Raw genomic sequence first — 72,089 nt, forward strand, 5'->3', positions numbered from 1 at the left:
AACTAGTGAACGAAGCTCAATGCCGCCAGCGCGGATATGTCAATGTGTTGTTTTTAACTCATTCAACTGATTCGTGGACACAACAAGAACAAGATTTTTACACGAATTATATTTTGTTTTTGTTTACATGAAAAGTGGTGACGCGAATGTTAGATTGTGACTGCAAATCAACAGACTGCGTCGGGCGAATGTTTTAGTACAAAACGCAAGCAATGACAGCTGATGCGAAGCAAAGCACAACGCGGCATTTCGTTTCCACCTTAACGCTTAACGCTTAACGCTCAACGATCAGCAGTCAACACGCAATCGTGCTTACGCACACAAAAACACACGTCCGCAAATACATGCTCTAACACGCTCACGCCGGCGGTGGACGGGAGTTAATTAAGGGGGTAGTACACTATGGAAACTTGAAAAATTTTAAAAAAATATTCCCGGCTTAAAAGGTTCTCGGGGATGTCTACTCTACTCTATTTTTTGTCCAAGGTTTGTCCGATACTCCGTTCCAAAGTTACAAGCCAATAAGTGGACCTAAATCTTTGCGCAATGAGCGTGGATCCAAAATTTAAAACGAGTTTTTCTCGTAACTAAGTTTTGCAAACTGGTGGGAGTTCTATCTCCGGAACGGTCCATCCGATTTTGATGAAATAGTTTTTCCCAGATTCTCCACTAAATTTCTAAAATTTTGGTGAATGTTTTTGTCTCGATTTTTGAGCAAAAACGCATAATTTTTACGAAAAATTCGAGGGGTTGTATCCGAGGCACGACCTCTTAGGACGTAGGACTACGCAATCTTGTTTCTTTTGAAATTTGTTGGTTTATCATTTTGGATACTATTTGTGAATACGTCGATATTTCATAAATAACTCTTTAGTGAAAAGTTCCGGAGATGCACTTCAAGTGAAATATTCGCTAGCGTTCACAGCTCGAGGGGGAAACATAAAACACAAAACGAGCAGAAACGTGAGAATTTTCCTCACGCTTTCCAATACTTATACGCTAGCGACAGCTTACTTACAGTGGAGGCGATCTGGCGTAGTGGTAACATCCATGCCTCTCACGCTAAAGGTCACGAGTTCAATACTCACTCCCGACATTCTTCCAAAAATGGAAGTAAAAGTGACAGACCAGCCAAATGAGTTAAAAGTCACTATAATACAGAAAAAAAAAGCTTACTTACTATGCAAGGGTGGAGTTTATTTCGCAAATATTCTCTTTTCGCTATCCCCCTTCGTTGTTTCTGTATTGTATTCTAGCGGTTGCATGAGTTGCTCGTTATTGACAGCTCTGTTCGGGAAACTACACAAATGGACAGAACAAATGTATGGGAATGCTTCCAATTTTCATCAATTTAAACCATATACAGATTATGTGATTGTAATGTATAGAATAAAAAACAAATCTTAGAAAATTTCCGATTCGATTGGTATGAGAATCGTTGAAATCCGTTCGCAGCAAAAATAGTTATTAACGTTAACTTTATTTCATAAAAAAGTTACCTGTTTTCAGATTTGGCACCCTTAATGTAAGACGTAGTCCTACGTCAAAAATGTCGCCATTTTGTCAAAAACCAATATTTGGAAAAAATCCTACGTACGATGGAAGGAAATACATCCAAGATTACGTAAGAAAATCATTGGTTGAAATCGGTCTACTAGTCCCATCAGTTTACAAGGTTTTGGCTGCAAGGGTTCAATAAACCGTTTGCGGCTATTCAGAGGACAGTCCAATTGACCTCAATATTTTTATGTTTAATTAATAACATATACCTAGAGAAACTGTGATATCAGATTGATCATAGTAATTTATTTTGTCGTTGAAAAAATCGCGAAAATCACATACTTTTTAAGCATTCTAAATTGTCTAGTGTTTTAATTTTTCGACATCTACAAGAACATTTTACCCATTTTCAGTACAAGTCAAAAATTTACCTTTTTCTGAGTATTGAAAACACAAAACGGCGTCAAAACGCTAGAATGCGAAACAGATATTCACAAAATACATAGTGAAACATCTGTTCTAGAATCTCAAAGTCATGTTTTCATATCTGTAGAAATTTCAAAAACATTCTCCGGCACATGCGGGAAGCTTTCTTCTTCTGAAAGAAACTCAACAGAAGTGATTCAGTATAATAAACACCCACATATAATCCAAATCGAATTCAACAAAACCGTGGCTGAAACCCACGTTAAATGTTGCGAATGATCCCTAATATTATCATTCCATCGGTGGTGGAAATGGGCGTTGGAAAACGTTTTCTATCGTTCAATTTGTCGAAGCTGCAGTTTGCCTCCTGGCAAAATAATGGTTTTTGGGGTTAACCTAATACATCGACTCGCCCTCATCCTCGATAAAACAATTTATCACCGTTGCTGGTTGATCCATATTTTCCCTCCATCAATTCATCCCCTTAACTACTTATTTTTATGGGATCAGCAAAAGAAAAAGAAAACAATAAAAAGTTATTCAATTCACCCGCAATAATTGTCCTCTCGGCTCGGCGAATGGCGGATGTGCTGTGCATGACAACCGTCGGAATAGGGGACGGAAATGTACTTGGTCGATTAAGTAGTAATAAATATTAATACTTCTCTCAAGTCATCCTACGCAAGAAAATTCAATAATAAAGCTGCCGAGATTCATTTTTTTTGCTGCTCGCTCTATGACTTGGCAACTTGGCAAAGTCGGAGATAACCCCTCAGCGAAATGATGAAGCTTTTCGGCGAAGCTCGTTCCGTCTCGCAGATGCACTATTATAAGAACGTGGACGTGGATTTGATTATTTTTAGTTTTGCTGGCTTCGTGACCCTCTCCCCAGTTCCTGGTGACTGCGCGGCAATTTTTATTCTTCGCTCTTTCCAATGAAAATCAATCACGACCAAGGGTAGCAGGATTTACGGGGTGATTTTTGCGGAGGTTCGTTTTGCAAACTTTCCCCAGTTCCTGGTGACTGCGCGGCAATTTTTATTCAATGAAAATCATTCACGACCAATGGTAACAAGATTTACAGGGTGATTTTTGCGGAGGTTCGTTTTGCAAACATTCATTTTTGACAGCTCAGTTTATGTAGCTATTTCATCATAGAAAGATTTACACCTGACGGACGATAACAATTCCTTGAATACAAAAGTGCCAATACATTCAGAAAAATGCACTGTTCGGTACAGTTTATGGACCGGCAGAATCATTGATCCGCATTGAAGATGGTAGCGACACGTTACTGTTAACGCGTTCGTCGCCCAACGCGACGTTTTTGAGTTTCTTGCAGGGCCCAACTTGCGAATAAATTATTAAATGAAGATCAAACTTGGTTTGTAGATAACTTTTACATGATCTAGCAATGTTTGTTTTCAATTGAAGACGAATTGACAACAATAACACATGCCAAAGTCATATAAAAGGGTTTTGCAATAAACTGCAATACAAACCATCCGTACTATAAATTAATAAAAAGTATAATATAAACAGTATAATATTATAGTTATGATTTTATTATTTTTCTTCATATCTTATAGTTACATTTAGGTGCCTATTCTATCAAATTTCTTCCAAAAATCCTATTCAATTTGAACGAGGAAAGTGTCACCCATATCTGGGTGACGGGGCGTCGAGAGTGTTAACACGTTGAGCTCAGCGTCGGTCCCTAGGGGCAGACGTTGAGCTTTTTGGTAGGGAAGTGCTGAATGGAAAGCGCAGAAGGAAAAAATCGGGGCTCAACGTGTTAATGGAGCCCACTATCGATCGATTTTTTTGCCCCAAATGCTAGATTCTATTATTTTGGACATATAAATTTACCGCATACACCATGGGATTAAATACGTCTAGACCATCTTCTGTGAGATTACGGAATGAATAAACGGCAAACACCGATTTATCGGTTAAACACGGAAGTAAATGGCAATCACCAAATTATCGGTTAGAATGAATTTTTTATACGTTCTGTACGAAATGGGAAAGAAAGGCTCCTTCACAAATCACCCTTTTATAGGTGGTATTATGAATAGTTGCTATGTCATCAGACCCGCAATCGACAGGAACTATTCGCTTCTCCCTAGGTCAGACGTAAGTGATTCACGAACCTTTGTTTATGTTTGCAATGGAGTCGATTGTGCAAATATCATAGTGGAATACAGCGACTTGGGGATTATGATTATGAGGAATAGGGTGTCGTTTTCCAGTTTCGATGAAACTCATATACAGGTCAGTATCTGAAATGAAAAATGTTCCCCATTTTCATACCAATAGTATAACTTTAGCCCAGATTTGATGGAGGTGTCAACGACAGTAGTATAAAACCTATTTCTTGAAAAGAAACGCCGAAATTGTTCAAATTGATGAATTCGCTAGTGCCGATCGAGTATCTTCGAGTATCAAAAATTGGCTTTAATTAACGGTAGATGAACTTCTGAGTGCGAACAAAAGTTTGTGTAGTTCTGTGTATGCGAATCATTTCCTTCAAAGAATTCAGCGAAAAATCACTGTATGGAAATATTGAAATAAAAAAAACCTACTGTATCGAGTGCGCGAAGCTCAAAGTTTAGCAGATTTCATTTTTATTTTCAGAAAGAATATTCCATTACAGTTTTGATGAATTTTCGTACTTCTCTTCGGATACCCTCCGTCAAAGTTTGGATTCTCTATTGGTTAATTAACGGCCATTTAATTTCACGATCTTTTCATGTCTGCAGCAGCCCGAGTCTTTTTGGCATTCTTCTTCAATTTATATATCTTGGCAATCTATATATAGGTATATGCGGTTAAAATGAATAGGTTTGGTAAAATGAACCAGTGCTCAAACTTCGATAATTTAACAAAAAACCAATTGATACTTCTTGATTATCGTATTCCTAGAGCATTTGAAGTTATTTAACACACTGTTGTGGATGAATCTGTCAAATGTAAATAAAAATAAATAAAACAGAAATTTCTCTCATAGTAACCAATGTAACTTTGTGCGCATCGTATTTATGGAATTCCACGTGAAATTTAAATAATTCGGCCTGATATCTTCGATAAATCATCATATTCAATGAGAGGTGAACAGACAGACCCTGGAAAAATATGCCACCCCAACCAAAACCAAACCTCAATATGTGAAGCGTTATGTGTTTCTTACTACGTTTTTGTACGTATGAGAAAATTCGACTTACTATTCTAGGTGAATAGGTTCAGATTATTTCATATATATACCTACTTTCTCGATTATGATTCAAACAAATTTGGACATGAAACAACGTATAAATCTAATCCATTTAGATCCATTTAGAATCCTTTTTCCCTATGAAAATCTCGTGTCGGGCTGCTTTTTAGTCGACTCCTTCGAAACCGTTATCTGATTTTAATGAAATTATACACAACAAAATGGTATGAGTGAGATTAGGTCTTGAACTATATACGATACCGAAAGGATACCGATAGCCATATATTTTATACCAATTAGGGTGGTCCGTTGCAGACATTGTTTTGTTCTTAAGTTTAAGTTAAGTTAAGTTTAAGTAATCATACACTTAACCCCAAATTTTAACCACAATTCTCTTTCTTTAATCGTGACTTCAGTATGTTTGTGTATAAAATATTTAAATGATTTAAACGTCGTTCGATTTTCAAACAAAACTAATTTATTTACGTTTATTTACGTCCGGTGCACCAAAAATTTCATCCACACATGCTTAAGTAACTTCAATTCGCAGTCTTTGAAATCTTTTTGAATTCACACAACGAATAATTGAAATTCATTAAATGACACTTGCTCGGTTCACAAAATGACAATCACACTTTTGACAACCAATCCTGATGCGCTCGATGGGTTCATCATAGGATGATTCGACATGCTGAGGACAAAGCCTGTTCGAGATGACACTAAGAAATTCGCGAAGTCACGATGTACGAGAGGAGATCAATTCGAAAAACAACCAAATTTATATCTCTTCCGATAATGGAAAAATAAGTTGAACGAGATCGAGATGAAAGACGATGCTGATGCTTCGAGATCTTTATTTCTATTACCTGTGGCTACAATTGTGTGGTGATCGGCTAATTCAAACAATAGGCATACAATATAGTGTGCTTATGGCATATTTGGCTTATGTACAATGGGGTTCGAAAAATAGTTTGCCTTAAAACTATATTTTACAAAGCCATTCTACGATGTCGTAGATGGTCGACATTTACGCGAAGGTAGAGAGCGAACGACTGCGTTTTCTACGACACAGTCTACAAAAACGGCATGAGGAAGAATATATTCACTTGCGAGACGCTATCATAAGCAAAGCCGACACAGCCTTTGCTATTGTCAGACCAAAACACAATGCATTGTCATGATAATACAGTGCGTGTGGTCAAACAAAAAATGAAATTAGGTCGGATTCGGTCCCACATATTGCTGGATGTGCGTAAATTCCAGATCTGTCTACTGATCAACCCAAATTTGCATTCTGTAATCCGTTCGACTCAAGTCCAATCGAGTTGTGCAAATGTGGTAACCTTGTCACGTAATTCCATATAGACGATATTGTGGTCCGTGTTCCATCTCTGTGAAGCATGCTTTTTCGTGTGCTGAAGGGTCAAATGAGTAAATAGCGAGCTGTTTAAAAAGCTTTAAAATGTTTGTATGTATGGGAGCAGATATCTCTTTCTTTTTTTATTTTTTTATCTTTATTGGGATTATACAAAAAAAGTCCACACGATGTCAACGGGATTCGAATAAAGGCCAGATGGAAGGCAAGGCTGCTTAACACGACCACGCTATCCACATAGCTACTGGTTGTATAAATGCGTGATAATACTACACCTCATTACGAAACGAAGTTGGAAAGTGTTTTCTAAGAGTAAAAAGAAGAGCATTCACGAGAATCAATATCTTTCTCGGACTGGGCCGGGTATTTGGCAAACTATACGAAAAGCTTTCATACGTGCTTATTTGCAAGGTGTCTCCTGTTTCTCTCGCTCATATTGACCTTTTATTGCTCTAGCATATATATATTGTAAAAATGATATGCAAGTATTGGGGAGTAGCGAATTTTCTGTTATTTTTAAACTTTGATGTAATAAATCGGAATGCCAAAACATGTGCTAAAAATTAATTTTGAGTGTATCTTATTCGCCTCAGCTGATCAAAACATTCAGCGTCCATATAAATGTTAAGTTCTGTAGATCGGTGAAGAACAATCAATACATTTGCTAGTTCGTGAAAGAAGGATGCAACATGACTCTGTTTAAAATTTAGAAAACCGATATGAATTTATTCTTCGAGTGAATTATAACACTGAAATAATGCGAATTGGCCGATACATCAAACATCCCAATGGAGTTGTCTGGTGTATCATGGGTTTTCCAATTCCGGCAGTTATAAATATAACCGTTCATCTTGACAATTATATGAAATTAAATTATTAGATATTTTATTTAGATTTATTAGACAATTTTCTGAAACAATATGATAAAAAATATATACATATATCAGAAAACACAAACGAACATATTTAAATATAAATTAAACCAATTGGATCTTAAAATTCTAAAAAAAAATTCAAAAATGAAAAAACATACATATCTAGAAAAGACGTAGAAACATATTTAAATGCGAATTCGAGTAGTACTGATCTAAATCCTTAAAAAAAATCAATATTTCAGTTTTTTTAAGTGCTTCAATTTTTGATGAAAAAATTCGTCATTTTTATTTAAAAAATGTTGTGGGTTTTCATCATTTTCTTCGACGCTTCACTAACTCGTGAAACGAAGTTCAATGACTTGCCGTTCATTTAGTTAAGACCCTAAATGTTTCGAACCTTAAAATTAATATTCTGCTAAAGGATTTGTTTTGTTAATCACACGAATTGTGTTGATAGGTAAAAGGTAAAGAGGTATTTGTCTTCAATCAATCGTTATTTTATTGTTTATATATAAACTCGGCCTATTTAATTTTTAGAACCGAAAATATAGTTTTTTCTCAAAGTGCCCCGATATTACCGAACCTATCCAAGATACAACTTGTATGAACACGTTTTCATCCACAAAGTCATAAAGTTATCATCGAGATTTAAAATCTTCTGAACCTTATAAACGTTCAGTTCAGCTCGACTTTTCGATTTCTGGACATATAGTTTTTAAACATTCAACAGACCTCTCTATGCATACACAATGGGTAGAAATAAACCTAATTTATGTTCAATAATATAAGGTTGATTCGGCCCTGAGGTATGAGGAAAGGTAGTATGTGCTATCCATTGTTATTTTCTACTAGCATAATGCGATAAAGTTGGGGTTTGGGGTTGAGGTGCGTGATCTAAACATTATCGCAATTGCTTTTTGCCCTTCAATTTTACAACAAAATATGTCAGAATTTACACGAATCAACACACGTTAAACCATGTTTTTGCCAAATTGGGGGTCGTTAATACGAAGCTATGAGTTATTGAATGATGTTGTGCAATAACTTCGTAGTCGCGTTCTCGATATCGGCAAGCGAAAGCTTCAGTATCAACACTACATGAATCACATCGATTGATTAGACAAAGATTCTCATTATGATTGTACTTAGTAGAAGAAGAAGGAAGATTCGGATATGTCTCTCGTTTTCCTCAAATTCTGCAAGAACTCGTCGAAAGGTTAGTTCAATTCCATAGGGATATCAGTTTCATTGGCAAAGCGCTTATTCACAGAAAAAATGACTATCAATGTTTATTCAATACTTCAGCGAGCCGAGCGTTTACTTAGCGTAGGTTGATACCACCATTCAACATTTTTGCCTGATTAGTAAAACCCACTCGTATAATATAAAAGTTGCTCTGGAATGATTATGCCTGGGCTGACTGCTGTTCGCATAATTTGGCGAATGGAAATGGTTTTCATTTGAATTAACTTTTATTCAACAGTTCGGAAGAAAGTTTCCATTTTTTGAGAGGAGGAGCCAAGCTACCATTCATTCATAATAATGTTCAAAGCAGCATGCAATTCATTGCTGTGTTTTCACCAATCGCTCCGGGAAATAGCCGACCTAATTAATCACTTCACAAGTGGAAGATCATTGACTTTGGCAGTTTAACTTTTCAGCGTCCCATATCACTGATCGCCGGTTCCGGGAAAGAACTGTGCTGGCGGCACATGCCATCTATTGCGATTCAACAGATGTTGTTCGAGGAAAGACAAAAAGCTTTACAGACTTTGTACCTGAAGGTGTATCCGTGCGCACATGGCCATTTGCAGCAGCGAAATTTATTTCTTCCATCTGGGGAAAATGTTAACCGCCCACGCATCAACCAGTAAGTAAATAGCTGCGTTACCGAGAAAATTCCGCGTTCAATAGGTGATGCTCTTGGGTTTACCCCCAGTCTAACAGGCCCAGCCCACTGGGACTTACACAAACACACACACCCCGATTTTCGTAAGATCAATTGGAGGATTTGCAGAGAAAATAACGAAAACTCGCCGTCGGATAGGTTGCAATTTCTTTTAGATGGCAAATTTTGCGCAATTTCTTTCTCCATATAAGCAATCGAGACACAACATGGTTTCAAATTATTGGACCTAAATAACGATACGAAGCATCGTTGCCAACCGGTTACATAAACTCAATGTGGTAGTCGTTTCGGCGGAAGCATCATAACATATACCATGTTGGAGGAGTACCTTCAACGCTGAGCATTGTCGCGACCTTTGACATTTACCGCGGAAAGGTTGCGCCGCGTTGATGCGGGGGCGAGTGGAAACATTGGAAACAAACCAAAAGAAGGCTCATCTCTACGGGAGTTTGGAAATATTTGACGAGAGCTGTGGCCAGATGCTGTGATTTGAGGAAAGATGATGTTTTCACAGTATATTTTCGCTTGTTCACAGTGATATTGGCAATGTATGAACAAACAATCAACCCGTGCCTACGGGATAGAGCAATTATGCTTCCTTCAGCGATATTTGCACATATGACCTCCAGAAGTTACTTCCAATTTGGTCAATTCCGATCACGAATGGTTCAAGAATGCAAAATTTGCTCTCTTTTTCGATCATTTTCTTTGAACTTATCCATGTGAACTAATTCTCCTATCTTGGTGTCTGTTGGACGTCGGATTTTTCGTAAGTTTCACCATTTTTAGCATATTTAGCCAGCAGTTTCTCGTAAAAGTCCTTGTACTCGTGATGGTTTAGAACGCACTTTGAATGCGCGCATTTCAACTCTTTTAAATCTTCTGAACGTAGATGTGTAAATCACCAACCTTTTTGGATACATTACAATTTGAAATATTTAAATTTGGTTTAAAATTGGTTGTAACTCCCAGTACCGTTTATCTGAATGTTGGCTTTTTTTTTCTCTCCGCTCCGAGCCTAATAGTAATATGTCAATTTGTTCCGCCCCGGGTGCGGAAGCTTCACTCGACGCCACTGCGTAGGACTACGTCTTTGATTTCTATATAGCGGGGCCACTCTACTAAAAAAGTAACAAAAAATTAAGGGATTTCAAATGCATATTACGCAAAATTATTATTGTGATATATTTTATACTCTATACCATTAGAAAATACCAAGGAAATTTATTCAGCAATTTTGATTTTGATTATAACACAAACAGTGAAGACAATTAAACAAGTAAACAATTCAGCGAATAGAACAGGCATGTTTTTTTTTAGATTTTACTCGCTGCTGGCGCTGGCGGGAAGAGAAAGAAACAACATGTCATACAATTTGGGCTTTAGTCTCCATGGTACAGTGCAAACCGTTTACAAACGGTACGAATTAAATTTCTTCCAAACTCGTTGCACTCAAATAATTTATTGTGATTATAACATTGTAATTCATGGAAAGAACTACAACTCTCTATAAATTCACATTGCAAAATTTAAAACCATCATCACTTTCACCGCAGCGCCGCCTACACCCAACCTAGCGTTGGCAGAAAACATTTCATCTTTGGCAGAAATGATGCCGTTTAGTGTGCTGGAGAGTCAAATGCGCAAATAATGAGCTGTTTTAAATGCTTAAAAATGGTTTGTATGTATGCGTGCAGACATCTCTTTCTGTTTTCTTTTCTCTTTTCATTTGGGATTGTGCCAAAAAAAAGTTCATACGACGTCAATGGGGATTGAACCAAGGCCGGCTGGAATGCAAAGCTATTTTACACGACCACGCTATCCACATGGCTAATGATGCTTCAGCAGTTGTTCAGCAAATACGTGATTATATTGCACCTGATTATGAAATGAAGTTGGGAAGTGTTTTCTAAGAGTAAAAAAGGAGCGCATGAAGGAGAACAATATCTATCTCGGTCTGGGCCGTGTATGTGGCAAAGTATGCGGAAAGCTTATTTGTCTTTTGTTTCGCTCGCTCGTATTAACCTTATTTTGCTGTACCATGTATATTATACAAATGCTTGTCAGTATTTGTGAGTCATGACATTTTCTGTTATGTTATGTCTCATTTAATGTCATAAATCGGGATGACAAAATATGAGCTAAAAAACAATTTTGAGTGTAGGTGTAGATTTGTACGTCAGATCGCCAATTGGATATAGTACACATCTGATAAGAAAAAGTTGATTTTCACTCATGATTTTCAATTTGGAAATATGAGTTTATTCAATCTAACCCTGAAAAGTAACCTGCTAGATATATTTTCGTGCGGAAAAAACCCCATCGATATAAGGTAAATGATTTTGGTTTTCCAGTCGAAAATATGATCATGGTTTGTCCACTTTTTTGAATGCTCTAATTCAGCGCATCTGTGTCAAATCAGGTTTTCGAATGTTTCAAAACATATCAATTAAATTATCTTTTTCATGATTTACAGTAGTTTGATAGTATATTTTGATGGATTCATATGCTTTAAAGGATTATAAAATTCACCTTCTATGGGTGTCAATGCGCCCCTCATTTGAATTAACTTTTAATCAATCACCAGATGATTATTTAGCACGTATTCAGACCTTTTAAGGGTTATAACACTTACAAACATTGTAAACATCATGCTTGCACACCATTTGTATCAGATTCACATACCTCACCATGTAAAATGCATTTCGATGACCTCAGTTCTGATTATGAGTGTTCTTCGCACATAGCAGAAATAAAGTTTCTCTGTGTTTGCATTATTCTGAAGAAAACTTAAATTATGACGTGCAACATCTGCTTAAAAATTCAATTGTTTTATTTAAAAATGGTGATTTCTGAAACCGGACAAACCATGATAATTTTTTGGACAAACCATCATCAGAGGTGGACCAACCATGATCATTATTTCTCTTTGAGGAAAATCGTTAAACAACATGAAATTTTGAATAATTTTAACGCCTTATGGTAGTATTAGCAACAAGAGACTTGGGGATTTTCAACAAACCTAAACTCTTTGTTGATTATATGTCATGATTATGTATGATTTTTCATGAAGAAAAACCGATTTGCATTTACTAGTTACACGGAACAGCTTGCTTACTGGTTCATCTTGATTCAAGCCAAGACTAGACAATAGGGAGTCGTTTTCGGACCAGTTTTCTGACCAACTGCTGATTGGTCAATTCTGAAGGTTGCCAATAATATTTGAAAATATACTTCTACTTAATGTTCTCATGGTATGTACTCTCACACTAGTTTCCATGATATAACATAGAATATATGATACGAAAACATATGTTAAGGACGAGAGAAAATAGTCTTCAAAAACTTTACCTCATGTGGAAACTTGACATATCGAGTGGTTCGGCATCGCTGTTGCTCGCACTTGGTCGGAGAGTAAGAGTAAGAAGCCAGTTGTCATGTCTTGTCTTACATGTTGATAAGGTAAATGATGTTGTATTGTCCGATTTTGGGTGTTTTTACCCAACTAGTAAACGCAAATCTATTTCTTCACACATGTAATCAAGACGAGTTTGGGTTTGTTGAAAAGCCCCAAGTCTCTAGTTGCTAATAATACCATAAGGCGTTCAAATTATTCATTTTGTTATGTTTTTCAACGATTTTCTTCAAAGAGAATTTATGACTAGTGTTGCCACACGTACAGATTTGTCTGGAAAGGTACAGATTTTTTCGTTATTTTTGGTTCAGATTCTGTACGATACAGTGCACAGATTTTTGTCGAAAAGTACAGATTGGTACAGATTTTTTCCGCGCGTGAAATTTCTTGCATTTGAACAATGCAACATTAAGGTATAAGACGACTTTTACGCCGCAGTGTCGCAATCTAGCAATTTAGATTCCGAGAAACTATGTATAAGCATCTCAAACACACGAATAACTTGTAAATGTAAATGTAGTGTTTGTATTGAATAAATGAGTATTTTTTTCATGCTAATAAAATAGATTTTTCTCCAAAACGAATATTTTCGATGGAACAAATTTTTGGAAGAAAAAGTACAGATGAGAAAGATTTTTAACCCCTCTGGTACAGATTAAAACGCGGCAACACTGATTATGACCATGGTTTGTCCACCTCTGATCATGTTTTATCCAAAAATTGATTATGGTTTGACCGGTTTTAGAAATCACTAATTTTTGAATGAAAAAAAAACGAATTTTCAAGTAGGTGTTTCATTTCTCAATGCTTGAGTTTCCTGTCATCATATTGATCCATTAATAATTTAGGCTTTCTTCAGAATATTTCCTTTTCTTGGGCTTTTTAAAGGTGAACGGCACTCAACCCAAAGAAACTTTATTGCTGCTTCGGGCGATGGACAACAAAACAAAACAAATAAACTGCAGCGCGGTTGCCAAAGTAATCATGTGGACAAACCAAAATCAGTGAATCGGACAAACCATGTTAATGTGTTGTGTTGTGTTGCGTTATTAATAGAACAGCCAGATGTTACTTGCAGAGCAGAGCAGTTGTATGGATGAATCGATCTTTGTTCCACCGTGGATCGATCTCCATCGCTGATGATGGTTGCGTGATCGTAGTTATTCTATAACAACACAAAGATGGTCAATTGAGGGCCCTGAGTTTGAATTCACGATCGATCGCTTAATAACCGAACGCGTAACCAAGTGGCTACGAAGACCCCCGTGCATAACATTGCTGTTATTTAAAACTAAAAATCCCTTGAGCGATCATGAGGAACTAATATTCCCCCCATTGATGCAAATGAAAGCAAGGTTACTCGGGTGTAATATTTATATCAATTAAAGTCGATGGAGCACATTGGCCATATGGCCTTTTGAACTTTAGAATTATTTGGAAGATTTATAGACGGATTTCATGCCAACTCGTCTTAAGAGTTGGCAGCTCCATCTCAAACAGCAGTGAGACGTTGTGGGTGTAAAAATATTGGTCATTTAACTGAAGAACTACATATCGGTCAAAATGAGAAAGAGGTATATAAAAATTGTCGGTAGTTCTAGTGTTAAGCAACTTGTTAAGCATACTTGAAATCATCGAAAAAGAATTAGACGACTTTTTAAAAAAATTTTTAAGTTTAAAATTAAAATTCATTTTTCTCAAAACCGTATTATTATCGCTGTTTTGACTATAAACAAAATTAGGATTAGTAGTAAAATTTTGAAAGGAAACGTGAAAAAGCTGTTGTTGGAAAAAAAATTTCCATGTTAAAGTGACCATCTTCCAATGTACGAGTAACTTGTTGAAAACTGTAAGGGCTACTCACATAACATTTTTGAGAATCTGACTTTTTTTTTTGGAAAAAATGAATTCCAACTTTTAAAATAATTTTTCTTTAAAATAAGTCTTCAAAATAATTATTCTTTAAAAAATGTGGTGTTTTGTTAAAAAAATTCAAAGAATCTCCGTCATTTCATCCTTTGACCAAATATTGTAGATATTATAGTTTTTGAGTTATATTTTTTTTGTAAAAAATAAAAAAAAAACACTTTCAAAGATTTCAGGTATGCAAAATTGCTTAAATGGGCAATGTCTTTACATCCACATCGTTGAGAAGTGACGAACCAGCCAAATGAGTTGAAAGTCACTATAATACAGATTAAAAAAAAACATCCACATCGTTTTACTGCAATATAAGATATTGCTACCAATAGCCAGTTGAGTTAGCATGAAGTTCGTCTATTAACATCGGATGTTTAGGTGAACTCAATGCCAGCATAGCACGCGGGTTCTATGAACCTTTGTAACTGAGATTTCTTGAACATTGAACATTGAGCTTTGCATGGTTGGAATGGTAGATCAATTGATCCGAACTTCAAAATGTTTTGTGGGACCTAGAACATCTGATATTTATGTATATTTAAAGACAGTATAGCACGTTCTAGCTTGGGTAGGCTGTTAAATAAGATAAAAGTTCAGCGCAGACTATTTTGAAATAGTTTAACCCTTTGCGGTCGTATGTCTGCTCTCAGGAACCAAAACTTTTTTACCATTCCGGTTGTATGTCTATTCTCATGCACCACCACCATACTCACCGTATACTTACACTCAGTTTACACTTTGAAAAAAAAATCACACTTAATGAACCTGTTCTCGAATCGATACGACGCAAAGGTTTAATAAGTTTCCAGCATACGTAAAAGTTTTTCGTTTTTTGCATTTTCGACAAAACACAAAAATTGGACGAATGGTGAAGAACCAAGTTACAACTCGCCTCGTCTGTCGCAGAAGTCAATTAGGCAGATTAAACACAACTGCAAAACAGTATATTTCTACCACACGCACTGTGCGCGTTAATCTTGTTGAATTCGGAAGCAAAGTTTTTTTTTTAAATAAAACAATTTTTTCGTTCAATATTGTTCTCAGAAATATTAGCTACACTCTGGCAGTACTTTGACATACGATAATTGTAAAAAACATCAAGTATCATGCCAAAAAAGGCACATATTTGGCTGCTTATACGTACATGGTCCACTCTGACTGAACCAAATGAAGGATTTTTTAAGATTTGGTTCACTATGACTGAACAATTTCGAAATATTTCTCAATCAATTTACAGTTGTGAGTCAAAGTGTACACTTTTGCTACGAAAATTAGAGCGAGAAGGGTTGTGAGGTTGGAACTGCATAAACATTTGGTTGCGTTCAGCATAATAGCTCTGCCAGCTCTGCATAGCATGAATATGAATGCACGGCAAACATGTTAGAGCATAAACTTCCCATTTTCAATCATCTTAGACAGTATTCGTCAATAGAATCGTAAAATCAGAGTTCATTGTCATCGCTACAGTCTAAATCGCACTCTGAAACAGTACATTTTGCGATCATTCACACTGAAGACCAGCATTTTTCACTGATCCGTTTAGTCAGAGTGGACCAAGTTTATTTTTTAATATACTCAGAATGTGCACTTTTTACACTCACGGGTTCAAGCACATTTCAACTAGGCACCAATTAGCTCCAAGAAAAAGTGTTGTTGGTTTGAATTCGGCGCTCGAAAATTGTTTAAATTCAATATACAAGTGATTGATACATGGTCCACTCTGTCCGCACATGATATAGAGCAGGGGTGGTCAAGCTTTTTGGCGTTACAGGCGATTAATTGTTCAAATATCAGGCCGCGGTCTACCAACGTTGACTGTATCAAAAAGTCATTACAAAATGAATGTAGTACTAGACAATAAAACATAATTTTAACCCTCCTGTACTCGCGCGCAAAATTATAATTCGTGTGTCACAGACTGTGCGTGTCTCTGTAATTTTGAATTTTTTAACTTTTTTTAAAGTAAAAAATATATATAATTAAATGAAAAAACTCCAGAAAATATTTTTCTTCAATTTCATTTTATTTGTCATAGTCATGTAATTTAGTTTCCTCAAAACAAAATTATTAATTCTTGACCGAGACTGTGAGAGGTTTTATGAAAGGAAAAACATAGGTCATACTAATAAATTGTATTACTTTATGTTCTGTAAAGTTTCATCATGTTATTTTTTTAGGATTTCGTCATTTGTGAACATACAAAGCAATTATTTTCCATAAAAATACACCTTAGATGATTATCATATTCCTCAATTACCGAGAGGTAAATGGTCATCCATTAGTGACGTGACAGTATTGTGTCTTCGTGTGAATGCTTACTCCAATTTTCCGGTAGGCTATGCATAGCTGAGTGATCAAATTTGAGTCTACATTTTCGCTGTCGCACGAAGCAACGAAATATCGCAGCCACAAGTAGAGAATCCATCCGAAATGACCCAAATCAGTCAATTACACGGTGTTACTGAGAATTGGGCATCTCCCAAACTTCATTGTGGAGTATTTTGCGAAAATATCTTGGGCTACATTCTTACAAGATCAAATTGACTCAAAAACTGATTGATTGAGCTCTGGCGAATCTTGAAGAAAATGATGATTTTCATCACAAAATCATCTTCAGCGTGAGCCCCATTGCTAAATGGTCAACATGTAAAATATGCGTTATTGGTCAGAAGTAAACCCATATGCTCTTCAAGAAACACCATTCCATTCACAAAAAAAAAATACTGTTTGGGGTGATTTCTATGCCGAAGTAGCGATTAGGCCGTATTTCATCGTCGGTGTGAACGACCGTCATGTTACCGTCAATGGAGAGCGCCATCGCGACATGTTGGAAAACTATTTTTGACCAGATTGACCAGTTGCAACAAGATGGTGACACTTGCTACACATCGCACTTTACAATGAATGTATTGAAAAGTAAGTATGGTGAACGTGTTATTTCGAGAAATGAACCTATCGATTGGCCGCCTCGTTCATGCGATTCGACACCATTGAATTAATTTTTATGGGGCTATTTCAAGTCACTAGTCTATGCCAACAAGCCAGCAACTTTATAAGAGCTCAGAGACAACATCCAACGCGAAATTCGCAACAATAGACACAAACAGCAACATAGAGCTAACGAGCAAAGTTCTGTTCAACTTGAATTACATAATTGAGCCCATCATTTATTTATAGAAATTTCTAATTTCTCCTTCACTAGTTGCTCTATTCATGAATATACTTATTGAAAGAAATATGTACAATTAATTCACAATACATATCATAGCTTTAAAATTAAAGTAACAATACTTCATTGAAACTCGCATTCGCAGTATTCAAAGGTGAAATTTTGTCTTAAAATTTAGTTTATATTAATTTTTAAAGGTTTCGAAAATTAATAAAAAAATTGTGTTTGCTTCCGGATGTCTCTAGCATTTTTAATTGGCCATTTAACAAATGATATGCCTGGAGAAAACAATGTTAAAATTGTTCCTAGTGACAATTTTTTGCATTTTTGCAAGTTATGGTCGAACAACTGGATGTTTTTATATTAAATAGCTAACAATCTGAATGAAACTGATAATTTAGAACGATTGATAACACCTGCCGAAAAGGCTAATGCAATTGGCAACCATTTCGCTACACAATCTTGGCCGAAACAAGTCCATTTGAAGCTTCGATGAATGATACTGTAAGGACTATTGACAATATCCTTTCTGCGCCTCAATAGAAAACGGAAACTTTAATGAAGAAATATCTACTCTTCCAACTAAACACTTTAGAAAATGATTCATTGTAAAGTGCGATGTGTAGTAAGTGTCTTGTTGCAACTGGTCAATCTGGTCATAAATAGTTTTCCAACATGTCGCGATGGCGCTCTCCATTGACGGTAACATGACGGTCGTTCTCATCGACGATGAAATACGGCCTAATCGCTACTACGGCGTAGAAACCACCCTAAACAGAATTTTTTTGTGAATGGAATGGTGTTTCTTGAAGAGCATGGGTTTACTTCTGACCAATAACGCATATTTTACATGTTGACCATTGTTAGCCACGCTGAATATGATTTTGTGATGAAAATCATCATTTTCTTCAAGATTCGCCAGAGCTCAATCGTAGAAGATTCAGCGCTTTGAATGGTAAAGTGGTTTCAAAAGGTAAGGATATTCAATCCATTGCGTTTGGTGGTGATACTATCCTAGATCAGTTGGTGGGCGCCTAGAAATACCTATGCGGGCGACCGGAAGACCGCGGACTACCGTTCGGCCATCCCTGATATAGAGCCAGTTCACCATGGTAAATGATATAGGCAAACCTTTTTTTGTGCGGGGGATAGGGACCGCACAAAAAAAAAATCGCATAAAAAATCGTGCAAAACTTCACCAGCAGCTTTAAAAAATCGTGTTCGGTACACATTTTGAAAAAAACTTTTTTTGTGCGGTAGATAGGGACCGCATAAAAAAAGTTTCCCTCAATAAAATAACTTAAATTCACGCCGTTCGCCGTTCAATTTCCTTTTGTTTCCCTGCTTTGCGATAGGACACTTTGCCTTTTCGATTGCTCATGGCTGTTTTGTGCTTTTAGTTGCATGTCGAAACGTGTTGCTGTTAGAAATCATGTCATGCAAAATCTTAGAAAAACTTAGAGCACTTGATGGGAGGAGGGGAATGATTTCAGAAGTAGACAATTATGACGCAAATATACTTTTTTCGCATTGAAATGCATATTAACCATCGAAAAAAAACTAAATGGACGATAACTTCGTCAAATATGCTTCTTTTCATATACCGCACAAAAAAAATCGCACAAAAAAACCGCACAAGAACAAAAAACCGCACAAAAAAAAAATCGCACAAAAAATCGCACAAAAAAACTGCACAAAAACAGGTTTTACTGTACATGATCTGCTCTGACTGCATACTATGAGGGGTTTTCTCTGATCAATCATAACAATTTCAATAAATTATTACTGCTGTATGCGTGATTTTCCAAATCTGATAAATGTGGTATGTAGCTTACATAATGTCCCCTCTGACTTAACACCGATCATATGAAATACGATTTCTTCTGCATGGCCACCACCGGCACGCTTGCAGAAGTCCAGACGCTGATCCAATTTTCGACGGTTTTCAAGCATAAATCGGTCGACACTGCTGCAATTTCACGTTCGATATTCGTACGAAGTTCATCAATCGTCGCTGGCGTGGGATAATATTTACATATTGTAAATTATTTTACATAAAATGGGTAATTGTTATGGGCAAGAAAACTCCTTCACATGCTGAAAATTTTACTCAAATCAGAGAATAGAGGTCAGAGGTCTAGTTGACTTGTTTGCTTATTTGTCGTGGAATTGCTCACAAACCATAAGAAAGAAATCGAATTCACGCCGGAAGCTGATACAAGCTGGATACGCAGAAAGCCATCTAAGGACCTCGTAGACCTGTGTTTTATCCTTGATTCCGGTTGAAGTACTCAGGGCAGGTTGGAATTGTTCGTTCCGTTTGGCTACATCGTCGGCAGCACTGGTAAAGGCGCAACAGTACAATTTATGGACCCAGGATAAAGAGTGGCTTCTTTCCGTGTTTGAGTGCAATGCCGAGCATACTTCTCCTATGAAAGGAGAACAGTGTAAAACAGGGACTCTTTTTTTCTTTCATTCAATTCAGGACAGCAATACTGGTTCGTCTCATCACGTTACTTTTATTCTCAATTGTTTTTCATGGTCATAGTATAATTAATATTATATGTACAAAGCAGCTTTTTCTTCTCTTGGTAGTATATAAATATATATAGAGAGGATATGTACATTTGTGTATGTATATATATATATATATATATATATATATATATATATATATATAGAAGAAGCCTCAAATTCCACTTTTCTGTCTCGGATTTACTAGTCTGGTTATGATTAGAGTATGTGGGGCGTTGTGTGGTAGGTAGCTTTCTTCATGTCTCAGCTGTTTTAACTCGTCCCAACAGATTCTTATTTTTTTTCTGAAAGCTGCATAATACTGTTATTTCAAAGAAATAGTTTCGATCTGTACGCGACAAAACTCTGTCTCTATTGTGGCTTACTGGTTAGAATTATATTGTGCTGAAGTGGAAATTGGGTTCCAATTTGATCCAATCATTATTTTTTTTCGAACCTCACATCCGGTCCCTGTTCGGACTGTTCGAATTATTTTGTGCTTCTAACAACGCTTCTCTCACCATTCCAAAATTGAAATCCAAATTCCAATTTCGATGCTTCGAATAAAATGGTTTCAACACAGGCGATTACAACCCCTGTCGCGCTGCGGTTCGGTCAGCTGCGGATCGCCCAGCCCGGGACAGCCGCTGAACGAAAACAGATACTATATAATGTTGACATCGATGATTAACGGAGTTGCTCAAGTTGGCCGCATCTGGCTGAGCAGTTCGGCTGACCGATGATACCAAGCAGCTGCGCAGGCTAACAAAATTCAAACTGTTGGTAAATTTTTGTCTAGTAAAAAACACCACGATCTCTTACATTTTTTTATAATATTCTGTACAAAATTATCCACTTACTTTTACATTTTTTTTCTCTCATTGCGATTTTTGTTGCTGTGCATAAGTGTGTCTCAATCACAAAGTTCATCGAAGAGGAAAAGGAACGGTGCTGTGATTCAGCTTCAAAAACTTGGCACGACGTTATGGTTTTTTGTTTTGTTTTGTTTGCGAAACAACCAAATAAATACGTTAAAAGTGTTACATTCATCTCATAGCTAGCGGTCATTGAGTTTTCCCCCATTTCTTCTCTGTCTCCGGTTGGTTGGATAAGCACTCGGAACGGAGGAACACAGATGACTTTATGTTTTTCTTTTTTTTTGCTTCGGGCAAAAAAGAGTTGGGCATTGTTCTGTTCAACAGTGGTGGTTTTGTACTAAAAACTTACAGTTTCATCTCTTTCTAATAAAAAATATACTTTTTTTTAAAAAGTTAGTTATTGTCAAATTCAGTTTCTCTTCTACACACTTGTTGTATCATTTGTATGTGTGTGTGTTTCCTGTCCTTATTTGCATCAATACAGATTATATTTTTTGTTTCATTGAACTGTTTCTCTAACATTTCCGTTTCGACTTGAAGCTAAGTAGGCAAACAAACAAACGAGAAAATAAAAACGCTTTGGCAGCGGGCTTTGGAAAATCAATTTAACGCTCTCCAGCAACTCATCGTTCGTTTCATCTAGCAATCGCAATCAGTGATACAGCCTCACATCTATCTTTTTGTTTTCATCTCGCGACTCCCTCCTTCGTGATTCGGGTTATGATGAATTATAAATGGAGCTGATGAGTCGTTTACATCCGGGATTTTTTTTCCCGTGCTTCTTTGAGGGTTTTAAATGGAGACGCGTGGTTTGGTTCAGAAGTTTAGTGCCTCCAAGATGAGCAAAACGCGTGAACTCTTGGAACGAATCCTGCAAGGCAGTGAAAGTGAAAGTGAATTGTGTGATGGCAATTTTCCAAATCACCCGCAGTGCTTCGTTCGTCACTTGACGATTTGAGACGCGAGTTTTGAGCGGAAAATCTGGGGAAGAAGGAGCTCGGGAAATTCCCCAAGCGATGGAATTTTTCAACTGGGTTGTCCAATTGGGCTGATGAGATTTACTTTTCATGGCCGTTGAATGAGACGAGGCCAGCCCGATCGAAGGTTGTTCGGCCTACACTTCCTAGCGACTCATCAATGGAGTTGGTGCGAAGGAAGGAACGTTTCGTTCTGGTTTGTGGCGTGCGAATGGATATGATTTGTTTTCTCTTCTGACAAATATTAGTTTTTTTTTGTTTGGATTGAATGGAAAAGTAGATGTTTTTGTTATTTAATGTTTGTATATCTATTTATTTTAAATACTGGTTATTTCCATTTATTAGTTTGTTCGGTTCATGTTATTGTGTTTCATGTCCTAGCTTTGTGTTACCAAATGCGCGTTTGAAATTGAAGTTACTTAGGTTGGTTTTTTGGTCACCTCCAGTTTAAAATTACTTCAGTTTTGCTTAGGTACGTTGTTTTGTTGCATCAGTTTTACTATACATATTGCACTAGTGTATTGGGGCGAAGCCGTGTACTTTGCACTTAATCCAACTTAGACGATATTTGGTAGCAAACAACAAGCAAGGATAGAAGTGTCAGGGTGCCAACAAATCCTCGTGAGAGGATAACCTTGGCATTGGCTAAACCTCAGCAGAAAAAGCAGCTGATCCGTGCATCGAGAGTGTATTCCAGATGCCACAGAGTGTCCTCGTGCATGCAAACCGCGACACGGTATGGTTACGTGGCGATAGCATAAATGCGACATGGATTTTCCGCTCCGCCGACTTCGCGTTACGATTTGTGGGGAAATTATTCTAATTGCTAGAAATTTGATCCTGTATCGAGCGTAGTTTCACCAATTGACGTCATAACAAGTGCTGAGGATTTGCGGAGAGAGCAAGTGTGGTGTGGTCTGTGTTGGATTGTGTTATCTCTCGCACACAGCGATGTCTATCTCTCAAACTGGAGAGAAATATTTCTCAAGCGTGCGAGTCTTGAAAAAAAATATACCAGGGGGATTGACAGAAAAGCAGCAAAATTCTTTTCTCTAGTTAAATCAGTATCAAATAGCCAGTACTATTCGAGCTACATGCAGTCCTTACTCTCGTGTGTGGGCTTCCGCTCAAAACATAATCCATTACAAGAGAAATTCCAACGTTGCTGGGCTATCCTGTTTCAGGTTATGTTAATTTCAGTGCCACTAGCACCCGCGCCTGGCCTGTGAAACGCAGGACATCAAGTAATGATAAGGAATGTGGTGTGCTTATTTTAATCAGTGCGCAGGAGGGAAAATGATAATAATCCGGTCCGTTGCCCAAAGGCAGAAAGTTGGTCGGATTGAAATGTCAAAGGTTGAAAAGGAAATTCTCGGAAGGAAGGAAAGCGAATGGTTGTGAGCTATCCGCTTCGTAGATGTAGATTCACAGCGGGAAAGTAAAAGCAGCAGCAAAATGTTCGTGTTCTGGAAGGAACAAAGTTTGATACAAGATGCTGTGTTTGTTATCTGATTTTCCACTGCTTAAAATTTTATTTACAAGTTAGAGTCACCTCATGCTTTTGATTCTGCTGCCTGAAGTTGACCCCAAAACGTTTAGTTTTTGGTTCACCTGTTCTCTGTTCTCTGCTAAACATCAGTTCGTTTATGGTAGATAGTGTAATTATAGTTGCCTGTGTATTTTGTCATTATCATAGCTACGTTTTTCAATAATTATTTATCATTAGCGGAACCGCGGAAATTTTAATTTTTTTTGCCTATGTCATTGCATTCACTTCCGGGGTGGGAGCCCTTTCCCTCCTGCGAGGGTAGGAAAAGCCCATTGGAGCACCCCGCCGGAAGCAACAGGTTAGTTATTTAATTTTTTTTTATTCCATTTTCATGTTTAATTCTGGGCTCTAGCTGCCATTGGAAGGGTCTTTTCGTCTCTTTCCTCTGTCTCAATGTCCCTTCTATAACGTGAATAGTTTACTTTTATATATGTGTGACCTTTAGTGATTTTTTTTGTTTTGTTCGCAGATGGAAACTTCAACTCAATTAAATTGAGCAAAGTTTGTTACTTTCTTCTTCTTCTGTTGCTGTGTATGCAGGTCGAGTGAAGCTTATACTGGAGCTTATTGTTGGGATTGGATGCAACAGCTGTTTGCAACACCCCATTAACAATGTATAATATACTAAAACTGTGTGTGTATGTGTAAAATATTAAAAAAGCATCTAATGTTTCCTCTTCTTTTCTCTTTCCTCTAGAAATTGACATGATTATCTCCTAGCAATAAGTAATTGTGACTTGATGACGGTCACCTACCGATCAAGGTTTATTTTCCTTATTTTCCAACTCGTGAACCGTGAACCGAGGTGAGCGTCATCCCTGTCGGAATGTCCAAGCGGATCAGATTGAATGTGGCAAAAGCTTAAACGCAAATTGCTGTTAATCAATGTACACACACTATAACGAACGGTTCAAGTATGAAGAGAGTATTTCTGGTTCATCAGAAATCAAACCGGCGACTTAAAATTCTAAAAAATTCTCAAAGATCTTGTTTCCTGCTCTCTCGCGTTCTCCCTAAATATATATGTATATACTTTTGTTTGCTATACTCAGTTTATAATTATTTACATTAATTCAGTCTCAATCAGTGTATTTTTTTTGTTTTGTGTTATTTTCATTTATTTTTGTGATGTATGTTCCTGCTTTTTTTTTTCGTTCATACTCATTTTTCGCTTTCGAAGTGATTCATCAAAACCATTTAACATATCAATGTGAAAATAGGCTAGTTTACAATTAAGAGCGAAAACAAAAACATTGATCCTTTTTCTCTCTCTTATTTTTGTCCCTATAATATTAAGTATCACCAAGTAGTTGCGTCGTGCTGCTTTTTGTTTTATAACGCTGAGTAGTCGTTGAGAAATTCGTCGTATTTAAACGTAGTGATTTGTTCAAGAAAATGCGTATTTTTGTGTGGGAGCGTAAATTTCGCGGCTTCGATTCAACCGGAATCAACCGGAATTGTCGTGTGCAAGGAAACGAGGGGACGTTGGAGGAAGGTTGGATATTTTAAGTAAGTATTCTGGTACCGAAAGGAAGGGAAATATTTTGCGAGTTAAGTTGAAAAACGTTAGCGGTTCGGTTTGGGAGTGTTTTTGTGTGCATCGTAATAGTTTATATTTACGCCGTTCGTTTGAGACCGTCCAGCTGCTGGACCAACGATCCCTCGCTGGCCACGAAACGTTTCTGGACCCTCAAGCCCTGGTGCTTCTGGTTGTCGAGTTGTTGCGTTAGATCGACGTCCTGTTCGGAGGAGAGAAGAGACAATAGTTCATTTTCAATGTCCGATGTTAATTTGTTTTGTCATATCATATCATATAGGGATTAAATCAATTAAATAATATCGATTAGAAGACCATTTTTACTCAGTAATTGTTTTTGTTTGCAATTGCAACTGAATGGAAGTTGCGATAAATTCTGAAGCCAGAATATTGATTTTAAATGATAAAAAAGCTTTACGCACAAAATGGTGAAATCGGACCACAAAGCGGTACGGAATTTCCTGAAAAATGTTGCAAAATATGATATCAAGCTTCCTACCAGAGGGCGCACTAAAGTTCCATTGAGGATGAAAGTCCACATAAAATATGATGTCCACTGAAACCGACTGTCTTGCTTTCAGACTAAGGTAATACTGGATGTTCCGGTGACCCCCAGACAAATTGCCCGGATTTTTAGTGAATTGACGAACATCAAGAGAAGAAACTTCAAGGCAGAATCGACTCAAATTTGCACGGAAATACATGGAGTGGAAGACAGAATGGCGTAGTTTTCATATTTTTTTTGCTATTTTCTTACCAAATGTGAACTCATTTTCAGTTTTAACATGGAAATTGCTTCAATAAAGATGATGTTAGACGTGTTAGACAAATGTATAAAACAGTAAAAAGTTTTGATTTCAAAAAAATTTGAAAAATAGGACACGGCTAGAAGAGTGTTTGCCACACTCGGGAAAAAATACGGTGGAAAACGAAAAAAAAAAAACCAAAACAGATCCTCTTTCTGAGTTGACGCTGCTATCAACGTCTTTGTCCGGTCCTGGTAGCAGTATTCGACCACACCAAAAAAAAAACGAGCAACGAACGAACGACAATATTATGAATCAGATGTTGCTGTAGTTAAGCCAGACTAAATTAAGCCAGAATAAATTATTAAAACTCTTTAAAAAACCTAAATAATGAGTACGAGTTATCACATCCTAATCATCAGGTATTTAGCCAAAAAGCGTTCTGGGATTATTCAAAAGAGACTAAATGCACAGCTATCCGCTTGCGGCAATGCTCTTTCTCACCCGATTTCGTTTCTCTGAGCCAAAAGTTTTGAACATCATTATTTTTCCCTTTGAACTATATTAGCTAAACTATAACAGTATAAATCGGAATATATTGGAGGAATCGAAACCATTGAATTACTTCCTACGTATCTTTGTATTAAATTTAGCATAGCAAAAATGCACCATCAGAAGGGAGAATCAAAGCAAAGCGCTGAGTGACAAGTTAAAGCAGATTTAAATACGCTTGAGGTTCGACGAACAGATAATAAGTAATATAAATATGAATGGTTGAGGAAAGTTGAGCAACAGTCAAATTGTCAAGGGAAACTACGCCGAGAATGGATCGGTTAAACAAACTTCGTTCCCAAAACGATTGCATCAAAATCCGAAATCAAGAGAATATTAGGCTTGAATGTAAGATCCAGAACAATTCAGGGATGGTTGCGGGAAGGTGCCTTATTTAGTTGCAGATCTGAGTAGAAGCCGTTCATCAACAACAAACAGAGGAAAATAAAACTTCTCTTTGAGGAAATAAATTTGAGTTAGTATGTTTTAAAAAGTCTAACACAAATTTAATCTGTTCGATCCTGACGCCAGAAACCATTTAAAGCTTGAGGCATTTAATATCTTGACGCCAACAAATACGAATCTATATCGAGACCATGTTGACAGTAGAGATCTGAATTAAATGTATTGCATTAAAAAAATTAAAAAGCAAAATTTCAAAAAAAAATAAAAAAAGTTAAAAAAAATAAATTGCAGGTATTTTACTGTTGCAGCATCGGCACCATAAACACCATTCACAATATCAGCGGCCCTGTTGCGTTTTTGTCTTTATAAAAGAAAAAGTGTAAAATGTACCGAATTTTCTCTTTCTTGACCTCCATTGTTAACACTATGTAACTCACAACTGAATGAAACAAACAAAGAACAGCAGTATATTTTTTAGTGTGAAATGTCACCTTTACAACGAGCCTGAGCTTGAAATTATGTGATCGATATTACACGTGATACTGATCATTAAAGCCAGCTACCGAGAAAATAATAGATAACTTTATCCCCAAAGTAATATAATTCTAGTGTTCAGCATTATAAAAATCTAACATGCGGCTAGAAGTAAAATTGAATAGCAATTAAGTTCAGCGAAGTTTAGAAGTCAATAATACTGAAATTTCAGTATTTACCAAAATGTCAGTTGGACTATAATTGACGAAAAATTTTAGTTCATTCATTTTGTTTAATTCGATTATTTTTGTTTTTAATAACAATACTTTCACTACATGGAGAATTATTATTAATTATTGTAAGAAAAGTAACACTATTTTCCCCTTTTGATTATTGGATCTCTTTTGACATTTTTATTGGATTCCTCTTGACAATCAATTTGATTCCATCCGAACGACCCAGTTTGGTACCAGTCTTGACTCACGATATAACAATAAGACTGTTAAATATGACCAAAAACCAAAAACAATATAACTAATTTTCACATGACGAATTTCATTTGTTGTTCGAAAAACTTTTTCTCTGTAAAAGTGCCCATCTTCCGATGTATGGACGACTTGTTGGAAATTTTAAGGGCTATTGATATGTATATTCTTGGGAATTTAAAAAAATACGTTTTTGAGAAAAAATTATTTTTAAAATAACTTTTTTGTCAGCGAAATTTGTTTCCAAATTTTTTTTTGTATTTTTTGTGAAAATTTAAACGATCTCCTACATTTCAGCGTGTGACAATAATTTTGTAAGTATCATAGTTTTTAAGTAATAATTTTTTTGTAAAAAATGAAGAAAAAAAAATTGGTAACGGAAACGTATTTTGTTGTTTTTTTTCCAAAAAGTAGACTAATTGTTTTTCGGATATTTCAAGTATGCAAAGTTGCTTAAATGACCCATGTCTTTACACCCACAACGTTTCAGTACTAGCTGAGATGGTGCTGCCAACTCCTAAGGCGAGCTGGCATGAGATTCGTCATATAGGACTTTCACTGGGTATTCTAACATTAACTTTAACTGGCTACTAAAACATTAACTTTTAAGTTTTTCTACTTCTTAATTGGTACATTATTCCACTAATTGAAATATTTCACAATTTCATTCTTCATCGGAATTCGTCATTTTTTTTAGATATATTTGTGATTGAATATTTTTTCTTAATATATAAAAAAATAAAAAATAACAAAACAACATATTAACAAAATAAGATTATTTTGGAACGGCTTCCAAAAAAAGTGGTATTGAAAGAGACACAGAAGAACATATCAGTCACGCTTACCACAATACCAATGACGCGGACAACTGATTACTCATGCTGGTCCACTGCACAATCCTCAACATCAACGTTTTCATTTGTTTCAGTGAGTAGGTTCGAATACAACTTTGAAACTTTCATTGGAATATCTTCTTGAATGGCACTAATGTTCCCTGTGGAACCTTCGCCGATTCAACGTAGGAATTACTCACGTCATTTTAGTTAGTAGTATTTAGTTGAGATTTCTCATGCCTTATGCCCTCGATGTATTCCGAGTGGCAAGCTATAGAATGCGCGTGACCGCAGAGCAAGTTGGAAGATTTTTCTGTTACGAATAATCTCCTGGCCAGAACGGGAATTGAATCCCCAGCATGATAATGTGTTACGCCAACCACTTGGATTCGGAAGCACCCCAATTGAAATACTTTGATAATTTGATGATTGGAATATAAACTGATCGAATGCATGAATGTTTCAGTTCGTTTAAAAATTTTGCTTCATGTGAAGAATGTAACAGTTAAACATGAAGCGAAAGAAGCGTGCACTAAGGAGAAGATATTTTTTTATTGAGCGTGAAAGGACAGTAGTAATATATAGCGCGGAAGTGAGTAAGGTGCATCTGGAAATGCAGTATGATGAGTCCATTATTAATTGATGATTTATCAATGAGAGTGACACCGTAAGGCTCTGGTCAAAAGTGTTTGATTCAGTTGTGTGCATCAAAAGGTATGTTTTGATAAATGGTGATGAGAACAACATTTGTTGAACCATTTTTTGTGAGTTACCGCTGCAAACTGATAGGACTGGAATCATTAGCTTCACGGAGAAATGTTGCCAAGGCCCTCTATACTTCCGACTTGATGACTTCGAACATCGATTGTCCAGAACTGCTACGGTTGATTAATTTCAACGTTAATCGCCGTAATTTACGTTCTTAGAACTTTATATATCTCCCATCAACAAGAGATAATTACGGATATAACGAACCGAAATTTCTCGATCGTCCCTCAAAGAACTGTATTTTGTTGTTCTCAATTAATGTTGAAACTATTGTTAATTAGTCTGAAATAATAATGGTATTAGTAGTTTTAGTCATGGTTTGTAATTGTAGTGTTTAATATTCATTATCGGAAAGTATTAGGGCGCCTATGTATAGCCTGTTGTCTTGGTAAAACAATGAAACATGGCGATTATGATTTTTCAAATCCACAGTGTAAGAAGTTGCTTACGCGTTCAAAAGAGACCATCTCGGCACCGAGTTCTAGTCCTGGTAGAGCGAAAACTTTTGTATCTGAGGATACCGTACAAAACTGAATTCCGACGCAAGGTCATAAAAATTTACAATTGTGAGTATTGACATAAAAATACTGTATTAAACGGTACGCGTGATATTACAAAATCCTACAAATATGGTGTTCGCAATATCTTGATTCTTGTTGCGATATACAATCATACCACAGTTTGCCGTCAGCAACCGAGTATAAGGGGAGCATCATGCTGAAGCGGCAGCGTATTCACCAATTGTTTCAGTCGCGGATTTTGCAAAAAGGCATTTCAGCTGCCGCAGAAGTGTCCCAATGCATCTTAAGATGAGTTGACGAGAAAAGAAGAAAAAGTTATCTGCGATGAAATAGAAGATAGTTCGAGAACAGGCAGGACCGCATAGTTGAGGTAGTTGTGTTATTATCATTTATCTTTAAACAATATACGTCGCAAACTCCATCGACCATGTGTTAGGGAAACTCCTGCAGTCTACACAAATGTCCCGGAAGTTAGAAGCTTTGATTTCAATCCTATTTTTTGATATTAACAATCAAAATTTTATAATTGTCTATATTGCAATAGATTGTTATGCGAGGTCAAAAATTCAAAAAAAGATTCAAAAATTTTGTAAATTAATGAAAAAATGACTGAGCAATAAACATTCAAAATTGGTCTCATAAAGTCTTCTAAGACTTTATTGAAGTTTATGGGTTTGTGGTTACAAGAATGGAATCTTGTTGTAACACAATATTGTCCGTAGAACTAGTTTTAGTGAGTAAACGAATTTCAGACTTGCAATAGTCTCGTTATTCGCTGGACTTTGCCTCTTGTGTTTTTTACTTCATTCTATGCAGTCATGAAGTGGTATAAAGTGTTATCTTCATCTTCTTCATGATGAAGGAAAGATTGAAGCTTGTTATTACAACAATCTTTTTGCGACATTGAAAGACATTTCAACTTACTTTGGATAATATAAAATCTTTCAGAACGTCGAAAAGAAAACATGGTTATGGTTGCATATTATCGCTAAAGTAAAAATGGCCACTGACGAGGATCAATCAAGTTCATTAAAAAAATTACACTTACCTCCAAGTGCTGCTGCATGTCTATGATCTTCCTGATCGTGTCGAACACGCTGCCCGACGAGGAAGGCTTGACCAGCTTCGACTGTGGTACCGCATTAACCTCTACCGACGACGGAAGTGCGGCGTGGCTCTTCGCCATACCCGCGGCGTTACCATTCACGAACGGATTGCGTACCGGGGAGGCAGGCCTCGGCAGTACCACCTCTTTCTGTCCGTTGTGACCCTGAACGATGTCCACCTTCGGTTTCGTGGCGATCTCCGGGGCCGCTGTGGAAGTGGTGGTGGTTGTTGTGCTGCTGCTGCTGCTAATAGTGGTAGCACCAATGAAGGGCGGTAGACCGATTGAAACCTTCTTGGGTTGAATATTTCGTTTGCGATCCCAATGACTCCAGCTGTCATCGTACTCGTTTTCGTATTCATAGTCATTGTAAGCCGGACTATCTCGCTGCCAGTTGTCCGGGGATCCGTATTGCTGGTAGTCGTTCGTTAGCGAGCGTTGTTGTTGTTGCTTGATGTCCTGGAAGGGAGCTGGGGTCTGGGATTCGGTTTGCCTTTGAAGTAGTTGCTGGTGCTGCTGTTGTTGTTGTTGTTGTTGTTGTTGTTGCTGCTGCTGCTGTTGCTGCTGTTGTTGCTGCTGCCTGCTATTTTTCTGCTGATGTATGAGGGACTTAAGCTCTTGAACCTCCTCATCGTCTTCGACCGCATTTTTCGCCATACTATTTCGCAGATTAGTTATCTTGCTGAGAGCATCGCGACCATTCACATTACTGTTATATGGATTGACGAACGTATTGTAATTATTACGATTGTCTGCGTAGGATGTGTCATAATATTCGGGTTCAACAGCCTCTTCGTATTCTTCGTATTCCTCGTTCGAGTCCGGTTGTTTGCTGCGCAGTGAGTTCATCTGATTGTTGTACATGATTAGATTGCGCAGAAATGCCGAATCGGCCGCGGACCGGGAAGGACTTTCGTACCATTGCTCCTGACCGACCGGTAGGAATTCTCGTGCTCGCTCTCGCTCGTCTTCTTGGAGCATTTCTTCGTGCAGATCGTCCAAGGGATTGTTGGACTCACGGTCGTCTGAGTAGCTGTAGCTGGGAGCATGTGCGTAATAGTATGGCGTCGGTTTGTATTCGCCCCGATAGGTAGGAAGCCCGTAGGAGGGATACTTGTCCTGCCGTTGGTGCCTTCGGTGCACCGGAGGCACGTAATAATAATTGCTGTTGTAGTAGCTACTATCGTCATAGTAATCCGAAGAGGAAGGGGGGCTCATCGAGTACGATGGCAACGGCATGAACTGCGACTGGGTTTCGTAATATTGCGGGACTGGAGGATAGATAGGCATCGAAAGTGAGCTGCCATAGCTGTTACTAGGTGCGAGCAGATTTGATCTGCTGTACCGCTTAGTGCCGAAAATTGGATAACTTAGCGACGCACTTCCGAGCGCCACCAAACCGAACAAAGCCAGCAGAAAACTGTGCATAATTGTTGCTTTAACACCTGTAGGAATGAAACGGAGAAATACGTGATACTTTCATTTTTTGTTTGGCAAATTTTCCGACGGCAGAGAGATGCGAATGTCATCGTGCAGAGCTGAGAGTTGGTATCCTTGTCTCCGGGGAGAGAAGGTGAAAAGTCAGTCCGAAAGTATGCTGATGCTAGAGATTGTTGTATACAAGGACAATGTCGTCATGCGAAGGCAAGAGGAGCAGCCAGGGTGCCGAAGAATAGCAGGATAAGAGAGCGACGGGTGGGCATTTACGTCATCGGTGCTGAACAGAGACAAAAAGACGGGACCTCGGGCTGGCCTCGGGACTGTTTTCGACGGGGTGAGTGTGACCGATAGAGTGCCGGTCGTAAAAGAAAACTCTTTTCATTTATTTTGAACATGCCAAAGGGTATGAATCGGTGGCTTCCATACGGCCAAAGTCTTAATCATCCTTCTTCGCGCGTTCGCGTGAGCAAGAGCTGACGTGCGTCACAGAACACCCGGTTTTTGGCATGATCTGTCCGAATGCTAGCATGTGGAAACGAGCATGTTTTCCACATGTGCCGTTTGTTCCGTGGGCACTTCCACAAATGGACAGGCTAATTGAGCTGACGTGTATGTGACCCGGGCTGGCTTTTATCGTGCGCTGTTTATTTTTGGAATATGTCTGATGGAAACCGTGTTGAAAAGTGAGAATAATACGATTCGATTGGTTAGGCTGTCATAAATAGACTCGACTCTAATTGCCATTAGCCGACATTTCCACTATTCATTTGTCCGAAGCATAACAGGGGTACAGCAATCAATAAATTAGCTGACATACATGGGATTTGATTGGTGTTATTAGGGTCCATGAAAGGCATTTAAAAATAGTGGCATTCCGAAATAAAAGATATCGAAAGTCAGACATTCGTTGGTTTGTGTTGGCGTTTGTGTGTAGCAAGTTTGTTCATTTCCCATTGACGTCACATGAAATAGTGTGCCGATGCAAGATAAGAAAATAATAGTCAACAGCAAAGTCTTACCACTTCCTGTTAATAGAGTATTTATTGTCAAATTAACGAGATGCGAACAAAATTCATTTTAGGATTCTGTTCAATTTCCCAAGAATACATCTGATGGTTGGATTTTTACAGGATATTGCATTATAGTTTTGTATCTAAGAATTCTAGAATACACACACAAAATACACACTTAATAAGGCATTTCAAATTGGACAGAATGTTCGATTTGCTGCATCATATAAATAACTGGTCGCTGTTTCGTATGTGATGTTCAATGAATAAAAGGTGTTCCCAAAATTAATCTACCAACTCTACGAAAAGTTAGCCAGAAGCAACCGATTCTGACCGACTCTCTGATTTCAAAAAACTTTGGACATACATAGAAAATATATACTAATTCTATGATGGGAAATTCTCTCAGCTTTCGAATGGATATATTAGGATTGTGCACCCAAAATTAATTTTAGGCACATGTTTTGGCATCCCGAATTATTACATTAAATGAACTTAAAAATAACATAAAATGTGCTACTCTCTCATACTGGTATATCATTTGTTAATAAGCACGCATTGAAGCTTTTCGCGTAATTTGCCACATATACGGTCCAGACCGAGAAGGATATAGATTCACGTTTATGCTCTCCTTTTTACTCTTAGAAAACACTTTCCAACTTCATTTTATAATGAGGTGTAATACTATCACGCATTTATGCATCAGCACCAGTGGCCTATGTGGATAGCGTGGCCGCGTGAAACGGCCTTGTATTCCAGTCGGCCTTGGTTCGATCGCCGTTGACATCCTTCGGATTTTTTTGGGTACAATCCCAAGCTGACGTTCAGTCTGACAGAAAGAAATGATTGCTCCCATACATACGAATAATTTAAAGCATTTCGAAACAACATTTTAAAAAAGTTGCTTTTATCTGTTCATTTCACCCTTCAGCACACGAAGAAGCATTTTTGTTTGTCGAAGATTAAATTTTTTCTGCCAGTGCTAGTTTGAGTGTAACAGTACATTTATCTATTCAGGATTAGTTGAGCGCTAAAATAGACTAAACTTCAAAAAATCTCTAATTCTGCAATGGTCGATCATATGAGTATTTTTTCATCAATTATGATCCTGCATCATCACATAAAAGATTCTCATGCTACCTAACATACCCATTCAGTTACAAGATGATCTCATAATAGGATCATATTGAAGAATGTCGAAAAACAAAATGTGTTCGTACTCAGCCTTGGTGTGTGAGAACGATTTGCTTGTAATTTCAAACGGAATTATAGAGAACGTAAAATGCAGCTGAACATTATGAATAAGGTTCCCAAAATCGTGTAAAACAATTCAAAAACAATATTTTCTTTATTCAGAATTTTTGCCCGAGATCAGTTAGTGTTAGGATAATAATTTTAGAATATATTTTTTGGATTGTTTTTTGAAGTTACAACTTTGCAAAGTATTGAATATGTTAATATTAGGCTGTCAAAAAATTCCTGCGGTATTTCCGCGAGGTGTCGTTGTAAGCGCGTAGTTCTAGTTGTATTCATTGTATCGAGTCATACTATAGCTTGTTGGAAAGGTATTTTTGCGCGCTATAATATAATCCTTGGCAGTGTTTTGTTTGGTTAAGTCGTTCGTGAGTTATAGTGTCGCAAATATGGAGCAAAATAAAGAGAAAATCCGACATATTTTACAGTACTACTATGACAAAGGCAAAAATGCATCTCAAGCTGCTAATAAAATTTGTGCAGTTTATGGACCCGATACAGTTTCCATTTCCACCGCACAACGATGGTTTCAACGTTTTCGTTCTGGTGTAGAGGTCGTCGAAGATGCGCCACGCTCCGGAAGGCATGTCGTCGAAAATTGCGACAAAATCGCTGAATTAGCCGAGAAAGACCGGCATAGTAGCAGCCGTAGCATCGGCCAAGAGCTGGGGATAAGTCATCAAACCGTTATTAACCATTTGAAGAAGCTTGGATTCACAAAGAATCTCGATGTATGGGTGCCACACACGTTGACGCAAAAAAACATCTTTGACCGTATCGACGCATGTGAATCGCAACAAAATCGACCCGTTTCTGAAGCGGATGGTGACTGGCGATGAAAAGTGGGTCACTTACGACAAGGTGAAGCGCAAACGGTCGTGGTTGAAGCCCGCTGAAGCGGCTCAGACGGTGGCCAAGCCCTCTTTAACGGCCAGGAAGGTTCTGCTGTGTGTTTGGTGGGATTGCAAGCCCTCTTTAACGGCCAGGAAGGTTCTGCTGTGTGTTTGGTGGGATTGTCAAGGAATAATCTATTATGAGCTGCTTCCCTATGGCCAAACGCTCAATTCGGACCTGTACTGCCAACAACTGGACCGCTTGAAGGTAGCACTCATGAAGAAGGGGCCATCTTTGATAAACAGAAGCCGCATTGTCTTTCATCAGGACAACGCCAGGCCACACACTTCTTTGGTGACGCGCCAGAAGCTCCGGGAGCTCGGATGGGAGGTTCTTTTGCATCCGCCGTATAGTCCGGACCTTGTACCAAGTGACTACCACCTGTTTTTGTCCATGGCGAACGAGCTAGATAGTCAGAAGTTAACCACAAAAGAGGCCTGTGAAAATTGGCTATCCGAGTTTTTTGCCAATAAGGAAGCGAGCTTCTATAACAGGGGTATTATGAAGTTGGCATCTCGTTGGGAACAAGTCATCGAAGAAAACGGCGCATATTTGACTTAAAACAGATGATTGTAACTAATTTAATGAACAAATGAAAATTCAAAAAAAAATACCGCAGGACTTTTTTGACAGCCTAATATATACAAACTTGTGAATGCGATATGGCACCATTTGTCTAATGTTTTAAAATATCGATTTGACTTCTCTGCATATTTCGTTAGTCTGTACTATTAAAAAATAACATACTAAAATTTCAAATGCATAATAGTTTGTCAAATAGTTATGTGAGTTTTTAAGCTACAGTAATTTGAATAGCAGCCGCTCATCGGCTCGAAAGTTGCGTTGGTTTCGGGGTTGGTTTAATCCAATATTCGAAGATCTGACTCGACATGACCCACAATAACAAATACAAGAGAGCAAATACGGGTACCAGCAGTACTGTGCAGAAAATGATAAAAATTCCTCCGAACAGCTGACGAATAATTTTCATGTAATTTTTCCTTAAAGTTCATTAATAAACCTACAAAATGTCATCCTTCCCTTTTTTGTATTTTATTTCTATGCTAAAAAATGTCTCACTTTATGCGACCAAATTGTTACAGTCTTTATTCATTTTTAAAATTTCAATCATTTCGATAATAAACATATTCTGATGATGTAATATGCAACAACAATATGCTTGCCTTAATTAATTATAATTTTCTCAACAACATTTTTTTAATAGTAAGATGATTAGACGAAGACGAACAGTTTCAAATATAGGGTAAAATGATTCAAACAATTTTTTATATCTTCATTTTATTAACATTTTTGTTTTTTATTGTTTATGTTACGGTACAACATTATAAAATAGTACCAAAAGGTATCACACATTTCTAAAAACTTCTTGTTGTTACTGCCTAAATAAGAAAAACTTATGTAAAAGATGTATTTTTGTAAATTATTTAAAGGTGTTGAATTGCAAATATATTCCCAAATTGAGTGCTTTAGGAAGTTTTTACCAGTTTCATGATTTGAAATGACCATCATAATTATATTATAACACCGAAATACATTTACGGAAGAAAAAACAATAATTTTTGTATAATTAAAAATGTTATGTTAATTTTTAATTATCTTTAAAAAAATTTTTTTTGTCACTAAATATTTTTTCACGAAGACAAGTCTCAAATTTACTACTTGTCCGCAGACACTTTCATTTTCACTTTTTTTTTGAAAGTTTTTTTGAAAGTTCTTGCTTAGAGCATAAAATATCTTTTATAAAATGTTGATAATCCGGAAAAATACTCAGTTTCCTAAGGCAAATGTGTGTGCAACGTTTCACTCAGACTAAAATCAAGGCGAAGAAATCTAAATGCAACAATATGATCCCCTGTAGTGCGAGTAAAAAAATTGGAAAAATATTTTTTCCAATATAATGAACGTGTCACAAAAATTGGGCTGAATTAATCACTACCCACAGAACATACAAACATTTGGATAGAAGTAAGTGTGTTAGACAAATATAATCATTTTAATAATTTATATACATCACAAAATGTTTTGCTAGACGTAAAACTCGAGAACGGGTCGTTTAGATTTCAGTTGTCTTTATTCTGTTGTGTTCGTCTTCGCGTGTTGTGTTCGTTCACAAAATAAGCTGAAGCAAATATCAATGTTACCCTGTCTTGCGGTAATCAATTATACAAAGAAATGTTATACAGCGCATTCCGATGTTTATAAAAGCGACAAATCTGTGGAAACGCTTAAAAGTGCAATTTGAAATATTGTGACCGCATTTCACTCCACAGCATAATAAACAGAGTTTTCCACTTTATGCTTTCGATGAGCCTTTTTTCAAGGTTTACCTATATACTTGACGTATAGCGGTGTCGTGTAGTACCAAAATGGACATTGTGCTGATGGAATTGCTTCCGTGGCCGAGTGGTTCAATTTCCTTTTTTGCTTTCTGGGGATTTGTCGTTAGAGAAGTTTCTTCACAGTGTAAGTGGTCACGCGTATTCTAGAGCTTGTCACTCCAGAATGCATTTAAGGCGTGATACTTTGCATAATAAATCTAAACTAAGTACTACAAATAAAAATGCTCAGACGCAGATCATATGCGCCTGCTCCAGAAGTCAATTGCGCATTCTCAGGTCAGAGAAAATACATTATGGATTAGAAGTCCTAATATTCGGGCTCAATAAAACTGACATATTATTTGTTAATTGTTAATTTTAATTTCACTTGTTACGACTGATTGATTAAATCTTGAGGCAGATGTCCGCTTGTAAGATCAATAGCTACAATAAGAAAATAGATTTGAATGGACTACGGTTTTATATACCAGCTAGACAAACATAATGGGACTAGAAAAAATTGACGTTTAAATAGCTATAACTCTTGGAAAAGCACACTTATTCATGAGCGATTTGCAACTTGGTTGCAGTTGACTAGGAAATTTATCAAGTTACATTAATCTGTTTTTCAAAAGGTCGGTTGGATGCTGTTTTATTCCAACGCTTTCAGTTTTTCTAGTGTGATATTCTATCAATATTCTATATTATATTTGATTAAAAAATTGCTATGCCCATATATAAGAAGAAAATGGGTATCAACCCTGTATTAACACAAAGTAATGCACAATTTTTCAAAATTGATATTTCTGAAATGACTTTATCTCAACGCTTCTTGGCTCATCAGCTGGTATTAAACCCCTGATTTATTCTAGTTTATGAAAACAGCAAGGATGTAAAAAAAATCATACTACGGAAAATACAAGAGATGGAAGAATGTAGAATGTAGGAGTCATAGGTAAATTGTTCCTATGCCTATGTATTGTAAAAAGTCTTCCTAATATTTGCGATCGAAATTATGTCCAGGAAATCGATAATGAATTTTACTGATTTCACTGTAAACGATCACAAGGAAGCTTATTTCTTTTGGAGTAAAAATTTGTCGCTAAAATGGAATGACAATAATTTTGGTTTTCCCAAATTGAGAAACAAGCATTCCAACATTTTTGATTCTGTTGTGTGAATTGTCCCCAAATTTGTGAAGAACATATTGAATTCTCAGTCTCGTCAGGCTAGCGGCTAACAAAAGAGCCTAAATAAATATATATACTGGAAAAAATCTGATTCTTTTGCATCCTTCAGCCGTTGATCGATTATTTTCACGATACAATTTGAACAAAACAAAACTAAGACATAGAACAGAAACAAAAACTGTGCGAGGAATTCTAGCTTCCAAAAATAATGCAGATAGCATAATTTTTGGAAGCTAGAATTCGGCATATTTTTTTTGGGTGCTATCTGCATATTTTTTGCATAAGGAACCATCAGGATTATTTAGAATTGAATAAAATGTAAACGCAATTTTTTATAATTTTTTGTTTTCGCAATAAAATGTATTCTGATGTGAAAGTAATGGAGATTTTTCCAGTTTTTTTTTAAATTTTTCCAGCTATTTCCAAATTTTTCCTTCATTTTCAAAAATTTGATTGGCACCTCTGGTCCCAATATACTGGATCAAAAGAGACGCATGACTTTTTTTTTAAACAACACTTAACATTTTTTGAAAATATATCTAAAAAATGAAAAAAATAAGTGTTCCTGAATTTTTTATATTTCATGTAAAAAAGTTTGAGCTTTCCGAAAAAAAATTGAAAAAATTAGGTCTCTTTTGATTGGACTCATTAAAAACCACAGAAAAAACAAACATATTCAAAACATTCGCCTGGAGGCATACTTTTGAGGAAAGTGTTTCAAAATACCTTTTATTTGCGCTCATGAAATCCTAAATCAGTCAAGCGGCTCATTTTTGAAAATAAGCTTGTTGGTAAAACAGCCGATTTTAAGAGCACTTCAGAATACGGGACAGTTTTTTTCTAATCATATGAATATAGAAGATTTGAGCGAAACCCAAGCTATATTTTTCAGTACACTCTGGTTTCAAGCATTTGTTGTTATCACAACGATTCAGTATATTATATTACTTAGAAACAATTCAAAATAAAAAAAATATCAAATATTGTACATTATTCTACATTATTAGATGCAAAAACTATGTTCTATCAACATGTTGATGATTCTACTATAGCTGGGAATATAGTAGAATCATCTGGCTAATATATGATAAATAGTTGTGATTACCAATATTTTACAAACAGCCATGAAAACTCTTTTGGTCAATCATGTTCAATGTATGTTATACAGAATACCCAACGGAAATTTGTAACTTATAACTAAAGAAAATCCCCCAATAAAATGCCAACCACAATATAAAAATGCAGACCCTTGCTGGCCCGACACAATCCGATTGCTAATTGCAGCCGGAATCCTTCTCCAAACTCAATTACGCGCCCAGCATTTGCACCGCCATCCGCCATGAAGACGCAACGAGGCGCGCGCTAGAGAGTGCGTGTGTGAGCATGTGTGTGGAGGCGCATGACCGCTGGTATGCTGGAAGAATGCTGGAACGCCCAAGGACTACCATTTTCAACAAGTAGCTCAACGTGGCCTTGCTGGCTGCTGTTGGAGCTCCTAATTTGGTAGGCGCCAGGATGGGACGAAATCCCTGGGGTGCTATCTGCTACGAATGACACACAAGGGTCGTTCACAATCTGAACGGGCGAACTTTGGGAACCGGGAATTTGGGACTAAGGCGCCGCCACGGTAAATGAGGCTAGTAGAGAAGAGAGCATTGGGGATGGCAACGGATTCGATGTATTGTGTTCTATATTTAACTGTGGACGGTGGGCTAGAGCGTGGGTGACTTCTGTCCAGCACCCATGTGGGAATGTATGCATCTGTGTACGGAATTGGATATAGGTTAATCCGGTACCATGAGTCCGGGGATGAGCCAGAAAGCACTGCTTGATGCGATGGGCCAGGAAGGTGCATTCAAGCAATGCACCTCGCACCAGTGTGACCTAAATTATTTCAACAGGTTTTCACTATTACATGTATCGAATGTTTACAAGAGTCAGCCGCGAAAGCAAGACGGGAAAATATTGAAGGCGATGAATAGGCTCGGTGAACACAAGCTTCTCTCTTCTGCACGTTGGTACACAGGATGATTGTCCTGAATTTAGGTCACCAATGAAGCGTAACAACGAGCATACGGAATTGCGGTTTTTTTCGAAATGGTACTTACCCCTGCAGGTGCTAGGCTTAGTTATTTATTTTTATGCTATCCACAAAATTGACTTAATGCACAGCAGCTTGTGTGCTGCACAATCGATTTCAATTCTGATTTAATGTTCGAAATGTCCAAAGGTTGGCTCAAACTGTGCACTGGGATTAAGTTACTCGTTCAGAGGGCTATGCATGGGAATAATTCATCTCACTAATGCATTTGGGAACAATTTGCTAGTCCATCCACTGCTTTACGGGGGAAGCGAAATTTTCATCTGCGTGGGTGTCAGTTCTTCAACACCTTCTCGTTCACTCCGACACTCACTCTCTTCCTCGTCCCGTTTTATCAATTCACTTGTATCACAATTCACTGTTGGTATCGTTTCCCTCACCAATGGTAGTGTTCCTGATTGATTAGTTTCTTCCAGTTCGACCTTTCACTTCACTAGTCACTTATAAAATGTTTCATGAACGACGAGGTCAGTTCCTTTTATAGACTTCACTTCGGTAGAAATTCGGTTTTTCACCCGAAGTGTCACGTCTATCGCCCACACGTTCTGAATGAAAATTCGATCCCTCTTTTCTCACCACGCCGTAACCCAATCGCAGCCACCGTACAAATCCTCAAGTTCTCCATTGAGCGATTCGTTCAGTGTAGTGGTGCACAAGTATTTATATGCAAATCATCACCCGAATCGCACAGCCCTGGCTCACTCTGCGACAGACCGAAGCTTTCTTTCATGAACTGCCAACCGAAAAGCACCCGAGCGAGCCTCCCATTGGTTTCGGGACGACCGTGTGTAAAAGCTCCCGAGAGTTGTGCTGGTATCAGTGCGCCTGCAAACGATTTCACTGATTTCTACGCGGCACACGAAGCGAGCACTTTTGATGACGTCTGCCGGGAAAAGCACACACATACATTAGTAAACACAACACCGAAGGCTCCTTCTCGCAAAGCGAAAGCGGAAATTCTATTTTTAGCGTAGAGCTATATTGCGCCGCGTCCGAAGCCCCAATAGCGCTGTCTCATTACCAGATGGGGCTTTCTCGCTTGCTCGCATCTCTCTGTGTGCCAGCAAGCAATAAGCTGGTGCTTTCCATAATGATCGTCCCGTTGTACAATGAGGGGGGTAATAGTTTACCCAACACGCATACCGGCCGGCAGACCCTACCGTCAATTGAGAGCGCTCCTGCCCCTGCTTTTGGTTGTTGGATAATTGCTGCATAACGTATTCCTTCTGTGGAAAAGCAAACGAGCAGCACTGGCGAGCATAAAATGCCCATGTGGGAGGACACTGACGCCTGAGCCTCGGAACATGGGGAACTGTGCGCAAAATTCAATCAAAAGATTTCTCGTAAAGTTGATCCGATCCGATTAGGAGCTGACGAATGCGAGACATTGTTTTTGTTTTCTGGTGAATTCCCTGGATAAAGTGTGAATTAATGATCTGTAAGGTTTATGCGGTAATAAATGGGAAAAAGTCGTGGCGTAGGCGTGGGTTCAACCATATGCCATATATAATTCAATTCTATTTCACCAAATGGTATATGCCAAATGTTAGCGAATAATTTATTGCTCGCTAATATACGAAGACCACGAGGTGCCGAAATTGAAGTGCATTTAAGTGCAATTGAGATCACATTCTCGTGAAACAATTATTTCCTTTCCGCACCTGCCGTGACGTAAGCGCTCCGTCCGTTTTTTAAACCCACTATTGATAATTTTCATTAAGGACTAGCTGACCCGACGAACTTCGTTCCGCCCAAAATAACGTTCACTTAGTAAGAAAACGTGAGTTCAATCACTGAACTCTTCATTGATTGATTACCTTTTGACCCTTTACAATTTCCTTTTACTATAAATTGTCTAGTACTTCTACAAAAATTCGTCCTTATAAAATAAAATTATTTTCAGACACAATTCTCGTTCAAGATTCTTCAAGCATTTGGAAATAACATGTTTATCAGTTGCATGGAATACATGTTTGATACAGAGAATATTACAAAGTAAAGACAGCTCAAATCGGACCATTCCTTCCTCGGGTTTAGGGCACATCAACACATTTGGCCTTCGATTTTTGTTTATATAGATAGAAGATATAGGAATGCGTTATTCCGTCTGAAAATCCTTTTCCACTTTCGAACAAAAATCAATTTCGTTAGCGCCAACATCAAATGGACTAACAACGCTTAGCTAATTGTAGAACATATGGGAATTCAATTTTCCGATTTTTCTCTCTGCTATATTGATCTACGGGAAGAGACGAATACAACGAAATATAGATGACTCATATTGAACCATTTCTTCCTCGGGTTTTGCGCTTACCAACATATTTGGCCTTCCATTTTTATTTATAGATATAAGATATGGAAATGCGTTATTTCGTCTGAAAATCCATTTCCACTTACGAACAAAGATCAATTTCGATAGCGCAAACATCGAATGGACTAACAACACTTATTATGATGTCTTATGTCTTGACTGATTATGATGATTTTCGAGCATGTGGGAATTAAATTTTCCGACCTCCCTTTAGGATTTTCCGAAAATTTTCCGATTTTTCTCTCCACTATATTGATCTACGGGAAGAGACGAATACAACAAAATACAGGAGGCTAAAATCGGACCATCTCTTCTTCGGGTTTTCCGCTTACCAACAGATATTAACATATATATAGATTTGTATAGATAGATAGATATAAGATATGGTAATGCGTTATTTCGCCTGAAAATCCATTTTCACTTACGAACAAAGATCAATTCCGATAGCGCAAACATCGAATGAACTAACAACGCTTATTATGATGTAATTTTCGAACATATGGGAATTCAATTCTCCGAATTTTCCGACCTTCCTTCAGAGTTTTCCGAAAATTTTCCGGTTTTTCTCTTCACTATATTAATCTACGGGAAAAGACAAATACATCAAAATAAAGAAGGCTAAAATCGAACCATCCTTTCTTCCGGTTTTCCGCTTACCAACAGATTTTGCCTTTCATTTTTATTTATATAGATATCTTTCCGATATAGTTGCCTGGATACTGAGCCTCCTGAGAGTGGACACACTGAACTCAACCAATGATAACGTAATAATAAACAAAAACAGAAAGAAATTGATCTTAGTTTTGAACAACGAAATATTCGTAACTTGTTGAAAATCGCGTGGTAGGTTGTTATTTCTTGTCGGACCAGTAAAAGAGAGCCGCTTTTGACCGCAATTAGAATGCGTACGGGATCTTGCAAGGTGTAGGCTTGTCTGGTGGCCTGAATCCGAGGAGACGTATAAATTTTTAGGTTATGTAGCATTCCTGGGTTGTGTAGAATGTTCGGAACCATTATCAGGGTTTGTTCCTCACACAAACCTAAGATTAGCAATATTTTGCGGGATGAGTCAGAGTATAGTCCGATTGATGGGTTTGAAAATGACAATTTAAAAATAATTTTGTGAAGTCTGGAGTTTCTTTAGTTTTGATTTACTATCACTACCCCATGTTACGATTAAATAACTCAAGTGTGAGTGGATATGGGCACAATACAGAGAGAGCATAGCATATCGAGGGAAAAAGGTACTGACACGTCTTAAAATACCACACATAGAAGCCACTTTACTTGTGACCTTGTTTATGTGGACATCCCAAGATAAGGTAGAGTCTAGGTAGACCCCCAGGTATTTGAATGAGTCTACTTTTTCAATTATGTCGGTGTTCAAAGCTAAAACTGGTGATTATTGGAGTACTTTTCTCGGTGAACGGAAGATCATGTACTTAGTTTTTTTGTAAGTTCAGCGAGAGAAGATTAATTGAGAAGTAATTCTGAAGCAATCGTGAATCCTGATTCATGTTTAACATGATTGCATTCAAGTTTGAATGCGGATAAAATATAGCTGTGTCATCGGCAAACAGCCTGGGGGTACCAGTGAAGTTTATTTGGCTTAAATCATTCATATAAAGAAGAAAGAGTAAAGGGTCAATGTTGGTTCCCTGTAGAACTTCAATAATTATTTTCTTTCTAGAGCTAATTTATCCATCATATGCATATTGACATATTGACTTCTATCCTTCGAATAGCTACGAATAATGCTGTTAGCAATACCACTTATGACATATTCATCTAATTTCCATAGTAAAATGTCATGATTGATAGTGTCAAAGGCCTTCTTTAAATCAAGGAACAAGGCAATCACATTTTTTTCCAATCTGTGTCTTCCACAATCTGATCAACAAGTTCGACTACAGCCACAGTTGTACTACTGCCGTTACGAAACCCATATTGCAGGTTGTACAGTATGCTATGTCTATCCAAGAAATTTACGATACGTTTCATGAGTAACTTCTCAAAAAAATTTGTTTATCAGAAGTATAACTTCATTCAAAAATGTTGGTTGTAGGAAAATTGAAAAGTTGAGTCCAACATTTGCAAAATGATCATTAAATGTTTCACAAATAGAGCTTTGAAGTTTTTACAGATTTACCCATAATAGCATTCATATTTTTCCTTAGTTTAGAGTGAGTTGTATTGATCAGTAAATTTTTAAAATAATTTCGCTTGGCTTGTTGTTTGCCTGATTTTTTTTTGAGACGTGTTTCAAAAGCTCAGCTGCTCGCACATTATTAGGATTTCTGCGACATTTCTTCAAATAATTAGTTTTAATTTTCATAAGTCGCCATAAGTACAAGTTCATCCAAGTCACAGTTTTACAACAATCTTTCAAGATAGTGTTGTAGCTTGAAATAATATATGCTAAGCATCCGTTCACTTCGCGAAATGTATCTATGCTATCCAAATACCTTTTGAACTCGTTCTCAAGTTTATCATGATTAATCATGTTTTTCGATAGAAGAATTCGGTTGGAACCAACATTCAACTTTAATTTTGAAATGATTGGAGAATGATCACCGAGGTCTCTGGAAAGAGTATGATTGCAAAGCCGATGAGCATCAACCATTTCACAAAGAACATGATCCAAAATATTAGATCTAACAGATCCCGTAACGAATTCATTGGAATAAGTAAAGCCATAAGACTGCAGTAAGTACTTTATTTTGTTACTATATTATTGTTGGCCAGATTCACAGGTTTTGCTATCTAGTTAACCCTCTACAACCCAACTCCGCCTTTAGACGGGCTTCACGGGTTTTCTGTTCAAATTATTCCGACAATATTCTCAATTTACCTCCACTAGAACGTCTTTAGAATATGTGCATCTATCACACATACACATTAGTTTTATGCTGGCAGCTTTCTGCTGAGAATTTTATGTTGAAAGTCGAAAATTCGGGATAAAAGTAGAATGGTTTTTTCTCAAAAAAAAAAAAAAAAGTTGGGTCTTAGGGTGGGTTTAGACTAGTGGTATATTCATGGGAAGAAATATGATGAGATTTATAGAAATCGCATCAACCGTTTACACTAGCGTGAACTTCTATAATGAATATATATTTTCGGTAAATTTATACACCTGAAGTAGAACTGCATCCAACTTTAGTGATTTCTCACCAGTGAGAAATTCACAAGCGTTTACATATGCTGAATTTATTCAAGTTATATATACCTCGAATAAGGGTATCATATTTATTCTCATCCGTTTACACCTTTTTTCACGTGAATAAATCCATCTATAGCTATAGATTTCCCTAATGTAAACCTGCCATTAGAGGGTTAAAGCTATCGGTACTCGAGTGTGATTTTTCTCACATCCTTATCCCCTCCTTTTCGTCCTTCGCGAGCTATCGGTTCTCTTCTCACTTACATTAGAATAAATTAAATTGTAAATACATATTAGATGTGAGGATAGTTTTAAGAATCGAGTGTGATATGTGTGAATGTTAATGTGGTGTGAGTGTGAACATTGTTACAATCTTCTTACATCCCATTCTTTTCCTAAGGAAAATGTGTCACCCTTCTAAACTCGAGTCGACCGCGAGTAAGCGGTTTCCTATTTTATTACCCTTAGAATCAAGAAAACATATTAACATATTCTAATAAAAATATAGTTAAGAGTTTGGCTCCTTTGAACCTATGTAACTGAGCCTGTAAAAATAAACGAATTAATAAAAAAAATACTATCTAAGGAAAAGAGAAAAAGAAGTCAAACTATAAATATTGAGTTAGCTTTAGCCAGCCTAAGTTTCTATTTCTTAGATTTTATCTTTACTGTATACAAATATGAATAAGAAGCAACATAATAAACTATGAATTTACAACTTATGTTTCGGAAAGATCAAAACTCGGCCATTTCTCGATAAACTACAAAGATGTTTGCATCAATCACTTGAAAATATTTCTACGTACCTATTATAATAAAGGCGAGTAAAATTCACCCTGCAACAGTACAAAAGCCTTTTTTGTGATTTCAGTGTTTCACTATTCACGATTCATCAGTCATCCAGTTAGCGACTAGGAGGCAGCGGCAGCAGGCCTTTCCGAATGGCCTTTTTCAAGGTCGAGTTTTAGTTATAGTTTTCCTAATTGACCGTTTTCATGGCTATAAGCGAATGAGCTGTAAAGTTTAAAGCTTCTGTAATTCAACGATATACCGGCTGATTCCATTCTCAAGGCATGGAAAATGCTAATATCCCGTTGTCGGTTGTAGATGAACGCATATTTTCGATTGATTGACCAGAAAAATACCGTACAGACGAGGACGTGGAGTTTGAGGCTCTGAACGACGATGACACAGTCAACTTCGTTTTGCATTCAAACACATATTTCTGAGATGATGAAAATTCGTTTTCGACTGCCAAGGGTGCTCCATGCTCCATCAGTTTTGGAAGTACATCAGGATGATGAAGATGAAGAATCCGAAAATTGGGTTTCAAATGGAACAGCCTTAAGTTATTACTTGGAATAAGGAAAACGAATTGCCATTGGAAAGACAATTCCTGCTGCAAAATTACGTTAAAATATTTTCGAGAAAAATGTTAATTTTTAATTTTTGATTTGTTGCATTTATGCATATTAGAGTGTCAATGAATGTATGGGGAAAATGTGACCCTGAAATTTTCGAAAACGATTTCCTCCAAAATGCTTATTCCCGCGAAAAAATATTCAATGCAAAATTTCAGCCCAATCGGACCTTACTAGTGTCGCACAGCCGTCAAAGTTTAATTTTTTTGAAAACCGCAAAACACCCAAGGGGTATTATCAAAAATCAAATTTCTGGATTAATAAAAAACATCGGGATGACAGTAGATCTCGACGTTTCATAAAATTTAAAGACATTTTGCATCATCCTTTTTTTTTTTTTTCAAAATACAGATCGAATCTATTCTGCGACAATATCGTAACATATGAAGATGCTAATCAGACATCTTTTGAGACTTCAATAAATATTGGACTATCCAAGCGAATACAAAGGTTCATGATTATTCGAATGATCATCTTATATATGATACACTGTGTATTGCCGGATCCATGTTCCATTAAATTATAATTTTTGGTATGTTCAAATATTAAACCAATGCATTCATTTAAATTTGGAATTTTTCTACGTTCAATTTTGTTCAAATAATCTTATTTATAAAGTATATTAAATCTGGAAAAAGATATCAAAACTAAAAATATTCCGGATAATCGAATTCGGGATAATTGAGTTTCCGGATAATCGAGTCCAACTTGTACTGTTCAGTGTTTCATTGTCGTTATAAACAGCAAGCAAACAACAGTGTTTAGCGAATCGTTCGCGCCTCCAGTGCATGCATTCATTGGTCCTTGTCAGTGCTATCGAATATGTGTACTAAAGAGTTCATTTTTAAATTGTTTGCTATCGCTGGTTATAATTTCGTAGCTCTACGTTTCGTGTCCCTTTATTTTTTTTAGAGAAATTATATTTCGTTATTTTTCTCACGTTAAATTGATGAAAGTGAACTAAAAAAAGAACGAAAAATGCGAATATTTAGTTTTCCTAAATTTCCAAATCAAATTGGAAATGTCTCTAAATGAAGAATCCCATAAACTTAGTATGCTTAACTGACAGTAGCTAAAAACTTCACCATTTCGATTTTCATTCAAAATTGTCAACTTTGAAAAATGTTTTCGCCGAGGAATGACGAAAGATTCATAAATCTTTCATTTATCTTCTTTTTTTGGCCGACATTCGTTGGTTTAAGCATCAGAATTGATTTTTTTAAAATTCTCTCTTTTGAGTTCTTACTGTATATTATAAATTATTCGGTGGTGTGATCGCGTTATGACAATATTACGCAACCAAAACGTGAATCATTTTCCACACGCAGTGTTTACGACGGCGTACAAGTTGACTACCGTACCATACCATTTGGTGGTACGATGTTTTGATGGCACTAATAATCCCAGCTTGTCGTGTCGAACTACGTAATACCCCCACATGCGTATGATGATGAGAGTTGGCTGTTCCACTGAACGCCCCAGCAGAGCCCACTTTTTCTCGAAACTCGTCAGCCCACGAGCCGCCCTGCGGTAGGGTGATGGCGCTAGGGAGTGGATTCATTCACAAAATTTCAGAACCTCTTCCATAGAACGAAGAATTTTACGAGTTTCGCTTTATTGGCGTTTTTCTTCTCTTCGATAATATTTCCTGCTGTTTCGGGCGAATTTGCGCTAGTGTTGGTGACGTCGTTCCAAAGCTGATTTTCCATCTCACACACCGTCATTTTCCTCCGGCATGGGCACGAGAGGAATGCAAGTGTTTGTGGTTGTGAGCGTCTCTCTGTGTATGAGACGACGATGTGTGGAAAGCTTTCGACAGGGCCATACATTTGGTAACCTTTTCGCTGCTTTGGATCGCCCACGCGGCCTCTGTGGGATGACTTTTCGGCTGCTACCTTCTGGTATTGGACTTGGAATCTTTTCTATCTATCTTCGTTAGCCAGAGTATGGAGAAAAATAATGGGAGTGCAGATACCGTAACATACGGCAGTTTGGAACTCAGTTTTCGCAGAAGTCAATTAATTTGAGCTCAACCGTACGATAACGCTAATAGCAAATGGTGAGAATTACAACGACTTGTAGTTCTCGTTATTTTCTTCTCCGTCGTAGAATCCTTCCTGTCGAAGCATTTGTTGTGATCCCACGCATTTTATGGCGTGGTTTTATTCTTTTATTTTCAATAGAGCCAACTGAAGCCACGGTTATTTACTAAAGCGCATTTACAACAGCATTTACAGGGAAAGCTTGAATGATAGTTCTAGCGAATGCTTCCGAGATTGTTATTTTTATCGAAACTGTTGCAACGGGCCGAGCAAATGTATGAAATTCCTTGAACCTTTTCGTTTCGTTTCCCGAAACCTGTTCGCAAAATGTGTGTTTACTTCCGCCTTGTTGTCTGGGTTTTTGCGAGGAAAGCTGTTTTTTTCTTTTTGTTATTTCAGTGCAAAACACCACTCCGGGGCTCAGTGTCAGGTGCTGTTGACACGGCTATGCGGGGACCGCTATTATGCTGGTGGTAAACACCGGCGGGTGTTCTTCAGTAACAGTTTGCTCGTTGAGCTATTTTTAGAAGCACGAAGCACCGGTTTTGTCTGGTGAGGGTTGTGTGCGAATTTTCCGGTTGCCTTCGAATTGGGAATTCACATACAGACAACTTGCGGTGACACGTCAGTGGAGCGGAACGGATTTCCAATAAATTGGATAATGGCAGATGTCGGATGGGTTTTCATTTAGTAATACAGATGACGGAAGACTGGCTGATGTTATAATATTTCATGATATGCTTCACCAGATTTACGCAATGATTTGTGGGAGAATATTACGTGTACCAGAGTTGTGTGAAATAATGGCAATATATTATGCTTGAAGCATTCTGTATATCGAACAAATAACAATATTTTTACTTTTATTACTGCTTCTCTTGTCAGAATAATCGCTTACGTTAGCCCAATTATTTACAGATTTAAATTCCCCTTTAACATATATCTAACTACAGGATAACTTCGGTAAAAGGTACATTTCACTTTCAAAATTGTACGTTGTATCGAATTGTACGTTACATCGGAGCATAATAAAGAACTCAGATAAGTAGCTTATATTACTTTATTGTGTTGTTGTTCGAGTAAGGTTAAAGAATAAATCCAACTAGAAGACCAAGCCAGCCTTTGTTATGATGTTTCCCTTCGTACTGTTGATCAAAGCTTGATTCATTTAGAATCCGGAATCACAAAACCAGTTGTATTTTGGGATTGGTTAAACATACAAAACATGTTCTAGCATCAGAATACAGATAATTGATTGTTCTTTCAAAAAAAAGTTTTCAAAAAATTATTCCTATACACTTTGGAAATGTGTACGTTATATCGAGGTAAAAGGTACGTTATATCGAGTGACGTTATATCGAGGGTACGTTATAACGAGGGTACGTTATATCGAAGTTACATTTGAAGACATGTGGGTTAACAGAAAACGTTTTTTTCCATACATACATTTATTGAATCTTCCTGATGTGGAAATAACAATATTTGGTTATGCATTTAGTTCTAACATAATAAAGTATTACGTTTGTTATCAATTCTTACAGTTAAAATTTCTCATGTGTGCTGGAGCACGACACTAACGTTTGACCACGTTCAAATAATTAAGGTTTTTTTCTTCAGACGTGTTACCATAGGTTGACCGAGTCGCCTTGTTAGTGGATTTGGATGATTCTTCATCTTTTCCGCATATTTTCTCCTCGTTTTATGAAGTTCTTCTTTAACCGTCGCCATTCCTAAGTCTCGATGTATGACACTATTGCGGATGTACCAAGGGGCGCCAGTAATTTGTCTTAGCAGCTTATTTTGTACTCTTTCGATGATTTCGATATTACTTGCTGAAGCTGTTTGCCAAAGTTGACAGCCATAATGCCAAATAGGCTTCAGCATGGATTTGTATAGAAGTAGTTTGAACTCCAGTTTTAGTTTCGACTTCCTCCCGATTAGCCAATGTACAAATACAAAACGTAGCGATAATGATTTTCAACGTAACTTCTAAACATATAGTTCTACCATAATGATGTATTCGGAAAAGTTGTTGAAAATTACAAGCACATTCATAAAATTTCATTAACATGGTGGTATAACACGACAGTAATATTAAAAGAGCCTATTTACTATAAAAAAGACATTAAATAAGACATATTTTGTTAAAGATCTCGAAAATGCCAGCATTTAGAAGGAGATTGATGAAGAGCTTTTTTTAAATCATATCATGATTCATAATTTGTGACTAAAAATGATTGTTAACATACACAAATTTTGATGTTCCGAAAATTCATAAAAATTCGTTGTTCCACAAAGTTCGTCAAAAATAGTTTTACCATCTTGGACTCATTTTTTAAATTTTCTACATGACTTCTATTTTATATTAAAAAATTTAAAAGAAATTGAGAAAATATATATAAATTTGAAAAAAAAATTAAAATTGAAAAAGACAATAAATTTGAAGTATTTTTTAAAATATCTCGAGAATGGCTGCATTTAGAAGGAGATTGATAAATAGCTTTTTAGTTTTAAATCAGGACTCATAATGTGTGGCTAAAAATGATTGTTAACATACAAAAATTATCGAAAAAATGTATCGAAAATTCATAAAAATTCATTGTTCCACAAAGTTCGTCAAAAACAGTTTTACCATCTTGGACTCATTTTTAAAAATTTTCTACATGATTTTTATTTTCTATGAAAAAATTAAAACAAAAATTAAAAAATATATTTTAGATATTGCAAATTAAAGTTTTTGTTTGTAAATAAAAAAAAGAGTACCAATTTATTTTGTTAGTGTATATTTTTTTCACGTTTGGACATCAATATTTTATAACTATTTAAAAAACACTATTTCGGTACGACTCATAGTTTTTGAGATATACATTATCAAAGATTTCTCTTACTAAAATCGATAAACCCTTTTCAATAGTTACAATTGTGTAAAAAAATTGCCAAATGCTGTGGAAAACTCATATTTCCTCTAACCCAAACGGAATACAAATCGAAACAAAAATACAAGTTTCAAAAATCTGCATTTTTCGTTCGATTTCATTTAGAAGTGCACTTTTTAAAGAGGACCAAAAATTTTTTCTTGGTTTTTTACAAAAAAATATAACTCAGAAAGTATAATATCTATAAAATTGTGGTAAAAGAATGAAATGAGAATTTACAAACAAAAATGTTACGAGTAAAACATTATTTTTTTCAGGAGCCTTCGTACAAAAATATAAGTCATATTCCAGAAACTGTAAAAGTCTTCGATGAAAGTTCATATTTTAATAAGATCTAAAACTTTGTCGAACACACTAAATCGCTATCTTGATTTTAAACAAATTTATGATAAGTTGTGATTTTTTGAAGGAAAACATGAACAATTCCCTACATTTCATCCTTTGACTAGAACTTTGTAGGTATTATAGTTTTTTAGTTATATTTTTTTTGAAAAAAAAATCAATAAAATTTTTTTGGCCTTTTTGAAAAGTTTTTTTTTAATATTTCAAGTATGTAAAGTTGCTTAAAAGACCCATATGTTTACACCAGAGCTGAAATTTGTCACTGTCACTGCACATATTTTAGCTACTATGACGACCATTGCAACATTATCATCGAACGACGTGCAACAAAACACAAACCGACGAAACAGCTTCATCACTCTTTGCTGTTAAATGGTTTGTCAGACTGCTTTGACGATCAAAGCATGTTCATCGCATTGTCATCGCCCTATTATGGTCAAGACGGGAAATACTATGTCACTTGATGTAACGTAAGTTTACACAGTTGTCGGCTTGTATGATAGAAGTTTACACATTTACGTTTATTTGTTTACGTTGCGCTTCGTGAATATTCTTTTTATATAAAAATGCTAAACTTCGAGGAGAATAAAATATATAAATGAGTCTAGTCTAGTCTTTTTTGAAAAAAATATCACACTTGCCGGGAAATTAGATTTTGTTTTCGTAATCAATCAATGTATTTGTTTTCATAGTTTACATGGTTTGAAAGTTGAAGTTAATATTTTTAAAAATCAAAGAGGTTTGTTTTTCGTTTTTGAGTTATTATTTTTTTTATGAACATGTTTTGGTAGCGCAGGTAACTTAATAAAAATATAACAGATAAATTAATTCTATTCCGAACCTGCCATATGGATAGTTAGAAACCATAAGATTGTCTTAACAAAGTATTGAATCTAATCAGAATGGATATCGATATCAGAATCAATTGCCTAATAATGCTTAATGCATGCAATCTTGCAACACTCTTTCGCACTTTCGGCAAAACTTTTCCTGTCGTGAGTTCGCTTTCTCTGCGAAGAGAGACACCCCGAACTATTGTGCTCACCGTTCGACATTGTATTTACTAGGCGCTTAATATACTGCCAGTCAAAATGTGAAAACCACTCTACAGCCATTAATTTACAGGATGACATTAACACACTTCTAAAATAAAAAATAACGAATGGAAATTTTCTATTCTGTTTCGAATATGTATTCTATGCAATACAGTAATACGTAATATTGAACTGGAATTGTGTCTGATGATGATTTTATATTATAATGGCGAGTTTTTGTAAATGTTGTGTGTTGTGAAATACATAGCCAAATGGTTAAGAGAGCGTCGTGTTTTAAGTAATCGAATAACTTAAGAATCCCCATTCAAATTTTAAGATTGCAAAACTGCCTTCTTTAAATTTTCGCGAAATTGACGATTGTTTCGAGTTAAATATGATTAGCCGGGCCTGGGTTTACACCCACATCGTTTCACTGCTATCTGAGGTGGTGCTGCTAACTCCAAGTTGGAATGAAATTCTTCATAAATAGTGTTGAAGCCTAAAAAATTATTATACAAAAATGGCTAAATTTAAAATTTGAATTAAGAAAGTGAATTATAATTTAAAAATATGGAACTATTTTTTTTAATAATAAGAATATAATGGAACTCAGCTGAGACCTGTGAAGATGTCTGAAATGAAGATGTTTAAAGATTATGAAAATAATGCGTTCGATTCCAAAGAAAATCGAACATTTAGAAAATTATAAATAAATGATATAAATTTCCATAACCTCTAAAGTTGTAGTCATAAAGAGTATGAACTAATATCGCAACTCACGTCGGCGTTGAGTACCCACTGTTTTTGTCTGCTTCTGCGTCACTTCCGCAATAGTTTGCGGAATACGTAGCACGGTTTCGCAACAGCTTAGCGGGATAGCAGGAATATGTAATAGTCGCGTTAGAGTTATCCCCCTGTTTGCGAAAGGCGGATGGTTTGTTTGTTTCGCTCGAACATAACATGGAGCAGTCGAGAGGAAACACAATTGACGTTAAGAAGACGCCCTCACGTCCCCCCACATGGAGAGAGCAGAAATGATGCGATGGAGCAGAACTAGTCTTGCGTATGGATAAACCACTGATAAAGATATGGATGGAACAATTTCTTCGTTTGATACGGTCTGATAAAATTCGAACTTGAATATTCATCGATTCATCGTTTCCTGTAGCTGGAGCTCCGATAGTTGGGGACACAGCCAGGAATAAAGATTTTCCTGTCGCTGTTATTTTGCGCCGTGATCTCTTCAACAGGAACCTTGAACTTCATGTCGTGAATAAGAATCACTTGCTTGCAAAACTCACTTTTACTATATTTTTGTTGTTGTTTGTTTCGCAGCTATCTGAATAGAAAAGTTTCCATGTATTGATTGGTTTAAGCCCATTAAAGCGAAGAGAGAGGAAAACTATGCCAGTAGTGGATGGTTGACGTATTATTAAATATATGTTATTATGTTATTATGTATTATGTATTAAATATATGTTGTTAAAAATATGTTGATAATAATATTCGATGTTGTGTAGAGCTACTACACAACGCATTTAAATACTCAAAATGAAACGCTTGAAACGAATCTTGATACCAACTGATGATATGATTTCGGAAGGTAGTCTTCCGACGCATGCTAATAATTTTTCCAACAGTTGTCCGAAAAGTGACATCAGAGGAATCAACTTCATCATCATAATCATATGCATCGTTATCTCCATCGTTCTCATCTCTGTCAGCGCTTGACGTCATCCCCTGTGGGAAAACAATTTTCTCACAGCCAGCGAAATTTCGGCCACATGGCAAATTCCAGAAGAAATTCATTTTCGACCTAGGGTTTCTATGAATAGGAAAGAATCTGGGGTTACGTTTGGGAGTGATGAGTAAATATAGCGCTGTCACAAACGTTCTGGAACAAAATTGGAGGTGGCTACAAGAAGAACCGTTTGCCAAAAATGCTTGTTTTCTGTAAAAAGCACCATAAGGATGAAGATATAGTGTTCTGGCCGGACCTAGCTTAATGTCACTTGGTTTGTACCCCTAAAACATATCTTAGGCGCGGCCAATCGAGTCATATTCGTACCAGTTGGTGCACGAAAACGGTTGAGCCACCACAGCTCAACAACTCAAATGCTGCATAATCAGATGTGTCAAAGAAGTGGACCTCAAGGTGGTGCAGACCTTGATGGGCGGGTTCCGGGAATCTTGAGGAAGATTGGAGATGGCTATCTGTCATCTATTCTAAATCTATTTCGGATGACTATCTGTCATCTAAGGGCACTATCTGTCTAATTGTTTTACACTTCAAACGCACATTGTATGAACTTGTGAAAATGTAATAAAAAATTGAATTAAAAAAAATCTTTCATCAAACGTGTTTTCGTTTTATCTCGCTACATGTCACTCACCCGTTATATCACAAGAAAAGTACACTTGAAATATATTAGGTTGGGAAAAATCAATCTATTATTTTTGGGAAAAATTCAAAACCTTTTTGATATGCTTCGGATTGTCCGAGTTGGGTTAAATTAGTAAATATGTATTGTTGTAAAACTTGTTGCCATTAAATAGGTAGCTTCATAATGCCTATCTCATAGACGCTTGGTCCTTGGCGAAAAACACTAGCAATAGATTTTTACAATTTTCTGTTGATCCCAATTTCTTGTCACCCAGGGAGTTATGCAATGCGAGAAAAGGGTTCCCACAACACCTCTACTGTTTGTCAATTTTGAATGTTTCTGGACAATCGCTACCTTGGAACGGCCCATTTGTTGACATTAAAGATCTGAATTTAGTGTATTGCTCTGAAAAAATAGAAAAAAAAGAAAATTTTAAAAATTAATTGCGCGTATTTCACTGTTACAGTATCGACATCATAAACACCATTTACAATTTCAGCGATCAAAAATTTATAAATGAAAAAGAGGTAAATGTACCGAATTTTATCTCTCTTGACATCCATTGCTAACGTCCTGTAACTCACAACTGAATGGAACAAACAAGAAACAGCAAAAAATGTTTTTTAGAGTGAACTGTCACCATTACAACGATCCACAACTTGAAATTGTATGAACGATATTACGCGAGATATTGATCACGAAAGCTGGCCACCGAAAAAACAATGGACTACTTTTTCCCAAACCTAATATAAACGTATGAACATTAACAAAGATCGTGTAGTTTTTATAAATGAATTATAAATTTGAATAGCAAATAGAATGAAATAAAAACATCATAAAAGAAACCTGGGAACAAAGAATATACAATTAAATAAATTAAAGTATGAAAAACGAACTTTTTTGGCTCATACAAATCAATTAATTCTAAATCAGAGTAAGTTTCCAATACTAGTGATATTGTATAAAACAAAATATACACTGGTATGCAGAATATACTTGAAATAAAAACATAAACAAAGGCAAAGGCAAAGGCAAAGGCAAAGGCAAAGGCAAAGGCAAAGGCAAAGGCAAAGGCAAAGGCAAAGGCAAAGGCAAAGGCAAAGGCAAAGGCAAAGGCAAAGGCAAAGGCAAAGGCAAAGGCAAAGGCAAAGGCAAAGGCAAAGGCAAAGGCAAAGGCAAAGGCAAAGGCAAAGGCAAAGGCAAAGGCAAAGGCAAAGGCAAAGGCAAAGGCAAAGGCAAAGGCAAAGGCAAAGGCAAAGGCAAAGGCAAAGGCAAAGGCAAAGGCAAAGGCAAAGGCAAAGGCAAAGGCAAAGGCAAAGGCAAAGGCAAAGGCAAAGGCAAAGGCAAAGGCAAAGGCAAAGGCAAAGGCAAAGGCAAAGGCAAAGGCAAAGGCAAAGGCAAAGGCAAAGGCAAAGGCAAAGGCAAAGGCAAAGGCAAAGGCAAAGGCAAAGGCAAAGGCAAAGGCAAAGGCAAAGGCAAAGGCAAAGGCAAAGGCAAAGGCAAAGGCAAAGGCAAAGGCAAAGGCAAAGGCAAAGGCAAAGGCAAAGGCAAAGGCAAAGGCAAAGGCAAAGGCAAAGGCAAAGGCAAAGGCAAAGGCAAAGGCAAAGGCAAAGGCAAAGGCAAAGGCAAAGGCAAAGGCAAAGGCAAAGGCAAAGGCAAAGGCAAAGGCAAAGGCAAAGGCAAAGGCAAAGGCAAAGGCAAAGGCAAAGGCAAAGGCAAAGGCAAAGGCAAAGGCAAAGGCAAAGGCAAAGGCAAAGGCAAAGGCAAAGGCAAAGGCAAAGGCAAAGGCAAAGGCAAAGGCAAAGGCAAAGGCAAAGGCAAAGGCAAAGGCAAAGGCAAAGGCAAAGGCAAAGGCAAAGGCAAAGGCAAAGGCAAAGGCAAAGGCAAAGGCAAAGGCAAAGGCAAAGGCAAAGGCAAAGGCAAAGGCAAAGGCAAAGGCAAAGGCAAAGGCAAAGGCAAAGGCAAAGGCAAAGGCAAAGGCAAAGGCAAAGGCAAAGGCAAAGGCAAAGGCAAAGGCAAAGGCAAAGGCAAAGGCAAAGGCAAAGGCAAAGGCAAAGGCAAAGGCAAAGGCAAAGGCAAAGGCAAAGGCAAAGGCAAAGGCAAAGGCAAAGGCAAAGGCAAAGGCAAAGGCAAAGGCAAAGGCAAAGGCAAAGGCAAAGGCAAAGGCAAAGGCAAAGGCAAAGGCAAAGGCAAAGGCAAAGGCAAAGGCAAAGGCAAAGGCAAAGGCAAAGGCAAAGGCAAAGGCAAAGGCAAAGGCAAAGGCAAAGGCAAAGGCAAAGGCAAAGGCAAAGGCAAAGGCAAAGGCAAAGGCAAAGGCAAAGGCAAAGGCAAAGGCAAAGGCAAAGGCAAAGGCAAAGGCAAAGGCAAAGGCAAAGGCAAAGGCAAAGGCAAAGGCAAAGGCAAAGGCAAAGGCAAAGGCAAAGGCAAAGGCAAAGGCAAAGGCAAAGGCAAAGGCAAAGGCAAAGGCAAAGGCAAAGGCAAAGGCAAAGGCAAAGGCAAAGGCAAAGGCAAAGGCAAAGGCAAAGGCAAAGGCAAAGGCAAAGGCAAAGGCAAAGGCAAAGGCAAAGGCAAAGGCAAAGGCAAAGGCAAAGGCAAAGGCAAAGGCAAAGGCAAAGGCAAAGGCAAAGGCAAAGGCAAAGGCAAAGGCAAAGGCAAAGGCAAAGGCAAAGGCAAAGGCCGTTTCTCAGAGGAATCTTTTAATAATGCATGTCTTTTTTGAAAAATGGATCCACAAAAAAAAAAATAAAAAAATGTTTGTAGCTATGAACTTGGAACTCTTGAGACGCTTGATTGATTTTCGATCATTAATCAGCAAATAAGAGGTAGTTTATTTAACTAAAAATAAAATATAATATAAAAAAATTTAGATGTACAAAACTTCAAATTAGCACATGTTTTTTACAAATCTTCGTCATTTTGACAATTGTCATTTGTTTTGTGTCTGTGTTTTGTGTATTTGAAAAAAATATCCAAAATCACAGTATTTAGTACTTTGTACACTTGGTCTCATTCAGAGCAGCATCTTCGTCAACTGTTTGGACCTCTAGGCTCCAGCCTTCCTCGAATGGAAGAAGAAATCAACACGCAAATGACGAATTTTTGGAACAAAGTAGACATTTTGACATAACCAAAAGCGTATGACACTGAAACACTAATGTTACTAATGTGAGACATATTGTAAAACCGGTTTGGATATATTGAATCTGATTAGTGCTTACTACTTGGGTCATCTGGCGAATTTAATACCTTGCTGCCCACATACGACCTTAATGCGGATCTTACACAGTCAATAATATAGTGAATATGATGACATTTGAGAGCATAATGACAACCAACGCTCGATGTTGATGAAGAAGTCCGGATTTTTTTTATTTTCGAGCATCAATATCTTGACATTTCATATAAATGCTTTTTTTTTTGTTTTGTTTATGTATATTGTAAAAAAAAGTAATAAGCGTTGTCTACGAGAGTTTGAGCCTCGCGCGCGTTTGGTCGGCCTGGACTATGTTAATGGAACACTGGCAGAACACTGATATATAATGAAATTTTTATGTGGGTCTGAAGTGGAAACTGGAATGGGGATAGCTCATTCAGAATTATCGTAAACTATCTTATCATAAGATGGTTATATCGAGTATTTGTGAATGTGGCAGATCTCTATCATGTTCTAAGTAGACACTTTTAGATATTGGGTTCGATTCCCAATCTGTCAAGGATCTTCCCGGGTTGGAAATTTTCTTGACATGCCTTAAAAAAACTTTGGGTCTGAAGTTGGGATTATCATTATGATAATGTCGATAAGGATAGGACCATTGTTTTTCTTTTAAAGTTTTTGCCTATTTATGATGTTCGATTAATAGAAATTCATGCCTGCAACAGAGTCAGTTCGCTGTTTTGTTTTATAATACTGATATCTTAATTTGGTTAAATATAAATATTATCTATTAGATAAATCGGCCAGTTCAAACCTTTGTAGGGGTATGAGGTGGGTCATCATCATCATCATCATCATCATCATCATCATCATCATCATATAAATGCTTTTTATTTTGACGTTTTGACTCACGGACTTAGAAGTTGAGTTGCCAGGTTTGCAAGCGTATCTGCAAAGCTGCAGACGTTTCATTTTTGCTAGTATTTTTTGAGATTGCAACTGACTTTTCTTATTTATGGTATAAAAATATCTGCTTTGCAGATAATATAATTTGCGTATATTTTCGCATACTGAAAAAAACTGGCATCTCTGAAACTGAAAGAAACAGCCTGTGTTTGTGAGTACTATAATGTGTTTTTGAGAAGAATTTTTTTGGAGCGAAAATTATCTTTTCAGAATCAAATTAATATTCTATGCATATGAAAATCAGTTTGTTTTTGTAAGAGGTGAAAAAATCCTAAAGAGGAATTGTGTCTGGAATTGATTTTATATAACAATCAATTTTCATAGGAATATCGGAAACAATAGAGGAAATAGGTTAAGCTAGGGTCAGGACTTTTTGAGTATTTTGGATCCCAAACTCGAATGTCGTCCGTCACTAGTCATCGCGGATACTTTCGTAATCTCGGGTTGATGGCGATATTGACCGTGTAAGGTGGCAAAATATTGCTTGAGGTTAGATCGGATGTCGAAAGTCTGACTGGCACGATATTGAAGACAGTTATTGTCAATAATTTTGATCGTGAAAGGCGTTAGGCTATGAATGACCAATGTATTCATAGCCTAACGCCTTTCACGATCAAAATTATTGAAAAAACAATTGACAAACAATAAATTTAGAGTCACCCGAGTAAAGTTTTCAATTGATTTATGTCCTCATATCACGGATTCATTTTCATATATTGTAAATTTAGTTTGTTTTCCTTGCTATTTATTATGATGTTCCAACAAAACTTTCCTTTTCGGTCCAACGATCTGTTCAGTGTATATTGCTGAATTGGCAATGATATAAATTTTAGAGAATTTTTCTTCTCGTTATCTATGAAACCGAGCCTGCAAAAAAAAAAGCTATTTTGAAAGTAAACTATTCACTTTTCGTAATTTAACTTCTGCATCTCAGGTTCATCTTATTGCATCATTACATCTGTTTCCATTCAGTCGAAATCGATTTCTGAGCCATCGAAACACAATCCTCATCAAATTCGAATGTGTCCGGTAGCGCGAGAAGACGCGACGAGTTGGCAAGTTTCAAGCTCCGACAAGTCACACTCGGCGCGGATCCGAAATATATTAAAGCTCGAAAACAACGACGGAGTTGGCTGAAGAAGATCCAAAGGGTAGAAACGGAACAACTGACTTGGAAAACAGAACCGGCGACAGCCAGACTAGTCATTTTAAAAATAGCTGCGCTCTGCGCTGCGAACCACCCGACGTGGTTACGTTTTATCGGCACCCGGGGTTAGCTTGTGATGTTTACGACGAAATACATATATATGTGGATGACGGGGTTTCAACCCCATGCGGGTGGGTGGAAGCAGCTTTCGGTGGGAAGTTTGTTATTGATGATATTTTTTTCGCAAAGCAGCAGAAACCAAATGGATCCAGATACTTAGTTTTGGCCGCAGTTTTCTCATTTTCGTTCGATTTGGGTGGCTTTGCTAGTTCCATGTAAGATTTATTTGACACAATTTGGATGAGCAAAAGCAGGACGAGACGGCTGTGGGGAAAAATCAATTGTTGTTCAGTTGTTATTTGCTCCCCTCTTGTGTTGAATTCCATGATTGACCAAAATTGGGGATCTATTCTCAGAAGCGGATAACTAAAAATGTTGCTGAACTGGAGCAGAACGGAATATCAATTAGGATTATCATCTTTCCCGATAACACATTATCTCAGACCGACTGGATGAAAGCGGAAATTGTTTTTAAATCAATAGCGACTAAATGGAACAAATCGCAAAAAATGACCCGAAATTCCACGCAACACAATCCTGAATTTACACCTTAGAGTTCTCGTAATTTATTTTCTCGCATTCCAGTACCGTGACCGCGATCAAAGAGATTCCTCGAAAACTCTGTTTGGCGGTTAGCAACTGTTTCGAGATATAGAAGTACAGTGAACGTTATTTATAAGATCTGTCATCTTTTTGATTCGGATGACTATAGATATTCCGAAAGAATTCAGTTGCTTCAAAGACATAAAGAACGCCCACCCACAGCGTGTTCTTCTGTTCGACAGTTTGAATTACTCGCGAAGTCGAGTCGAGACAGTCGTTCGATGTTCAGAATTTATGGTTTGTTTTATTCCGTATGAAATTTCTTTCAAAACAATTGTATTGTGGCGATTCTAACGTACTTGCACAATGCAATGTGCAATGGGCTTCGCACCTACAGATGATTCCTCCGTAATCAACCCTCACGTACATCGGCATGTGCTGTTGCGGATGTGAGTTCAAATGTGGTCGCACCATCTCACACTCCAGTTTTGATGTTCATAACATGTTCTTTTCTTCATTCTCACGTTCACGGTTGGCTGACACATGTTTGAGAATGAGGAAAGTACACATTCACATGCCGACACGCAAATATATATTATATTAATATATTCAAAATCATGACATTATGAGACAAATATAAAAAGAATACCTAAAACTGAAAGCATCAGAAGAAGGTCAAACAGTTTACGTCTGTTTCGTTCATTAAAACTCACGAACATTTCACAGATGTGGTCTGGAGCTGTCCCAGACTAGAATAGGCCGCTTGCACTAGCCTAGACAGGGAAGAAAGGTCATCGTTGTGTAATGATACTTTCTTTGAACAAGTTTCACGCCAACAAATTTCGCAGTTTAGCTAGAGCCGGGGTTCAAATTGAAATTAGTAGAAAGAAGTGATGAAGGTAAATTTAATGTCAAGATTATAGAGTTGGAGGTTGAGTTGTGTTCTGCGCCTTGTATAATTTAGTATCATTATATTTTTTAACGTTACGTTTCAGTGGTAAAGTATTAGGTTGGAGAATAAGTAATCCATTATTTTTGCGTGAAATTCATAACTTTTTTTTAGTATGCTTGTGTGTATGTCCGATTTGGGTCAAATATTTGTTGCCATTCTAAAAGGTGCTTCACAATGCCTCTCTCATAAAAGTCTTGGTCCTTTATGGCGTAAAACTCTAGCAATAGATTTTTACAATCTTCTCTTGATCCCAATTTCTTATCACTCAGGAAGTTTTACAGTGCGAGAAAAAGGTGGTGGTTGTGCACCCGTGGCCGAGTGGTTAGCGTCTCACGTTATCATGCCGGGTGTTCGGGTTCGATTCCCGTTCTGTTTTTCGTCAGAAAAATTTCCTTCGACTTGCACTGTGCTCACGTGTATTCTAGAGCTTGCCCCTCGAAATACATTCAAGGCGTGTTATTTACCTTAAGAAATCTCAACTAATTCAGGCATTTCCAACGTCTGTATCGTGTCATCTTTGTCGGATTGGATCGGTGTGCACCTACTCAAACTTGAATAGTCAAGGTGGTGAAGAATATGGCGGTACACTTTTTCATTGTCGCCTATCACGCCACTGGAAATGTTCCGAAACGAAGACTGATGGAAAGTAGGTCAACCTGCACTACAGATACCATAAGAAGTGTCTCGTTTAATGAGTAACCTGAAGACATCTTGATTGAAGTATTAAAACGACAGCACGGGATTATGGAGAAGAAAACACTGCTTTCAGTCGACAGCTTCTATCTCTTAAGGCGGCATTCCACCTATTCAACATGCTACATGCTACAAATCAATGGTAAACAACAATGGATATGATACTTGCGCAATTTTGTATGTTGTTTCCATCACAGCCACTACACAAAAGTATGCGTGAGCTCACTGCTCCAACATATCTGTTCTGATGTTATTGTTTTTATGATCAAATATTTTGCTGTTCCATTATTATGATGAATTATGATAATCGTCAATAAATGACGTAGTTGCTTCAATATTGTCGTACATGTCGTGCTACACACGCCGCACCGACCGGCAGGCCATTGGATAAGGCCAACATTGCACGACAAGACCAATTTTGTCGCAGAGAGAGACGCTCTAATAAGCAAGAACCATTGACTTGTAGCATGTAGCACGTTGAATAGATCGAATTCCGCCTTTATAAACGTTCCGGTCTTTCTACAAAGATAACAAAGAGACATGGTCGTTATGCAGCAAGCAGAGACTACCCAACCGAAAATGCTGTCTGTGCTCCGTTATAAAAATTCAGACAAATAGATTCGAACAGCAAACTTAAAGCAGGAGAAGAAATTATCGTTTCCAAATATCTTATTTGTTTAAATGTAAGATTATTTATGTAAAGCAAATGTAATATCGATTCTGGATCTTTTGTTGAAGTTTGGATCAGCGTAAAGGAAGTCTTGAAGATATAGGGGGGTCGATACACTGAACATATGGCAAATAATGAAAGTTTTTGAACGTTTATAACAATTTCCTAATAGATCGCACGGATGTTTGCATTTATAGATAAAAAATATTTCTACATATCTATCACAATATTTTTTTTTAAATGAACAATTGAATAATTGTAAGATGGCAGGCATTTAAACGCGCTAAATTCCATGTTTTGATTGGCCCTCAAATTGTATCGACCAAAATAGGCAACTGAAGTAGTCGCGAAATACAATTTGAATACATACGGCGAAAAAACAAACGTACCTATCCAATGTGCATATCATTCTATCTAAGGTAAAGATGAAAAATAAGACAACGAAGCCAACACACGTACAGGCTAGCGAGCAGACAACAGTCTTTCCTAATGCGGTTGGTAACATACAACGGTTTTGCTCGAGTCAATGAAGCCTCAAAAGAAGCGAAACATTGCGTGGCAAGGTTCTCCAGTCAGTCACTAGCGAGCAGATGATCCATAGTAATAATTCAATTTTCTAACCGGGAAGCACTGTACATCAGCAATAGGAGCAGTAGGAAATTAACAACAATATAGGTATCAGCAACAAAATAGAATAGGGGCAACAGCAAACGCGTTTCAATTTTCCTGGCATTCAGAGGAGAACGCTATACTGGGTCACTGAACCGTTCACTAAAGTGTTGTTTCAATGCAATTAAGTGCAATAGTTCGTCGCATATCAAAGTAATATCCGAATTGACAAAAAGCAAATTACTTTTTATCATTTGTTTGCCGGGGGAGAGCTTGTGTGAATTTAGAATTTTTTTTTGGACATATGGTGACTTTCGGAGTGATCATTCAACTCTCGCGATTTCGCGCATTGTTTCCGGGTTTTCCAGCAGCAAGTACAGTATTCTTCGATGGAAAACTGAAGGTGAAAAATCGTTTCACAATCCAATCGATTTCTGATTTTTTGTTGCCATTCTGCGAAAGGTGCTGTATACACTGCGTTTCACAACTATAGAACCACTCATTTTTTCTATGTTTCCAGAGATATGTAAGAAGTCGATTGAATTGAAGTATATAGTGTTGGATATAACAACTATCTTCATTTGATAGACTGACCATTTGAATTTTATTGTTGTGCTCAGGCGCGAAACATTCAATAAACGAAAATTTCAGTGTTTCATAACTATAGAACCAAATGGAAAAACTTTTACTCCTTTACAAAATCAACGTCAATTTCACATGAATTACAAAAAGTTTCTAATTCGTAGGTCATCTTTAGTTCTCAATCAGTTCAAATAATCCATTCGGGGTGGTTTTGACTAAGTTGCGCCGTGTCTCGTTCCACGCAGAGGATACTGTTCATTTAAGCTCTTCAAGAAAATTCGATGGAATGTTGGAAGGTAATGGAATGAAAAGTGGACGCGTAGTTCTTCCAAGCTTCCAGTGCATCATCACGAAGTCGCGTACATAGCTTATGCTCCGAGATGGAGCACCACATCAGCTTCACCTAACTGACCGAGAATTTTCACATGCCTTTCGAAGTCGTCGACAATGACGTTCAGAGTGGACGCAGATTTTCGCTTCATCTTAGGTTAATCCAACAAGGGCTCCTAATGACTCTTTGTTGGGGAACCTACCCGTAAAACTTCGATAACTCTATTACAGACTCCCAATATCGAAGGGAAATCCCTTCCCAAAACACAAACATCCTATTGCTGTCGGCGAAAAAAACAATAAAAAAACAGCATTTCACACAGTGCCGACGGCGATAAATACACAGTCTTCTTTCTTTCTTCAGGTGCAAGAGTTGTATATTTAACATATTTAACACATAACGGGTGTTCAATAAGAAAAGAGAATTTCTACAGTGATATAGTAAAGAAAAAATATTTCAAGCAATTCAGTATTTTTTATTAAAAACATAACGGTTGTTCTTCAAACAAAGTCAGTGAATGTTGCCCAAGGGGTCGTACGGCGCAACTTAGTGGAGATGCTCTCACAAGAGCGTTGGACGGCTCTGGCTTTGAAATCCCTTTGTCGGAGATTGCGATACACTGAATAACTTTGATCTTCGCCGGACGGCCACTACCTGTCTTCCGTTCTGTGTTCCCAGATGCCAGGATCCGGTAAACAGTATCGGAACACTCGTAATAGCGTGCTTACTTAAAATCCATTAAGTTAACAACATTACTATTCATTTTAACATACAGTTTACAAATTAGACAAAACCGACACAATGAACTATAACTGTAGTAGTGTATGTTTATTAGTACGAGAAATGTGCCGTGGAAAACTAGGCAGTCTTTGTAAACACCAGGTTGCTCTCATCAGACTTATTTTTTTCCTTATGAATCAGGAACCAGAATAGGAATTATTGACGGAATTCGGTTAGCCAGATAGATGAAGTTATAATGGCGGTTGGTATTTTTATGGTAACAATAGGAAGCCTTTGTCCCTATTTAGGCTGAACTTCGATGCTGAATCATTCGATAGCGTGATTGCGCTCAATTTGTTCCATTCAAAAGGACACAATAGAATGTCTTGTTTCGGATGTGGCATCCAAAACGGCGAGTCGAGCGGGTAATCGTTGTCTTGGGACAAAATAACAAGAACAATCAGCTCACGGCTCCAATTTTATTATATTTTGAGGCACCGGCTCGGGAGTCCCGGGAGATGGCTTGGTGGACTCTACAGGATTGGTAGCGACTTAACAGTTACTATTTTTGGTTGGTTATCCCCGGACAGAACTCGCACACAATATTTTTATTAGTTGATTTAATCGGAATTGGATTATGCAGTTGCGACCAGATCGATGTGATTCCGTCTTCAGTTGGCCCGTTCTCAGTCCACGGTATCGAATTGGCGAATATACTCCTTGTGTAGTTCGATGAATTCGGTAGTTTGACCAAGATGTCTATGAGTAGTTTATGAGCATGATCAGGCTGGCCCGAAATTCCAACCGAGGAATGGATTGTAAGCGCAGAGAAGTGAAGCGTGATTTAGCCATCAACAGCTTCCAGCTTCCAGAGTCATCCCGAGAAAAAAAGTGGATGAAATGAAATGAAATGAATCTCGATCGGAAAGGTTGACGCTCCGCTTGAAAGTGCTGACCACTCTTTTTGTCGTCGCTGTGGCTTCTGGCTTTCGATTTCTTCCGGACCCAGGCTCTCTGGCTATCGACAAACATTCCTCAAACATTTTTGTTACATTGGTTATGGTTGTTTTGGTACCTCGAAACGATTTCGCCCAAAAATCATTAACTCGACGTGCGAAAAGCGACCAAATTTTGATCGTAGCACCCTTCAGCAAAAAGTCAAAAGCGTTATTCGTAATTGAACCACTTTTTATGTGCCGTAATTTTGTAATGATGCAAAATATTTTTCACCACCCAATCTCAACATGATAAGCTATCAAGTTACACACCGTTTAGTGATGATCAATAAATCGGTAAAGCTTCTACGTTTTACAATCTGATCCACTGATGGTGGGGAAAAATAACAGCTTATCGCTACAGTTTGACCAATGTTTGGGGCGGTGGGGAACAACCTGTTGCTGTTACGGTACGTACATTTTCGACCATCCGCTACTGTCCCAGGAAACAAGACCAGTTATATCGTTCCAGCTTACGGAAAGGTGCGTGTTCCGATCGAACTGTGCGGGTGTTTGTTTTGATAATGACGATGATTACGATAACGATTATGATGATGATGATGACGATGGCCTGGATAGCGAAGGTGGGGGCGAACTTCTCGGTGTAGTTTATTTTATTTTTATCGCATGACTTGAGTTTGATCGTAAAAATTGCGCTAAATTTAGACGTTTGGCTAAAAATAAGCTTCCGTCGTGTTGCTTGCACGGTTCTCAGCAATCTCAGAATAGCCTAGGACAAGAGATTGCTATATTTCATTCTCTGGGCACTGACGGAACCGGAGAACCGTTGATGGCTATCGTAAAAGAAAATGTTTGTGAATATTTTTTGCCTCCCTAGATTGGTGCTCCATTTACGCAACCTTGGAACAAGTAACGTATTGCACGATAATTCTCTAGATGAGGTCGGGTGATATTTATCGAATGCGTGGGCTGCTGGAGATTGCAGAAAAATTGACGTGCTGTTGCTTCATCCTTCAGTAAGATATTTCACTACATTATGTTTGGCTACATAGGCATGATAGACATTTTGTTCGCTTGGTCAATACAGAATGGAAGAGACGCATTTTTTCCAAGCCTCGGTTCCGTTTGGTCACGAATGTTACAATTCACATATTCAATTTCACAATTTGGGCCGGCGCAGATCAAAATGTTATCTTTACATTTTGTTCCACGCCCACAAAATTTGGCTCCGGGGGCTGGTAAGCGCTGGAAGAAAGGTTGATACACGAGTGTACACATGTTGACATAGATACACGTTCTTGGTAAATTGAAATGTCAAAGTGGGTTCGGTTCGGAATTTTACCACACGTGTATCAGACAATTCTGCTGCTCCATGGGGCAGCAGCATGGTTAATTAATAATGTTGGCAGTAACTGGAATGACAACGAGAAAACAATCGAATCTGTCAGATTGTCAACTGAAGAACAAATATTTTGAAATACCACACAATTTAGAGGCGAATTAACTGAAAAGTTTAAAGCATCTTAAAGTCAAAAAGAAGAAGAAGATACCACACTATCGAGTGCAGGTGTGCTGGAGCCAAACCAAAACAAAATAAATTTAATCACTGACTTTTTCGGGGGTACAAATCGGAATTGTTCTTGTCGATAACAACAGTTGCTTATCGCTAAAGCCGAATATGTAATCTTTGTTGATTTTATTGAGACTGCAGTTGTTGCGATTATGTGCCAAATTAAATGCAACCCATTTGGGACAAACAAATTAGTACACCTTCATCCTGTGTGAAATTAAGTCAAGGTTTTGTTTGGTGATTGGTTCATACTGTGGCGTCAAACAATGTTGATAGAAGCTGTCGTGATAGGAGTACTGTTGTATTTCGTAATCAGTTTCTTTATCACCAGGAGAGAAATGGTGCGAATAGCAAGTCATTTCGCAGGCCCTAAGCCTCATCCAGTGCTGGGGAACATACCGGACTTTATGAACAAAGATATACCAGGTACAACCATGAAGAAATTGTTTTGCTTGTTCGGTTAGGTTCTGTCATGTTTCATTTCAATACGCATTCATGTTACGCAATCATTTCAAAAACAGATGTTTCATTGATGTTTTTGTTTTAACCTGCATATTTTATACGTTCGCATCTATGTATTGTAATGTTCGGAATCATCCATTTCGTGCAAAAGACTGTTCAATTGTTATGAATTGAATGTTGAACTTTTTTTTTTATCAATTCGTTTATTTTTACTGGCTCAGTTACTTAAGTTTAAAGGAGCCGAATTCTTAAATATAATTTTGAAACTATATATATATAAACAATTTTCTTACATCTATGGTTAGTAAGATGGAAAACCGATTACTCGCGGTGTACTCGAGTTTAGGAGGGTGACATATTTTTAGGAGAAGGATGGGATATAAGGAAATTGTAACAATGTTGATGAACACTCATTTCATAAATCTATTCGTATATCTATAGTGTATTTACATTTCAACTTATTCTACTATTTATAGTAAGGGGACGAATTACCCGCAAAGGAAGGAAAGGAGGGTATAAGGATGTAGGGACAATCACACACGAAGATCTATAGCTTTAAGGAAAACATATATATGGGACATGTAATCAAGGTCTAACCGAGCCAACACATCTCTCACCGGCACATTGGGCTGTCTTCCTCGGGCCCGAAGGGAATTTTCTAAGTTCGATCTGGCGACCAGATACACCTCGCACGACCAAACAATGTGCTCGATGTCGTGATAACCTTGGTCACAAACGCAGAGATTGCTGCTGGCAAGATTGAAACGAAAGAGTAGTGCATCTAACGAACAGTGATTGGACATGAGTCGGGAGAAGGTGCGAATAAAGTCTCGACTCAAGTCTAGACTTTTGAACCACGGTTTGAGGCTAACCATAGGGATAATCGAGTGAAACCACCGGCCCAATTCATCTTCATTCCACTTGCGTTGCCAGTTAGCGATGGTATTTTTGCGGACTAAAGAATAAAATTCATTGAAGGCGATTTGACGCTGATAAATATCGCCTTCAATTGCAGCTACCTTTGCTAATGAGTCAGCCCTCTCATTACCCGGAATTGAGCAATGAGAAGGGACCCACACAAAGGTAATGACATAACAGCGTCTGGATGAAGCACTCAAATTTTCTCGTATTCTCTCAAGGAAGTACGGCGAGTGCTTTTCCGGCCTCACTGAACGGATAGCTTCGACAGAGCTAAGACTATCCGTTATAATGTAATAGTGTTCAACAGGTCGTGAGGCGACGCTGTCCAGCGCCCAATGAATTGCTGCCAATTCAGCAATATACACTGAGCAAGGATTCTGAAGACTGTGTGAGGTGCTAAAAATTCGTTGAACACTCCAAATCCTGTGGACTCGTTTATAGTGGACCCATCAGTAAAGTACATATTATCACAATTGATACCCCCATACTTTTCATCGAAGATCGTTGGATGATATGAACTCATGAATCCGGAGTGAAAATTTAGCTCGATCAGCTGCTCAAAATTTCCGATCACCAATGGGTTCATAACCTTACACCGGATGAAGAACCGAAGAGATAATAAATTGAAGCGATCTTTTAGTGGGAGTAGGCCTGCCAAAACCTCGAGACTCATGGTATGCGTTGTGGG

The 72,089-nt window shown here is 37.4% G+C and overlaps 2 protein-coding genes across 2 annotated transcripts in view; one reads left to right on the forward strand and one right to left on the reverse strand.

Annotated features, from left to right (window-relative positions):
* Positions 1 to 20,302: 20,302 nt before the first annotated feature.
* Positions 20,303 to 41,824, reverse strand: LOC129777459 (probable serine/threonine-protein kinase fhkB). Its single transcript, XM_055783728.1, has 3 exons — positions 41,383 to 41,824; positions 31,091 to 32,592; positions 20,303 to 25,460 (listed from the first exon to the last, which is right to left on the reverse strand). Exons 2-3 carry the CDS (start codon positions 32,573 to 32,575, stop codon positions 25,338 to 25,340), a joined length of 1,608 nt encoding a protein of 535 aa, XP_055639703.1. The 5' UTR covers positions 32,576 to 32,592; positions 41,383 to 41,824; the 3' UTR covers positions 20,303 to 25,337.
* Positions 41,825 to 70,240: 28,416 nt separating this feature from the next.
* Positions 70,241 to 72,089, forward strand: part of LOC129776985 (cytochrome P450 4d2-like) — a 12,183-nt gene continuing 10,334 nt past the window's right edge. Inside the window, exon 1 of the mRNA XM_055782991.1 lies at positions 70,241 to 70,444. Within this exon, the coding sequence (XP_055638966.1) occupies positions 70,285 to 70,444 (160 nt within the window). The 5' untranslated portion in view covers positions 70,241 to 70,284. The remainder of the gene's footprint in view (positions 70,445 to 72,089) is intronic.

Source organism: Toxorhynchites rutilus, chromosome 3 (assembly GCF_029784135.1).
Source record: "Toxorhynchites rutilus septentrionalis strain SRP chromosome 3, ASM2978413v1, whole genome shotgun sequence".
Classification (NCBI taxonomy): Eukaryota; Metazoa; Arthropoda; class Insecta; order Diptera; family Culicidae; genus Toxorhynchites; species Toxorhynchites rutilus.

Bases quoted from the DNA above. Each gene is read 5' to 3' on its own strand.
- LOC129777459 (XM_055783728.1), bottom strand. From the start codon at position 32,575: ATGCACAGTTTTCTGCTGGCTTTGTTCGGTTTGGTGGCGCTCGGAAGT. The intron at 25,461-31,090 runs GTAAGTGTAATT...TCCTCCGAACAG, and splicing joins ACATGCAGCAGCACTTGGAG to GACGTCGATCTAACGCAACA.